This window comes from Platichthys flesus, chromosome 10 (assembly GCF_949316205.1).
Source record: "Platichthys flesus chromosome 10, fPlaFle2.1, whole genome shotgun sequence".
Taxonomy (NCBI): Eukaryota; Metazoa; Chordata; class Actinopteri; order Pleuronectiformes; family Pleuronectidae; genus Platichthys; species Platichthys flesus.
In genome coordinates this window covers 9,662,205-9,726,960 of record NC_084954.1, presented here as the reverse complement: position 1 = coordinate 9,726,960, position 64,756 = coordinate 9,662,205, and the positions used below count along the sequence as shown (strand labels likewise).

The 64,756-nt window shown below is 42.8% G+C and overlaps 4 protein-coding genes across 5 annotated transcripts in view; 2 read left to right on the top strand and 2 right to left on the bottom strand.

Moving 5' to 3' along the window:
* Positions 1 to 2,581, bottom strand: part of nipal3 (NIPA like domain containing 3) — a 6,188-nt gene extending 3,607 nt beyond the window's left edge. Inside the window, exons 1-5 of the mRNA XM_062397944.1 lie at positions 2,388 to 2,581; positions 2,089 to 2,157; positions 1,074 to 1,245; positions 838 to 897; positions 337 to 482 (exon numbers count right to left, since the gene is read on the bottom strand). Coding sequence (XP_062253928.1) covers positions 337 to 482; positions 838 to 897; positions 1,074 to 1,245; positions 2,089 to 2,157; positions 2,388 to 2,423 — 483 coding nt within the window. The 5' untranslated portion in view covers positions 2,424 to 2,581. The remainder of the gene's footprint in view (positions 1 to 336; positions 483 to 837; positions 898 to 1,073; positions 1,246 to 2,088; positions 2,158 to 2,387) is intronic.
* A 21,242-nt stretch (positions 2,582 to 23,823) lies between these two features.
* Positions 23,824 to 33,294, top strand: grhl3 (grainyhead-like transcription factor 3). Its single transcript, XM_062396458.1, has 15 exons — positions 23,824 to 23,958; positions 25,436 to 25,604; positions 25,707 to 25,771; positions 26,573 to 26,840; positions 26,937 to 27,179; positions 27,823 to 27,934; positions 28,108 to 28,202; positions 28,737 to 28,895; positions 29,029 to 29,092; positions 29,191 to 29,312; positions 30,195 to 30,220; positions 30,336 to 30,421; positions 30,522 to 30,607; positions 31,030 to 31,094; positions 32,187 to 33,294. The coding sequence occupies exons 1-15, from the start codon at positions 23,942 to 23,944 to the stop codon at positions 32,302 to 32,304; spliced, it is 1,695 nt and encodes a 564-aa protein (XP_062252442.1). The 5' UTR covers positions 23,824 to 23,941; the 3' UTR covers positions 32,305 to 33,294.
* Positions 33,295 to 34,648: 1,354 nt separating this feature from the next.
* On the top strand, positions 34,649 to 38,134 carry cldn23l (claudin 23-like). Of its 2 annotated transcripts, XR_009922025.1 has the most exons (3): positions 34,649 to 36,128; positions 36,273 to 37,629; positions 37,670 to 38,134. XR_009922025.1 is itself a non-coding variant. In XM_062396643.1 (2 exons), the coding sequence occupies exon 2, from the start codon at positions 36,564 to 36,566 to the stop codon at positions 37,311 to 37,313; it is 750 nt and encodes a 249-aa protein (XP_062252627.1). In that variant the 5' UTR covers positions 34,649 to 36,128; positions 36,273 to 36,563; the 3' UTR covers positions 37,314 to 38,134. The 2 variants fall into 2 exon arrangements, 1 of the variants encoding a protein (XP_062252627.1); XM_062396643.1 differs by having other exon boundaries at positions 36,273 to 38,134.
* A 1,758-nt stretch (positions 38,135 to 39,892) lies between these two features.
* On the bottom strand, positions 39,893 to 64,077 carry cnksr1 (connector enhancer of kinase suppressor of Ras 1). The gene is made up of 21 exons (XM_062398134.1): positions 63,861 to 64,077; positions 62,399 to 62,556; positions 60,291 to 60,493; positions 59,796 to 59,880; positions 52,293 to 52,334; positions 52,069 to 52,188; positions 50,077 to 50,136; positions 48,665 to 48,736; positions 48,092 to 48,220; positions 46,985 to 47,100; positions 46,062 to 46,174; positions 45,274 to 45,455; positions 45,139 to 45,172; positions 43,935 to 44,110; positions 43,054 to 43,127; positions 42,692 to 42,763; positions 42,261 to 42,331; positions 42,058 to 42,119; positions 41,838 to 41,928; positions 41,344 to 41,525; positions 39,893 to 40,841 (listed from the first exon to the last, which is right to left on the bottom strand). The coding sequence occupies exons 1-21, from the start codon at positions 63,910 to 63,912 to the stop codon at positions 40,371 to 40,373; spliced, it is 2,565 nt and encodes an 854-aa protein (XP_062254118.1). The 5' UTR covers positions 63,913 to 64,077; the 3' UTR covers positions 39,893 to 40,370.
* Between the last annotated feature and the right edge of the window lie 679 nt (positions 64,078 to 64,756).

The following is a 64,756-nucleotide window of genomic DNA, read 5'->3' as shown; positions in this document are numbered from 1 at the left end:
AAACAGGAGAGTCACCCAACCTGAACTGCAGGGTTCCTGTATTGCTTCCTCTATAATGGACGTAAATGATGGATGCAATGGGCGTGGGAGGTGTACAGGAACAATAGCTCTAACAATACTATAACTGCCTAAGGATTCTGCGGTTTTCATGTGTGTTTAGCCAATTATGAGACTTCAAATATTTAAAAAGCTATTTAGCCATGACATACATTGACGTTTGTTTACCGAGTGTGGGCTGTAACGGAAGCACAGTGGAGTAATAGATGGAAAAAAAATGTGAAATGTTTGTAGAGGCTCGCGCTGCCGAACTTCTTCGGGTGAATGAAAACATCTTACCAGAAACAAGAGAACGGGCCATCCCACAAGGTGCCTCACAATGTTCTCTGCGTTGAGTTTTTCATGAGAGTTTGGTCCAAAGGTCACAAAGAGGTATGTTCCTCCTATGGTTAGGATGCAGCCCAGGAAGGATAGCAGATGGCGCTCTGAAACAAGACACAATTCACTTTAGCTCCTTGACAGCTTTTCAGTGTCGAGAGAGAGGAATACATATTTTGGAATATAAGACAAAGTGCATTTCAGATATAATAGTCCATTTTAAGACACAGCACGGTTTTCTTTTCTATAAAATCTTACAGAATCACATTTAAAACATGTCCTGTACATAGACAGACAAATGAACTTTGTAATCTCAGTTACAATACCAGCTGATGAGGACAGAATGTGGTGTGCAGTGTGCCATGAGACTAAGTAATCATTTACATACAATGTCACAACTTCCATGATATTTGCATTCGAGTGCCGGAGCGATCTTCAGTCACACACACGGGCTGAACTCACTTGCATTGACGCTTGGCTTCGATTTCTCTCGCAGAAAAATAAGCCCCAAAATGGAGCTCGCTGAAAAAATAAATGAACAAAGCAAGATTTTACACATTTTCCATTCAACGTGTATTAAACGAACAGTGAAATGAGGTCATTCCAGTGAGTAGCGGCTTTGGGATTAAAATGAGACTTTATCTCCAAACTTCAGCACCAACACATCACAGTGGCACTGCAGTTTGAATCATACTCACTCAGAACTGACACAGCATTAAGAGGTGCGATGAGAGCCAGGGGGGCGAAGGCGTAAGAGACAAAGTTTGCTCCCTCCCCGAGACATGTCAGCACAAACCCACACCACCAGGTCTTTGTGCGGTAGAAGGTCCGCGGGTCCTTCTTCCCAGCTAATGTCACGTGGCTGTATTTCTGTAAGTATTCAGGTAAAACACAGCGGTGACTGGCAGAATGCAAACAGTCTGTGCTCCACATGGATTAAACAAAGCAAACCTCTATAGTAGGCTGGTTATGCAGACATTTTACAGTTGGTGTACATTAGAAGGACAGAAGGGATGTGCAGCAGGAATGGAAAAATGACAGTGATGACTCGTGACGATTGTATTTCCTCCATAAAGTTTTCACCTAAAGGCTGAAAACAGTACTGTAGAGACAGCAAAGCCCAACAGGGTTAATCTCCCACGATGAGCCTCCAGCTGTTTACATTGAGGTACATGATACACAAAAAGTAGAGCTTAATATCTACTCCACATGTGAGAAATAATATCGCATACATTATTTGGATGTTTAGCACAGCAGGCCATAAAATAAGTATATTTAAGATAAGATAGGATCAGTTCAGATCGGATTGATTAGCTTTATTGATTCCATGCTAGTGGCAGATAATCTGAAGTAGGTAGACAAGAAAATAGAATAAAACAGGAAATAAAAATGTAATATTTTTAAAGTCATAATATACATAGAGACAGAATATAATGGGTAGAGAAACAGGATGATTGCTTGAGGTTATATATACTGTATTTGTGAATTAATTTTAAGGAAATATTGACATATACATAAACATGGAAGTAAGTATTGTATAACTATATAGACATGTACATATTCTGCATAAATAAACAGGTATAAATACAAAGCAGTATCATCTATGACGAGAACAATGAGTGTGTATAAGTATATACATATAAAGAGATAAGTTTATCATACTGTACAGGAATATAAGGGAGTTTTTTTATATAGATGAAAGGGTCGCTGTACCTGAATACTTAAGGAGATGCTGACGAGCACGTTTCCAAAAATAGCGAGTAAGGTTCCGATGAGATTATCCTGCAAAAGAAAAACTGTTTTTAAAAACCAATCAGGTTGAATTCAATGTGTTGGTATTTGTACTTCACAGTCAATCCAACCGGCTTCTGCTGAACTGGAAGACCAAGCTTCAAAAGTAAACTCTGAATTTAAAGACGTGAGAACACATTTAAAAACTCTTATTAAGACAGAAAAGGTGAAAGCGAAGTACTGACAGCGGTTTAAAAAGTACTTTGTGTGAATTGTCTCACCGTGTAGGAGCCTCCCTCGTTTTTGAAGATATCCATCCCGGTCAGAGGCAGCTTCTCATTTATATTTAATAGTCACACATTCAGGCATATTGTCGATAGGACATTGTCTTTGTGTCTTTGTCTCTAATTTAATCGTGTGTTTCTGTCTCTACGCTGAGCGACACAGCAGCTTCCGCTCCATGGTCGAGACTCACTCTCACTTCCGCATTGAATTCTCTTGTTGTGGGCTACGCGCTGACGTCAAACGCGCAGTACGAATGCGTCACGTGACTTGTCTTCTCATGTTCATTTAATTCACCGACCAAACAAAACAAATATAAATGCAAATAAAGAATCGTGAATGAAAAGGAGCCGAGAGAAGAATAATACATTTGACGAAACTACACAAAAATATGATGCCCAATGTTTGGATTGCTTTTAATACAGTTTAATAAAAAAATTAAATTAAATTAAATTAAATTAATCCTGCGCAGGAGTTGCGCAGTCCGCTTCTACGCAGGAGTTGCGCAGAATTTAATTAAATCTAATTAAAAAATAATTATAATAACAAAAAGCCAATTAACGTGCCTGAAAAATAATAATAATAATAATGAGGATTGCTCAACACTTGAAAGTACCAACTATTAAATACAATTTCTCAAATTTCTAGGACTGCAAAGCATACTATTATATAAGCAGCATGTCACAGTGTTGTTTAAACGCTCTTAACCAGTGGTGTATAAAGTACTTGAAAGCCATACTTGAGTAAAAGTACAGATATCTTACCTGGAAGTGACTCCGGTAAAAGTATAAGTCACCCGTCAGAGAATGACTTGAGTAAAAGTCTTAAAATAGCTCATATTAAATCGACTTAAGTATCAAAAGCATCTGGTGTTGAAATGTACTCAAGTATCAAAAGTAAAAGTACAAGTACAACATTTTTAAATGCAAAGTGCTTTTTATAGTAGGCCTACACAGACACAAAACAACCCCAAATTGTTCTCTTCAGGATTTATTTAAACTGAAATTATAACAACAATATACATATAATGTATAATTTTACAAATTTGGAACCCCAGGTGTCTACCTAAGAACACTAATAGACCACAGTATAACCACTAAATGTCATTTAGATATTTACAAAGTGTAATTCTGTAAATATCACTAAACAATGGAGCTTTCATCAGTAGCAGGAATGATACACAATGCCCCTTATGATAACTCAACAAAGGGAAACAAGTTCTAGCACACAAAATAAGATAGTTTCTCTTTTGTTAACAGCCTGAACAGCGCCAGTACAGAGAAGAAACAAATGGAAATGTTTTACCTGTGACTTTCTGTTCTTAAATGATTCACACGTAGGTTCCACATATGGCAGCATCGGAATTTACTCGGACAAGCCTTTCGAAAATTCAATCCATATTCTGATATGTTCAGTGGAACGAGGCAGGAACACAAACGTAGGGAGATAAGTGCATGTATGGAATTTTATTTACACAATCAGGAGTTTACGAAGGAAATGTTCAAAACCTAAATTGGCCACAAAACCGAGAGTGCTGACAGGCTGGTCAGTTCAGATACAACCAAAGATCCTGAGTACAAAGGGACTGCAAGGTTCTATCAGGTAGGCAGGCAGGTAAGACAGATACAGAAACAGACCGACAAAAAGGTCAGCCCAAAGGTCAGGCCTGTCGCAGGCCCAGCTTAAACGCCTCGAGTATATTTGGTTACTCTTCAAATGTGTTTGTCTTCTCCCGGAGATCCTTGACCTGCTCTGTTATACAAGCAGTAAGAATATATTTTTAACAATACCCTATTTGCACTTCTTTATATATACCAAGTAGAAAGTACAGAAATTTGTGTTCAAATGTAGTGAGTAAAAGTAAAAAGTCATCAGGAAAAATCAGTACTCAATGAAGTACAGATATGTGAAAAATCTACTTAAGTACAGTAACGAAGTATTTCTACTTCGCTACTTCCCACCACTGCTCTTAACACATAAATTTGACTGTAGGCTGCAGTAACACTTAAGGACACCAGGCCGCGCCATTGAGCTGCCATTTGTCAGCCAGTACTTGCAGCTGAGGAAGCTATCGATCGGCTTAACTGGTCCTCAAGTGGCAGTAAATCCCCTGATCTGATTTGGAGCTCTGCCCTGGTGTCATTAGCCACACTCAAATCCAAGCCTAATGATATTTCATCCATCTGTTTCATATCCGTTACAACCACGACTACGTTTCCATGAAGTATGTGTCACACCAGCTATTCTATCACGCTGATCTCTAAAAGGGACATCGGCAACCCCTCCTCCACCTGAGAAAAGCGTGATCGTGCGTGATCACGGTGTCGCCAGCTCATCACGCACTTCACCTTTCTTCTCTTTCTGTCCCCGAGAGGAGGGACACGCTGCAGTACGTCAGCAACACTGTTTCTATAACTCGAGTTGTGGAAAGAATACAAAGGTGGGTCAGGGTGTGATCCAGTGTTCCAAAAGACAACAGAGGTTTTCTTTCCAAGTCTCTGAAACAGGTAGAGATCACGAGAGCAACTGATGAGTCACTGCACCTGCTTCGAAATATATGAATAAGTGTATTAGCAGTGATGAAACTATTGAAATGGTTGAACAAGTCTCACAAGTGTTTTTTCAAGAAGTAATAGAAAACATGTTATTTAGAACCGGTCACGTTGATAACAGGAAAAAGAATTGTTCACTTACTCTGAAATTACACTTACTTTTTACTCTTCAAATTGCATTAGCCGGCCAGCAGGGGGAGTGAAACACCAATCGGAAGAATACCCATCATGCTCAAATCAACCTATGCAAGTATATGATTTAACTTTAAGTCCTTTCAGTTTCAATCTGACTCTGTAGAACCTGAAGGCATGGCAGGAATACAAGGCATTTAATGTGTCCTCTTTTTCGAGTTGCAAGAGCTTGACTTTGTCAGTTATTTGCTCAGAGCCATGGACTGTAAATAAAGATGGATGACGCAGCTTCCTCCCGCTGTCCAGAAATGAAGCCAAAATATCCCAGATACGAACTTACAAAATCATTTCGAAGCCAGAATTTCCCAAATTTGCAAAAAACTTAAGATAACGTCCACTTTGAGTTTTTAGTTTGGCCCATGTCCCATCAACTAACACGGAGGAGGCAGAATTTATGACCTATACTACAGCCAGCCACCAAGGGGGACGTTTGAGAGGATTTGGCCTCACTTTTGGGGAGGCGTCATGTCGTCCATCTTTATTTACAGTTTGTATTTAGAGCCATGAACTGATAGAGGGTCAAATTGCCCTTTTAGATAAAGTCAAAAATACATTTAAATCCGTTTTCATCGTAAACTGATGCATTCTTCTTCTTTAAGACCATGTATAGTTTAGTGTAGTCAGCTTCACAATCCTGTGTCTTAAGCCTAGCCAAGACTCACCTGTGCATGTTATTCAAATGGTTTGCAGTTACACCTTGCATGTATAATGTACCATACACAGATCAATAAATCAATTAAATGTATTGTAAAGGGCCGGTTCAGCTCTTTAGCAGCGCACAATAAAACTTCCCATTCCGAACTACAAAGTGTCTCTCGCCTGCCGCGCCTGTTCCAGCTAAAAGCACTTTACAACCAGTTGGAATGAGAAGTGGTGTTGGTGGCCGTACATATTTATCACAGAGACACTGATTACAGCTTAGACTGTGTGTGCGTGTGTGTGTGTGTGTGTGTGTGTGTGTGTGAGAGAGAGGGGTGAGGGGGAGTTAGGTACAGATGCTAAACAGGTGCTTCATCCTCAGGGTGTTAACAGGTGCGTGAAGGTATGTAGGCAAATGGCTTTTTCCACTGCCTCGTATGGAGTGTCCAAGATGAGCAAACCTTTCAATCAACTTAACAATTAAGGTGTCAAGGATATAATCACAGTATAGGATTTGTTCAGGTTTTCAGTTAAGGTTTACTATCATTTCACTTTTTGAAATAATTGATCTAAAGTTCAATGAGAATTTGTGGTAAAGTCCTTTCGGTTTAGTTTTTGATAAACCCAGTCACACAGTTGGTTTGATTAGCTGTACTGTAGTTTGTTTTATGAACTTCAGGTAATGACTGTAATGATATAAAATATTACATTTAATATAAAAAGGGAAATGACATACTGTGATTGATAATTCTGTATTGTATATCAAGGATTGCAATATGTATGAAATATCTAAATAAAAGAAGAAGAAAGACACTGGAACTTGAGTAGAGTTAAATACAAATTTAAGATAAGAAAATTTAATTTAGAAACATTTAACAAATAACAAGTTTAAAAAGACGAAAATAAAAGTGCTGGAGAGTGAAAGTAAAAACAGAATGTTCACACAATTACTAGTTCTAATCTCAATATATTATGTATTTAATGTGATGCAATGCAGTGATTTGTTAAACCAAAATCTGTTTTGGACAAACATCAGCACAGCAACGTTAAAAAAACTTTAATGTTATTTTAGGTGTGATCCTAGAAAACAATGGAGGCTGCAAGAGTTTTATTGCAGGAGAGTCAGACGTCCTGAGTGTCCCCTCCTTAGGGCGTTAGGTCCTGTCACCTGTGTGTGTGTGTGTGTAGATTGACCAATCAGTTAAAAGCTCCTCTATGCATTACTTTCTAAAAACCACAGATTAATCCACAGATTAATCTCTCATCACAGTAAATCTCAGCAGCCTGTGACAGCGTCTTCAAATGTCTTGGTTCGTCCAACAAACCAAAGAGTTAAACAAATACTCTCATTTGAGAAGCTGCAACTTTTCTGCTTAAAAAATGGTTTCTAGTAAATAATCGATTACCAAAATAACAGCTGAACAGAAAACCGAATCAACTAATAATCCCAGCTCTGGTCCAATAGGTTACAACCTTCCGTCCTTCCATATGCGTGTTGCCGGGTAGAGGTCGAAGTAGAAAAAAAAAACAAGTCAAAGGCTTCTTGTGTCTATTTGTTTTTTTGCTTCAGGTTACAGAGAAGTTTCCTTTGAGATCTTGTGTGTTTGTTGAAATGTTACACCTCTGGCGCCCAGTTGAGAAACCCGGCATTCGACTCTTCAAATTTACAACAGTTAGCTTTTCTGGCGAACGCATTCCTATAATTTACATTTCTTTCTCTCTCTCTCCCCCTCGACTCTTTTTGTCCAACCAGATGATGCAAATTTGTCTCCATGCCGTAACAAAGATGACATTTTACAATCGCTTCAGGTTCACCATCAACAGAATATAATTGGTTTCCTACACTCGTGCCAGTTCCTTGTGGTGCGTGGGCGCCGTCCCCTAGGAATGCGTGAACGTTGGTGACAGGCATGGTGGTGTGTATTTAATAACTGCCAGGCCTGTTTGAAAAACCCAACAGACCAGCAGCCTTTTGTAATGACAGAAGAATGTCTGTACGTTAGATCAGAGTATATAGGGAACAGGACGTATTCATCACATGCAGCAGGAAGTCGATTCTCCACGAGGTGGTTCTCCAACTCGTGGAGAAATGTTAACACGTTATGAAGTTGCGGTGGAAGAGCAGGCTTTTCCTAGTTCCTCCACAGGTCCAGACTTGTCACTTGCATTTCTACATGTGAGTGTGACAATGACAAGATTATAAAGAATGCTGCTTTCAGTATTTGAGTTTAGCCGAGCTTGTCACTGTGGGTGTAATCGCGATAACAAACAAAGCAACTTTTTTTTCCGATCGTGATTTGGCGTCGGTCGGTTTCGGTGACATTGCCTGAACATTTAAGCAACAGGATGAAGAAATGTGTGACAAAAGAATCAGTTGAGTCACAATGATAGAGCGGATTTATGAAACAAATATTTTAAAGAAAATTTGACACAATGAGAAAAGTCATTCTCAACATGTCGTAACTCACACGATGCACAGCCTGTTGTCCTGGGTTGATTTTTTAAACATATCAGCTTCAAGGGCCTAAGGAAGGATTCCTGGTCTCAGCTGTGCTGCTAAAAACCTTTGATTCCTCCATTAGTTTGCAATAAATGTGCTTAATTTGAATATATATTTATAATTTTGGTTTTAACATGATACCTTAATTTTTATTCCAATGTAGCAAGTAGCTTTCTTCTAGTTACGTTCAAGCTGCATGATAATTTATTTCTGTGCTTCTATCTACTAATTGCAGAGACCTCTGTCTTCCTGTATGTGAATCACATATCATAAGAACTGTTCATCCTTTCCGCTTCACACTTGGCAGGTTTATCTTATGGGCCGAATGAAGTGTCTGGATATGGAAACGTATTATGTTCAATATTAACAAACCTTGAATAACAGGTGACCAGTGTTCAGTACCCGCGGTGGATGGGAGTGATCAAAGTATGTGATGTTGTCGATCATGACATCAACACGGCTCAATTACTGCAGGTCACTTTTACAATGTCAGTAGAAAACTCACTTTTTTGTCATATTGATCCTGGAATCCAACCCACATCACCCTGAATGCCTCAAACACAGAGTGCAGCTCTGTTCTGTGTAGAGTCGGTTATTTTACATTCTTTAAATCCCTGTATCCCTGAAGCATTATTCAGTGCAGGAGAGACACACGCGAGTTATGAGTCAGTAAAACACAACTGGCAAATACTCGCCGTCATGATTTCTACTCTCTCATACCCAATCTCTCATGTCAAACCTCATCCTCTTTTATATCAGTCCTTTTTCACGAGAACTCTCCGTTTCCATCTTTGCTAAAACATCCCTGGGATTATCGCCTAGAGCCTTTTTAATTACCTTGCACTCTATTGAATGTGCAGACCCACTAAGGAAGGAAGCGTGCACCAAAACCTCTGCTGAGATAATAAGACAAACAACAAGGCGGTGTCCGTCTCACCTCCCGGTGGCCTTGTGTTCCCGGCCCGGCCGCTGCCTCGCTGTTGTGTGTGTCACACCTGGTTATTATGTGCAAGAGGAGAACTACAGGCTGCTAATCTCTGTCATTAGAGAATGTTTCCTGCATGAGCACATGTGAGAGGGGCTGAGAAGACGCAAATGACATTTCTACTTCAGCTCCATGACTGACAGGAGCATATAAGATGGAGAGGAATTTTATACAAGCATAGATTATAAATATACAGTCATCTTTAGGCCATTAAAGATGGGCTTTATTCCAAAATAAGAGAAAATGTGATTGTTTGATGAATAGAAATGTTGTAATTAATACAGACTTTATAAATATAAGTTACATTATAGCATGTTACTTAAAGTTTACTTCTGTTATGTTATGTATGTTTCCATCTGCTTTTGTAGTTTTGTTTGCAGGATTACGCAAAAACTGCACAACTGAATTCTATGAAATTTTGCAGAGGGGTAGGGCGTTACCCAAGAAAGATTGTATTTCTCCCCCCCCCCCATTTGTTTTTCATTTTCATTTACTTAATTTGCTTAATTTTCCTTGATTTCTAAGAGAATCATTTATTAATCTCAATGGTAACAAATCTGTCAAATTTAGGAGAATGTGCAATTTGGTGCAGATCTAAGTCAAAATATGTCATATTTCTAGTGAATTTGAATTTGTTTCCATGAGAGGAACCTTGGTGGAGGAAAGTGTTGTGCTCTTACAGTTTGTATTTCGATGTAACAGAAAGAAATCCAACTGATGGTTATGACTTCACAATGAATATATAACTGTTTGAGACAATACACCGTTACAGAACATAAGATGAAATCCTTTTAAGCAGGTGCTCAATTTTGTCATTATTCTTACTTTTTCATATTTGTGTCATTAGTCATTCTGCCTCTTGCAAGATACTCTTTAGTTTTTCCGTTTTCAAATAAACGGACATGAACAACTGCGTCATTTGTGATTCAATACATTCATGACTAACATAATTATTTCTGTCACGACAACACACAAGACCAGATCTTTTTTTATTAATCATAACACACTATTATGACTCAAGGCTTCAGTTGCAAATGCAAGTTGTTTGACAAGCTCTTCATAGTTTCACAGCCGAGTCATTGAACAGATGATCAGATGATCGGGATCCTCTCTGTCTCGCCTCATAGTGACACATCATAGATTAACAACTGAAATCCTGGCCTAGATTCTGATGTTGTATTCATTATATAATCAAGAATGTCAAATTACAGGACTATTATCACACATTTGATATTGTGCCGTATACGTAAACAGTGTGAGAGTGTCCATGCATTTGATCCAAATCCTGGAGACCCAACCTAATGGCTGTTGTGAGAGCCCCCATCCAACTCAGCTCATGGTTCACAGCCTTCTTCTTTCTCTCACCTGCAGATATGACTAGTGTAAGATGATACCTCTTGTTAACTGTTGACCCCGACATGTCACACATCTCAGAGTGTCGCAGTGTATGGTGTGTGTGTGTGTGTGTGTGTGTGTGTGTGTGTGTGTGTGTGTGTGTATTTTTAGTTATTTCCTCTTTTTCGGACAAAACTTATGAGTAATTAGTTTGATTCTGATGAAAAATATGTTTTTATCTTTGTGCCAATGTTATACTAATAATAGTAACAATAACACTAATAATAACAATACTACTTATAATAATCTCTGAATTTTAATTAAATACAGCTGATCATCAGTGTTCAGTGGTTAAAGGGTACTAATACAGTCATTCATGCACATATACAGTTGAAATAAAATAAAGTATAATATAGCATGTACTAGTTTAGCAATTAGCATATACTATATGTGCAATTTCCTACTTTTGAGAGACACAAAACATACACTTTGTGACACGTACAGAAAAAGACCAGTGCTATCCACACAAGTGCTATAAAATGACTGAGTTGATTTATTATAAATCATGTAAAGATAATGATAAAAGTGCCACAATGTTTGGTTATGTGTTGTCTCAAGTTTATTTGTTCAAGTTCTGTGTCCATGTCAGTCTCTTATGCACATTTGCATTTAAACAACTCTCTATCCCAGCTGTAATATAAAAATGCTTTAAAATCTATTCACCAGTATTACCTAGAATGTCTCTATAAAAGTGTAAACCTCTGCAGGGCCCAACAGTCCCCTTAAATTCAATCAAGCTACACCAGATTGCAAACACTCAATGATATCAGTCCCCTAACTGTTCCTGATTTGATGGTGTGTAACCCATGTTTTGCAGAACTGTGTTTGGTTGACATGTCTGCATTCACAGTATAGGTGCATGGGAATTTGACTGCGATCCATGTGAGTGCGTCTGTGTGTGTGTGTGTGTGTGTGTGTGTGTGTGTGTGTGTGTGTGTGTTTGAGTGTGTTCATGACCTTTCAGATGCTACCTGCATGATTCAGTGCAGCATGACCTGAGTCACAGGTGATTGCACGCAACTTTATCCCTTCTGCTGCATCTCTTTCCGGGCCTTTGAAAAAAAAAGAAAACTGCCTTTTTCAGGAGGAGTGGAGGGTTTGTCTGTTTGTGTGTGCGTGTTTGTGTCAGTGATAGACACGCACACACACACACTAGCACACACAGAGAGAGTGGGAAAGAGAGACAGAACTCTCATTTGTCTGAAACCCGAGGAGAGAGAGGAGACCAGGGTGAACAAAAGCCTGTGTTTAATTTTCAGTTTTTTTTTCCTGTTGTCTTAAGTTGTTCCTTCATATTTTCAGCACCCTGCAATCACGGCATCTTGTTAGCTTTGGATTCAGGTTAAACTCGTTGCAGGAGACGACAACTCCCTCCCTCCCTCCCACCCTCCCTCCCTCTCTCCCTTTCCTCCTTCCTCCCCCCCCCCCCCTTGTCTTGCTGTCTCTTCCACTCCCTTCTCATCTCCTCCTCACATCTTCTCCACTCTTCCATCCACACTAATGCCTCGATTTGCGTTTCCTTTCAAACGGGTGACAAGCCGCATTTGTCTCGAAGGCGCGACGGCCTCCCACCCTCCCTGCCTCCTCTTTTCTCTCCCCCCTCTCTCCCCCTCCCGCTCCCTCCTCACCCTCCTGCGCACTGGCAGGTGAATTCTCACACAGAAGCAGGTGCATGTTGGCCGGATCCGACTCGAACAATCTGTTTGGGCTAACTGAAATAACCCAACTCATAGTCTGATTAAAAGATGTGATGTGATTTAAACTCTTCGTCTTGTAAACAGTGCTATCACATGATGACTGAGTTTACCTTAAAGAGCCCTGGAGTATTCCCATGACGTACCTTCCACCATTATGTATTGAAGCTTTTATCTTAGATGTCCCCACCGCTACATCTCTGCATCTACACTTTATATTACGCATTAGTTCCTAATTATTCAAGCTAGATATTTGCATGTCTTCAACCCTAAGCTCTTATTGATGTGATAGGTATTCAGAAAATGTTAAGGTGGAGGTTTCATGTTCAGATATAGTTGTGTTCAAAAGAAAACATGTACGTTCCTTTAAATTGTGCCCTGAAGCTGCTGCTATTGCACGTCCCCATTTCTGAGAAGGTTTTTTGTCGCTCAGTTTCCCTTTGGTTCACATCCCTCTTCCGCCATAATCACATTTCCCTCCTTGAGTTTTCCTTCTGGACTCTTTTCTCTACTTTCAAATATTATTCATCTGCAATTGGAGAGAATGAATGACTACATATATTATACATATATAATATTGATTGATATGACCATTATGAAAAAGCCTCTTTTGTCAGAATAAGTTTGGGTCAATATAACACCAACAGGACATTTGTGACCGTTTTAAGGTAAAACTTGGGCTTGATGTTTTGGTCACAATATATTTTTTTTCATTTTGGATAAATAAGACAACTAAATGATCAAAATAAACATTATAGGATCGATAAACATAAAATTACAAGACTCATTAGAGTGAAAAACAGATGAATTAATCCCCATGACAACTGATTCCAGATGTGGCCCAAGCTCAGAGGTCACAGGGACAGTTCACTCTCACGTCAAACCCCTCCTTGTTCCCTGGTGCACGGCACAGGGCGCACCCTGCTGCGGCCCTTGAGCAGGGCACGCTGTCATTGTTCCGGAGGATTGAGGAGAAAAGGAGTGTGCGGTTCTTATAATTCTCCAACGAGCCCAGACATGTAGACTGAAACTGGGCGCGAGGTGAAGAAAGGAACAGGGAGGGAGAGAGAGAGAAATAGATTATGGGGAAGTATCACAGGTGAAAGTGGAAATTTTTTCCTTTTTCTAAACTATACTTTGAAAAAAACGTGGAAAGAAACAACAAATATGTTCTTTCTTTTCTCAAAGTTAAAACTTGAGACAGCTTTCAAAGAGACAATATTGAAAAGTGGATATTTCATCCACATATTTATGCCCCGTTATTAATTTTACGCATCAAATCAACAGACAAGCAGGAGAAGGACATTAGACATTTGATGAATAATGGGAATGTTTGTATAAGGAGGGCATGCCTGCGAAGACATCAGTTTCTGTCTTAGGGTTTCACCACTGGAGCCAGGGTGAGGTGGTCTGAACATGTTCCCTGTTTTATTTGGGAAGGTGAAGCAACAGTCCCTGGAAAGCTCTCCTCCTCCACTATCCCACGGGAACATCAGCACTCATCCATAGAGGGAGAGGGACAGAGAGGGATGAAGGGTGGATGAAGAGGAGAGGCCGAAAGGAGGAAAGGAGGGAGGGAGGGAGGGAAAGGAAAGAGGCGATGGGAGCGCAGAAGAGAGAGATGTTTATCGTCAGGGGAAAGAAATGGTGTAGAGAAGTTCCTCCTCCTTCATGTGAGAGTGATAATTCATCGAAACCAGCAAACGTGTGTGTGATTGAGTGTCACTTCCCACGAGCGTGTTGTTCACCGCACTGCCCTCATCTTCTTCAGTTTCCACTCGACTGTGGCCCGCAAGTGAACGTCCATGCCTGACATGTAACGGGTTGCATGTCACCAGTATGAACCTGTGTCGCAACTACACACACATGCACACACACAGAAAACTCATAATGATCATGTATCCACGTTTGACTGATGCAATCGCTAAACCACGTTATGCTTCATAATTGCCCCAGTGTTAAAGATTTCTGTTAAAGATAAAGAGCGGATTGTTGCAACGCAAGCCGACAATATCCCATCTCCTGGTGGAGAACATGAGCTGCTCTGTATCGGCTGTGAACCCACACCGCCTGCGTGTACTGTTACAGCCTTCAGGACATTTTAACCAAAATATCAGCCTCGGCTTTCTCTCCAGGGCATCGAGTGCCCGAGGAGATGGGGACGCGGCGGGCTCAAATTCAGATGCTCAGTCTGCTCAATGATGTGAGGTGTGCTGCTTTGTACAGTGGGATACACTTTAGGTTTATGCAGTTCAATATACTCAACAGATTTTACTGGACACCCTCAGCCTCACCATCCCTAACCCTAACCCTAACCCTAGATGTGTCTACAAATGTAATATGGACATTTTTCAATCCAAGTTAAATATATATACTATACGACCGCCTCATGTCATATTGAAGCATTGATAGATTCTGAAATACATTCATATTGTTTACCTAAACTTAGATGAAAGGGAGTAATACAAACTTGGAATGTAATCTAGTACTCGAATCATTTGGCTCGATACTTGCAGGCCCATTCCGGTTTATTTAGTCATTATACTCATGTATTTTATTTCTGTTGATGTTATTGTCAGATGTACAGAATCATGGAAATTATGATTCAATTCTCCTTGACCTTTTAAATCTTTGGGAAAATATAAATTATAAAAGAACAACCCTCCAGACTTGCTGCTGCATTTTGAGGCCATTTTCCAGTGTTTTTCTGTCCATGCTTTACAACTAATAAATCAACATGTAGAAAGGTGACACTCGGTTGAGGTGGATAGTCCATCAATGTGTAAGTGATGATGTGACAGCTGGTTGTAGCCTAAAATAGGGTCTGGAATCAGCTAAACATTTGTGTAACCTGTCTGCTGGTTGATATGAGCTGGTTGTCAAATCCTCTTAGTGAGAAATCACTGAGCTTGTAGCTAGTTGTTTTCCCATATCCAGCGCTATGCTAACCGGCTAACTGACAGCTTCAACTATTTGTCATGGATTTCTCTTGCAAGCATCAATGATGAACATTTCAAAGTATTGGTGAGCGGCTGCAGAGGCGAGTGTGAACGGTGAAGCCTGAGGGTCCAGAATGAAACCTGATATGGAGATGAGCCCTAGTGCTGGCTCTCTGTTTGGGTGGGACCAACATCTGTGGCCTAGACACCATAAATTAACCGTGTGTGTGCGTGTGTGTGTGCGTGTGTGTGTGTGTGTGTGTGAGAGATTGAGTGAAAGAGTGTGTGTGTGGGTTGATGTGGGACAATCTAATTTTTCTATCATATGCATCTCGTTTCGCTTTTCTATCTTGATCATGTGAACCAACACGGACTGTGTACAGTGTGTGCATGTGTGTGTCTCTGTGTGAGTGTGTTAGTTTGTGTTACACTTGACAGTCTCGGTGTGAGTTACATCTTAAGTCAACCTGCTGCAGTCGTCATGAAATCTGTAGATAGACTCACACAGCTCTAATATTTCCAGCTATTATCCGTTTCCCGATATCAGCCGGTGCCAGTCTGAGCTTCTAAATGAAAAATCTAACCACGGTTGTGTTTCTTCAGATGTTGACATACCTGTTTGTGTGTAGATTTTTATTTCTCTGCGTTGCATCACTTCATTAATTTGTCTGTTCATCGGAGAGGAGATGATGCTGATACAGACGAGATTATCACACGTCTGTATCTACCACGGACGTTTGTGTGCGTGTCTGTTTTATGCATGTGTGTGTGTGTGTGTTCTTGGAGAAAGGGGAAGTCTGCCTGTGTGATTAATTGTGCACGTATACGTGAGTACGTGTGCGACCTGCCGCTCCACAGCTGTTGTTATCTTACCGTCTCCGTCTGTTGTGTTCATACAGAAAAGAGGATACCAGCAGAGGTTCAACTCTCTTCAACAAACGGTTGTTGTGCGAATGCTTGGAGCGGGCTAGAGGTGCTTCTCACTGTAGAAACAACAATGTACAGTGCTGTGGAAGGACATTGTGAATTGATGCAGACGTTATATAAAGTTAATGAGAGTACATTGAGTTCTCACATGACAAGATAATATGTATGTGAACTTTATTTCGATGTAGATTCCTTTACGGTTTTCTTCTGTGAGAATTCAGATCATTCAGGAGCCAAACAATTTATTTATTTTGGAATTTCAGACGTATTTCAGGCAGAAAATTGAAAATTCAAGCATCTTCATTTTTATTTTAAAAAGAAACAGTGTCTTAGAAAGTATCTTCTTTCAATAAAAAGTTACGCAAACCAACAATTAATTTGCGAATGTGCGATGGGAGAAGCTTAGAAGATGTGGTTATTGTTTGATTGGTTTTAGGCACCGTACTGGTTTCCAATACATTATAGAAAGGATTTTAAAGTTTAACAAAGCACTTATCGGTCTGGCAGCTTCTATCCCCTAATAACCCTCTTCTTCTTTGTTGGGATTATTAGCCGGTGGCTGAAGATTGTCATGTTAAAATTCCGGTAACACATTTAGTGTTTACATTCTTTTATTCTTTTATGATTTGTTTTTGTGCTTTGTAACTTTGTTAACTTTGAGAAGTGCTGGATGAATATAGATACTATTATTATTCCTGTACATTTTGGTGAAGTATTTGGTGATATGGAAAAGACTTTTGACGTGATTGAAATAAAAAAGTGATACCTTTAAAATGAAAGAATCACAGATTGTGCTTGTATTCATATCTGGATTGTCATTGTCATTGTCATCTGAAGCGAATGACATACGGTATCTCACCCTAAAAATACTCATCATGATCATCATTCTATTATTTATATATTCCATCCATTTTGTATAGTTTTAGTAGAGAATATTGCCTTATTTTCATATATTGTAATGTGTGTTATGTGCCTGAAATCCTGGTGCTCCAATACATGAATTAGCCAGTTTAGGAAAAATAAAGTACATCTATCTATCTAACATGCTAAACTACTGTTTGCATGTTTGTGCTCATTTCATGAAATTGCAGGAATGCAAAACGGGTGCAACCACTATTCTGTATCATATGTGCAACTGACAAAGTATTTGAAAATGTGTGATATGAGAACCTCAGCCAATTTGTAGGATGCAAACACCTGCAATTACCATTTGATCTCAGGCTGCGTACATTTTGGTTTCGCTTGTTGAAATGAATGCTTCTTGTGATTCAGAAGACTTCCCACGATTTTAATTCTATCCCTCCAAACAAAAAACACTGCCTGTATGCATGGTTTGTATTCAAGTAATTATTACTGTGGTGAAGAAAAATGACCTAACAAGCTCAACCACGTGCTGAACTACTTTCATGGAATTGCAGGAAAGTATGCTTCTCATGTTGTCTGCCTTTAAAATCGCCTGGCAGCGCTGCAGTTACCCTGGAGCAGGGCTCAGAGAGAAATGCCGTCTTATTGAGCAATGCAGCCGTCGTATTCTCCTCTGCATTTACCCACCGCCTCAGGGCTGGAGCGTCCCACAACCTCCAGTGGCTTCTTATGCAAATGCTAGAGTGCTGAAACTCTGTAGTGGCTGCGGAGCGCCCTCCTGTCAGCTCCACATTTTAATTCCCCCCCACCCCCTATATTTCATGCTGACACCTCGTCAGCCGTCAACCCCCACCCCCACCGTCCTCCCCCCCCCACCCCAGTCCTGATCCCTCACTCGGGGCAGTGTGGAGTTTCTGGGAGTGGCTGCTGCTGGCTAATGGGTGGAATAGTAGAAAGGAGAGGGGCTGATGAGGTGGTGGTGGTGGTGGTGGTGGTGGTGGAGGTGGAGGTGGTGGGGTCAGAGAGTCTCTCCAGACTCTTGGAGCCTCTCTCGTCCAGACCAAACAAAGGGACAGCAGCGCTCTGCTGAAACAGGGGTCTCCCCATTCACCTCAGTATCACAGGTCTGAAGAGGTCAGAGCGCCTGGCCAAGGTCAGCGAATACAAACAAACACACCCACACACACAAACACACGCACACACACACACACACACACACACAAACACACACACCGTAACAGGTCGGTAGATTCTCCTGCGCAGCAATGGACTCAAAAGAATCACAGGCAACCATAGGTTTAATGCTATATGACCTAACTGCATGAACACTGGGCCTTGGCATCTGCAATCAAGTATCTGCATGAAGTAATTTCACAATAAAAGTCTGTCATTCTCTCTCTTGGTACTTGCCCTTACTGTAAGTAATGCAGATACAACAAGCCAACGAGCCAAATGAGCTATAACACATCTCAGATCATATTTCAATATTTTAGTATAACTATTAAGAAAGTATAGGATACTAGATTTGAAGTAGCAGTGCCATTATAAGCATTGGTCTTCATACCAGTGTCATTATTTCCTAATAGAAAGAAAAGTAGAATCATTTCTGCACTTTTATGGTCGTGGTCCTTTGTGTTTCTCTAGTCTGGAGCATCCACCATTATAGTTGAATTATTTTGTAAGTATATGTTTTGTTGCCCTCGTCCTTAGCTGTATGTAAGTACACTGAGATCAATGTCAGACTCCTTGTATGTGTTCACATACCTAGTCAACAAAGCTGATTCCGAAGACCGGCCCTGATGCCAAGCATTCTACATGCAGCACAGACGTGTCCCTGTCCTGTGAGCCTGAAAGCAGCATGTAGTGATAAGATCAGGATGAGATAGTGAAACAAACTACAGAAAGAGTTTGAAAGATACACAATTTAGACAGAGACGGAAACCAGTTGCTTAGATTGAGTTTGAACAAACCAGACCATAAGATATTAAAGATGCATTGGCTGTTCCCATGCTACAAAGGGTTTGAAAAATTTAAAAAAGTCAACGTCTTAAAGACAAGGTGGAGTTTAGCGGAAAAGGAGAAGCGGCAGTAAACATGTCAGGAGCTTTACGGTAACAGGTGCACTAGTTTCGCGGTGTGAGCAGCAGAGCAACACGCCCCGGGCTCCTTATATCTCTGTCAACCCTCAGCACACATTCCTCCATGACAAACCAGGTAGTAGAGCAGATGGAAAGATATAGAAAGAGAAAGAGATGGTGAGATATGTATTGTGAGTGTGAGCTGATGAGAAGGATCGTTCGCAGGACAAAAGAATTGCCTCCTGAGTTTCTTCGACTTTGCATGATCCTCACATTTTTTTGGGTCCCGTGTTGAAATTGTTCTCGGGCTGGAACCGGTTGAGATTCACTGGTCAAACAGTTGCGCGGGGGATAGGAGGGACAGGGAGCCGAGAGGAGAAAGGAAGAGTGAGTGGGAGACAGGAAAGAAAAAGGAGAAAGAGAGATATAGAAGTGGGAGGAGAGACGTGGTGAGAGATCTGCCTCTCAGTGCCACTGGTGCGTGGAGCCGGCACTGACGTCTGTTTGTATGCTCCCATGCATGGGTGCAGGCACACACACGGACACACACAAAAACAGTCACACAAACAGACCAAGAAGCACCATCACGCTTGGATCTGGGTTTCTCCATGTGTGAGTTTCAAGGCATGAAAGGCAGTCGCTCGGACATCACGTGACGTTCATCCATCTTAGCTTGTCAGTTGAAGACACAAGGTTTTTCTTTCCTAAGGGTGGTCGATCGGAAATGTGACTTCCCTTGTTGAGTCGGCATCTCATCTTTCCTATAATCCTGCAGGTTGAATGTTACATATCGGAGAACAGTTATAAAATATAAAAATCTCTTTTGTGGCCTATAAACTTTAGAGTCACCACATTTAGCAACAGGAGATTGGTTTCACAATAAGAGGAAAGTGTCTGGTGAAGTCCGGCAACCGAGTAGCACGTGCAGGAAGCAGGATGTGACGTGTAAACTCCGCTGTGGAAATCACATGTTTTTGTTTACAGCACATCTACACTGAGGTCAGACCTCATCGCTAAACCCTCTGGAATATCAGTGTATTTCCAGATTGACGTGTCATAAAAATACCCATAAAAACATGTACAAATCCCATTTATACATCAAACATCATGGTACTACAGTGTGTAACTGACCATGTTGCAAATACACGTTCATATACATGTACAAAGATTCAAATGAATACAGTCAGCAGAATTCTAAAACAACAAATATATAATATCCAATCTCACACAGAGCTCCTCCAGAAAAAAAAATCAGGACAAGTTCCAGATTTCAGTGCATGTCTGAAATCAGCCTTCATGTTACCAGATGTAAAACAGAGAAACATTGACCCTGATATTAAAATAAAATCAACTATGTATTACTCTAAACTTTTTTATTATAAAATGTTTATTATTTAAAACTATTTAAAAAAATGTCTCTCTTCATCTGACAGTTTCCTGGCAAAACGATTTTCTAAACTTTTTTATTAGAAAATAAAAAACTTTTTTATTAGAAAATGTTTATTATTTAAAACTATTTTAAAAAATGTCTCTCTTCGTCTGACACTGTTTGCTGGCAAAACAATTTTCTACATGAAACTAGAAGATACTTATCTCCTTGCATATATAGATAGCAGAAACAATTCTCATATGTGATTGGTACCAGATTAGAAAGTAAAATTGTTATTTATTTTAAATGGGTATTTCAAATTTTTCAAATCCCAACTAGATCAAAAACTGTACCATTCATGAATTAATTTTTACACAACATTAATATGAATATTATAAATCATTAATTTACTTATTAAAAGTTAAGCATTCAGTTGCTCCTTGTAGCAGAGACATCAACGTGTTTAGCTGTGTGCATCTGGACCTTAGAGGACTCCTGCAGAAGGTTAAGCTGCAGAAAGAGCAGGTGACAGTGATACAGGGAGGATAAAAGAGATTCACAGTTTGATGTGTTGATCTCACAGCGTTAATGAGGGACAGATACAGAACATGTAACAAAAAGACTGGTGGGTGAGAGGGACGGAAACCGCAGACGAAAGAAGCCGTTCACACCCCAAACGAGCTGGTGACATGCGACAGGGAAGCTCGTCACTTTGTGGAAAAGACTCTCTTCCACATTACGGCCTCACTCCTTCCACTTCTTCACCCTCCTTATACGTTTTAATACACTTTATGTCTAAATGAGACATCTGCTAAAACATTTATGTACTAACTGCAGGTGGTGGTGCACAGAAACAAGTAGATCTCGGTTACTTGCATTTGGAGAACTCTGAAGTAAAGAACTCAGCATTAGCTTGAATTGCTTGAATTAACCTTAATTGCACTTTTAAGGCAGAGCACGGTGGAGTGATGAAGGTGTGTCGGGCACAGAAGGTTTCTTTATTTCTCTTTCTCTTTTGGGTCAGTGCCAATTCTCCCTCAGGGCTCAGCGTCTACGTGTGTGTGTGTGTGTATGTGTGTGTGTGTGTGTGTGTGTGAGGTTAGGCTGCACCACATGCACCCTTGTGTGTTACCATGCCATATTCCCTCAGGTGTCTGCTGCACACGTACAAATGAACACATGAACAGCTACTTGTAATTACACACGCACCTTTCTGTGTGTGTGTGTGTGTGTGTGTGTGTCTGTGTGTGTCTGTGTGTGCGTGCATGTACTTTAAACAGTGTGTGGGTGGAAGATAATATCCTTGACTGACATGAAGAGCGTACAGGGCTCACTCACTGCTCAGGGATTCCTGGTACAGATGCTGGGAGTTTTTGTTTTTTTTCGGTGGAAGTGTGTGTTTTGCTGCTTAGTCTTTGTGCAGGTGAACGTTTCACCTCGAAGTCGAGAATCAACAAAGGCTGCAGTCAAAGTTGTAGGATCTGTGTGCAGTCAGCTGCATCACATCTCACCTGATCATGCAAAAACAAACGTTTCTTTCTTATTTCCTGTAGTACATGTGGGTCAGAACAGGTATTTGAAATACTATGGCAGATAGTGTTAAACAGTTCACAGTTTGTTTGCTCATACTCAAACAATAGTGGTGCATAAATAGAAAGTCAGTGGGTGCATTAGCAGCTGCCCTTAAGTAAATGTATCATTTTAAGTTTGACACTCATTTCTTAACTCAATTGCATAAGAATGTACAGTTTACATTTCTTTTTTGATGACAGTGGTCAAGTAATATTACCTTTCACAAATAAAGAAAATTGTTTACAAAACTTTGCAAACTTTGATTTGAACAAACTTAATTAATGTGTGTTACCTATATTGAAGTAGTTCTGTTCTGAAAATAAAAAACTATTTTCTTTTTTTAAATAGAATAAGTAGCTCCAGTTGCAGCATAACATGTCTACATACTCAGTATATATACATGTCAGTGCATCAATAACAATTATTCAACTGTAATAATAGGCCTATACTATGTATATACTGTATAAATATTTATAAAACCTGTTAAAAATACTGATCTGCACAATCAGTGCTTCTACTAAAATACTTGTATTTGCATGTGACATGTTACATATTTTTCAACTCAATTAAAATATATTGAATATAAAAGCAACAATTTACGATGCATCACTCAAAATTTTGAAAATATATCTTCACATTAAAATCCTGAATGGACTTAAGTTCTAAATCTAAACTTATCTTTTAGTAACTATTCTGCTTTACTTTGGCTTTAAAAAAATGGCAGCAGTTAACCCTCTGTATTTGCATCCATGATCCCTGGAAAATAAGGAGACCAAAACCTGTGAATTTTTATTTGTATGTGGAAATGTATAAGTGAAAGTGAACAACAAAATAAAATTACAGACTTAAAAACCACTTTAATTTGTAACACACAAATTAATTAAGTTTTTTCAAATCAAAGTGGAAAGCAAGTTTTATTTAATTTAAATTTAAGATTTAAGATTTTCAGTTTATATTTAGTAGGTCAGTATCAGATTGCAACTTATTCAACATGCCAGTACATGAATAGTTTTAATAATATAGTTCATATGTGGTTATAAAAACCTCTAAACGAGACGAGTCTTCACTATATTATTATACTATGCTAGGTATATATTTGTGTGTAATGTGTAACGACTAAAGAGGAAAAGTTTGAAAAGCATTGTCAGCTTTGAACACCTTTTCAATCTTAATTTGGCTTTAAAACTTTGATTCTTTTAAATCAGCTTCCCTTCAGCCCACCCCTCCTCAGCAGTTTTCCCCAAAACAGTAAAATCTTCCATGTTTGCATCAATGATCCTCAGGAAATAAAGAGACCAAAACCTGTGTATGACATGGAAATAAAGGGGCAGTGAAAAATGATACTGGAAATCTATTAACATGTTAAAGCTGAGTTCCAGGCCTCTCCTGCCGTTCTCAGTCTCATTACCAAACCTTTTCACACCTCCTGGATCCCCAATCTCACTCGTTTCGTCCGGCGCATTAATGAGATTCACAACACTCGGCCTTGGATTGTCTTGCAAAGTGCTCTCTCCCTCGTTCTCTCTCTCTCTCTCTCTGCTGCACACACTCATATACACATCTAAGCCAGTTTCTCTCCAGCCTGGAAAGTGTTAAAGATCCTACACCTGTCCTATCAGGCACCTGTTTCCCCCAGCCCCTCGGCCAATCAGAGGAGAGAGGGAAACTGTGCAGGCATGAAATAAATCCAGGCCCCAGCTCAGAAGGGAATCACAACACTTTGACTCATCTGTGTGTCAGCACCCTCCCCGCCAGACTGACAGACTCACCGCCACAGACAGAGAGAGAGACAAACAGTGAGGAGCTGGAACTAAAGGGATCTATTCCAGCTGACTTGGACTGAAGACATGACCAAAGAGACTGAGTAAGTTCTGGGATAATCTTTTCTTCTGCTTTTGGACACCCCCCAAAAAAGGGCTTTATTGAGATTGTCTTCCTTTTTTAACAATATACTCTTCCTCGGCGGAGGTGAACCATTTTGGTCCAGACTTGTTGTAACACGGGGGAAATATTCTAAGTTTGACTCCAGTGACAGAAACCTCCTCCTTCCCCTTGTGTGTTGCAATGAGACCCCCATGTGAAAATGTTTTAAAGGGGATGCTTTGCAGGGGGAAAATTGATATGTATATTATTAACACGCACACTATAGGCACACTACACACACCACTTGCAGCAGGTCTGTTTCGGTTTCTGTTGTCCTTCACCTGGGGGCCACCGAGCACAAAAGGAGGCAGAGGAAATAAGAATCTCCTCTCGAGGTGTCGGAGGGCTACGGCAGCGTCTGATGCATTGAGTTACATAATGGTCGAAACCCTAGACACAAGCCCCCCCGCCCCCCCAACCCTGTGTCTGCATTAAAAAAATCTGCACTTGTACTGGTGGGAAACGGACAGCGACTAATGGGAGTTGTGCTGCATGCAGGTATTTTTTTTTCCGAGGCTACTGGGAGATAGAGGGGGAGAGACAGGTGCATCTTAGAGCAGGTGTATGGGTTCTGAAACAGACCAAATATCCAGTACTAAACCCTCAAATACCTTATTTCCACTATTGTGTGGCACATGCGTCCCATTCCTAATCCCTAATCCCTCTGAGAAACCCTCCGATTTCTCTTTAAACTTTGATTTTGAAGACCTGTGCTCCCCCCCCCCCACCCTGTCGGCACGTCTAACCAACTGTTTATCCAGGACAAACTTGCTCATTTGTTCATTACCCACTTCAGACAAACTCATCGGAGGAGGGGGGCTTATTCCAGCCGACGGGATATTTACAATCTGGAGACTCTCCAAACAAATCCAATCCTCAGGATCCCGGGGGTGTTTTATCTCCATGTGACACTTAAAACCGGCCTCATCCGTGGCAGTCGCGGGGTTTTATTTACTTTGTAAGGGAATCTCGTCACCTCTTTGGGAGCTCCATGCAAATAGGAGAGATTATACAATACATACATGAATGTGGCTTGTTTTCCTTTCACAACACGAGAAACCACAAAGCGCCTTCATGTGTGTCTGTGTGTGTGTGTGTGTGTGTGTGTGTGTGTGTGTGGGTGGCCCTTGACGTTTTAAAAAACATTTTTTTTGACACCACTGCTCCTGAGGGATGTTACTCAGCTTTGTGGTTTTGCAATCGAAACCCTTCACGCTCTGGGGCAAGTATGTACAGTGCTCCGAGGCTCGGCTGCTGCAGCTGAACTCAGGCGTGTTCTCGGTCTTTCTGCCTTCGCAGTGTGTTAAAGAAGCATCAATATAAAACACTCAAATGCATTTCTCTGCCTTTTGCACCTCCGGATTATTAACTGTGTTTAACGTGTCATTCTTTGTTGTGTCTTTCTCTCCTCCTCGTAGGACTCTGGGACTAGTTTTTCAGAGCGAGAACTTCAACTACAACCAATACACAAACTGCAACATGGACTCCTGGTCCTACCCGGACACCCTCGAGCAGAACCACTCCAAACCCAGACTCCACCCTGGGGACGACCTGGCAGCCTTAACCATGCTGTATGAGCAGTGCAAGGTAGATAATGCAGAACCAGTGAAACTAAAGCAAATTATATTTTTAATATGGAGAAGATGCATTTTAAATTTTTATCTGATTACTTATTTTGTATTTGTGCAGAGTCAGAAAGATCAGAAGATTGTCGCCGGCAACCGCGGCAATAACATCCACAAAATGATCGAGAGGTAAGAGCGTATAAAAGTTATTCACTACTAAATCATCAAAATGTATATATATCACAAAATAAAGAAGAAAAAGCAGCTTTTTCTTGGAAGATCCAGAAGTTACAAGTTTATCTTTTAAATCTTTATGTCTCATCCCCACTAAATTAAACATGTGGATGAGTGTCAATAGCCCAGTAAGAGAAAGGCAGGGCTTTAGGAGGTCATCATTGGTGATTGGGTAATCCTCAAGTCAAACACAGCAGGAGGATTATGGTCTCCCTCTTCAGTGCTTCCATCCATCCATCCTCTCCCTCATTATCTCTGTCTTGCGCGTAGAGTTTCACAACCAGGCGGACAGGCAGTTGTTTTCCACCCTCCCTATCACTTCTCCACCTCCTCCTCCTTATTCTTCCTTCTTGGTGGGTGAGAAATGGCCACTGCCGGGGGCGCAGTGTTGTCCCCTCAAACAGAGAAACTCAAACACGGAGGGGAAAAGAGAAAAAAAGATGGATTAAGAGACAAATAGTTCCCACCCTGCCTCAAAAGCCTGGTCTTTCTGTGAGCGCACCTGACAGTAGCGGTGTGTGCTCAGAGCTGAAGTGCTTTCCCAGACGTTTGCACAGGCCAACCTGCAGGCTTCTGTCTTTCACTCGCTTTAAGACTGTTCGTGTTTCTGATGTGTTGATATGTGGGTGGAGTTTTACTGAGTCATGCTGACCTAAATCAATGTCGTTTTCGCTGTTGCAATTAACCAACTTTATTTTTCCCCTCCCTACTTCCTCTTCCTTCTCCCTTCTCCCTCCTCCCTTCTCACCCCACCAGGTCCCCGGCGAACGCCAATGAGCTTGTCTCGCTGGACATGTCCGCCAACGTCATGAAGCTACTGTCTGAGAACAGCCACCCTCAGGAAACTCTGGGATCCAAGCACCACGCCTCCCTGCCCGTCTCCGTGCCCACCACCTCGGACACCTACACCACTTTGACCAGCGTGGTGTCCGACACCTACGACAAACAGGAGCTCAATATCATCTTCGACTCCCTGCTGCAGAAGTGGCCCGAGTCCGGGGCTTTCCCCGACCACAGCAGCGAGGTGAGCACCGCGTCATAATCAGAACGTCTGAGGCCTTCTGTCCTCTCCCATGTTTTTTTCCTTTACTAATGCATGTCTAATTGCGTGGTTATCCAGGCTCTTCCCTACAGCGAGCCCTTCCCAGAGGACACCTCCAGCCCCGTCTACTCCGGCTCCTACACCGGCTCCCCTGCGCCGGAGAGATTCAGGAGCGGGTTCCAGTTCTCCCTGGGAGCTCCCTCGGCTTCTGGTTACAAATCCAACGAGTTGCCCATGGTCTACCTGAACAAGGGACAGTTCTACCCCATCACCCTGCAGGGAGTGGACGGCAGTGCTTGCCTCACATCCACCAAAGTCAAGGTGAGTCATGGTGACACATCGGCCGCAGGCACAGATCGTTTTGGAAGTTCTCAAATAATTGTTTTCTTTTTCTGCATGTATGTCACGTAAAAAAATAATAAGGTGAGCATTTCCTTCAGGCTCTTTTCCACAGGCTCATGAAGACATACATTCTTTGCATGCCACAGAGCCAAACCTTCTTATATACCTGTCCCTCCCTCGCAGCCAGCTCCTCTGTGACTAATCCCCAGCTGACACCCCAGTACACTGGGCTGGTACCTTTCAAAATTACAGTGTCCTGCCCTGTATAATTTATTTGTGCGGTGGTGTAACGAAGCCCGCGGGCAGCCAAGTTCGGCCCAGCTCACGTGGGAGTGGACGAGGAGGGTGGGGGGTGGGGGGGGGGTGGGGGGTGAGGTGTGGTGTGGTTGAAAAACACAGGCGACAACCGTTTTCTTTGTCAAGTGAATCAGAGGATAAGAAAACACACAAGCACACACCAGCACACTGCAAACAGCCGATGACAATGTGAGGAGAAAAGAGGGATTTGGAGTGATGAATGAAACCCGGTGGCTTTTCTTGGAGATGCCGGCAGGTGGAAGTGAGTCACGTCTCGACCTGTGTGCCTAATTCTCTGCTTTTCTGTCACCTTTTCCTTTTGCAGACGGTCGTGATGGCCGTGTTTGAGAACGACAAGAGCCCAGAGATGCAGCTCCGCTTCTGGAACCACTGGCACGCCCGGCAACCCACCGTCAAGCAGAGGGTCATTGACATTGGTATGTTCCACTCACAAGAAAACCCCCACACACGACACCTGTGCGACACCTGTACACCAAAAACCATCCCATTCCTCTTCTGTAATCTGAAATAGCCACTCCGTCCTATTTGATTACTGATCTGTGAATCACATGCAGCACAGGAGATTCAAATCTTTCTTTTCTTTTTATAGCAGACTACAAAGAAGTGTTCAGCGGCATCAGCAACATAGAGGAGGTGGCTTTCAACGCGCTCTCCTTCGTGTGGAACCCCAGTGAGGAAGCCAAGGTAAACACACCTCGCTCTCTAACAAGTGTGTGACAGCTGAGTTCTCTGAAGAGAGGGGAGGAAAAGGAGAAGAAAGGTAGAATAGGGAGGAGGAGCAGGTGGAGGAGAGAAGGAGCGGCTGAGGAGGAATCCCAGATATGCGTTTGTCAACAAGGCCCCTTTCACCACCGGTGGCAAGGGCCGCAACCGGCTTAATGCAAGCTCCTCCGTGGCCCAAAGGCGCTGGGGTGGGGCCGCCAAACCTGCTGGATGCAGGAAGAGATCTGTGTGGAGAAAATAGAGAAGAAAGAGAGGAAGAAAAGAGGACTGAGAGGCTTAATAGTTTTAAGAAAAGAGGGGGAGTTTTAGTCACTGTTCCTCTGTGAAAGTTGGCTCCAAAAACATGTCGTCACGTTGTAAATGTCACCAGCGCATTCCCCTGTTTTCATTGGCATTCGTCTCCAGCACCTGTCATTATGTCTCCATTGAGGCCGGCGTAAACAAAAGATGTCTCGTCTCAAATACCAAACGTCCTCTTTCCCTCTGCTCGTCCAGGTCTTCATCGGCATCAACTCCCTGAGCACGGACTTCTCCTCTCAGAAGGGAGTGAAGGGCCTCCCCCTGAACCTGCAGATCGACACCTACGACTTCAGCTCGGGAACCAACCAGCTCCTGCACAGGGCCGCCTGCCAGGTCAAGATCTTCTGTGATAAGGTACAGACCCCCGGCGTGTGCTTCACCTTTTTTTTTTTTTGTCAAATCTCGACAAACAATCAAATCCTGTGTCCTCTGAGGTTAAAGTCATTAATGTAATCAAGTGAATGTGTGTGTGTGTGGCGGTCCTCAGGGCGCAGAGAGGAAGATGCGCGACGAGGATAGGAAGAGGAGCAAGAGGAGAGGAGCCGCCAACGGTGAGTGTTGGAAATAGCCAGCTCCTCATTAAAAAAAACAAATCAAACAGTTAAAGAGAGGGTTTCTAATATTGTCAATATCCCTCCTTTGTTTCCAGGCAAATCTCAAGTGAGCAGCTCCATGGGCAGTGAGTGCACCTTCTTCCGGACACTGGACGACCACGTCACCCAGCCGGTTCTCTTCATCCCAGAAGCACACCTCTCCAGTTTACAGCGCATGGTAAGGCCCTTCCTCTCCTCTCCTCTCCTCTCCTCTCCTCTCCTCTCCTCTCCTCTCCTCTCCTCTCCTCTCCTGTCCTCCCCTGTCCTGCTCCTCAGCCAATGCCCCCCTCCTGCCTCTCAATCCCTGCAGGCAGTGGGACAGGCACGAGAGAGCGAGAGTTGGGAAAAAACTGTGGGAAAGTATGTAGTGGGTTGGGAAAAGGGGGGGGGGGGGTGGAGGGGACGGTGTCAGTGAAAGTGAGGCGAAGCACCGACATGAGTCTGGATGAGCTAATTGGAGTCGAAACCAGGCACCGGTACAAGCTGCTACAGCTACTGACACTGAGACTAAGCTATAGGGGTTCACACGAAACACACACACACACACACACACACTAAAACACACAGACACACACACACCTGGTGCAGCAGCAACAGCAGCACACACACACCTGACATTCAGTCTGCACCACCCTCATATCCTCACTTTCTCTCAGTCACACACACTCTTGCAAAAACAGCGAGGGGAGTGTTCAGACAGGCCAGGTTTCCCACAGTGTGGAGTGTAGAGGGGTGTGTGTGTGTGTGTGTGTGTGTGTGTGTGTGTGTGTGTGTGTAAAGAGACATTACAAGAACAAATAAAAGAATGAAGAACACGCTAAAGCAAATAAAGGACTTTACTACACAATGGCCCAGCAGTCCGTACCGACTGTCTTTGATTGGCTGCTGTGATAAAGCGTGATAGATCTCTCCATCAGTGCCTCTCTCCGTGGTTATGGGAAACTCCGTCTTTCAGCAGTGATAACATTCCTTCATTCTAAAGGCGTTTTGCTCAGATAATGCTGAGAATCACACTGTGGAGTTTAAAAGTCTAATCAGATTTCTGTCCGTCTCCCTCCAGGCCGTTCCCATGGACGAGAGTGATAGGTAAGCATGGATAGGAAAACACCATCACTGCCTTGTGATGATTCATTTTTTAAGAAGATGCCAAGTCGTCTGCTTTGTGTTTACGTGTCTGTGTTGTTTATTTTTTTTTTGCCAGGAGTTCTATGAAGAGGCTGTACCCCGACAGAGAGCAGAGCAGCTCTCCACCCAGCAAGCAGGCCCGCAAAGAGGACCCTCAGAGAGGTGCGTGGAGAACTCCCACAGTCTGATGAGGGGAAGAATCCTCGTTAATGAGCATTCGTCATCTAAATGGTTTTTCTCCTGTGTTCTCTCTTCCCATTAGTTCTGTTGTACGTGAGGGCAGGAGAGGAGGAGGTGTTTGACGCCCTCATGCTGAGCTCGCCCACAGTGTCGGGCCTACAAGAAGCTGTGAGTAGGAATTAGACTCATGGTTCTGTTTACCTCGATCAATTGATTTCTTGAATAATATGACTTAAAATCCATCCTTAGACATATTACTGATCTGTATGATCTGTATCAGTATGAAGGACAATACAAATAAATAATAATGTTGAAGTAAAAAACTAAGTGCATAAATAAATTACAAAATTAATACACTTTGTGAGGAATTGTCTTTCTGTATTTCTACATTAAGTAATTCATTACTTTTTATTTCTCCATTCATTTATCCATTAATTTCTACAATTATTTATTGTATTTATTTATCTATTTATTATGATGTTATTTCTTTTTTCATTCTCTTTTCACAGTATGTGTAAGAGCACATCATCTTTGTGTCCGTGGGATCTGTCGTGCTAACATGTCCTCTCATGTTTCCTCTCCTCCCTCAGATCTCAGAAAAGTATGGCGTGCAAAAAGACACCATTGGCAAAATCTACAAAAAATGCAAGAGAGGGTGAGTGTCTTAGTTTTGTTTTTTCCTTTTATACATCTAAAGCTCAGCTGACTCTACACACGCAAGCTGGATTAGCACCGTGTGTTCCCCACGGGCGACAAGAGCAAATAACTCAGGCGATGTTTTCAACGCTCTGAGGAAGCGACAGGTTGACAGACTGGCTCGGTAGGTTGGGTACTTTGCCGGGCCTGATGGAATTTGTTAATTGCAGCTCCTCCAAAGAAAAAAAAAAAGAAATCCTGTGGATGAGTCACGGGCAATTGTTGTTTCTGATTTGCGACTCTGTGAGCTCACTTCTTTGGAACTAGCAGAAAGGTCCTTGTTGAAAGAGATACGTGGCTTAATTAAAGCTTTCTGGCAGCCGTCCTATGAAGCCGTGAGACGACACATTAATATCAGCTCACTACTGACAAAGGTCGATGGGTTCTCTGGATTGGGTGCTCCATTTTAAATCTAGAAATTTTTCATTTTGTTTTTGTTGGACGTGGGGACGCCTACAAATCAGAATTTCCTAATATACCTGTTCAAAAAGTAGACACCACATCTGACCTCTTTCAGTCAAATGGTCATGGTATGAGCCACCAACCTCTGAAGCAACAGTGGGAATCTGAGGGCCCTGTGTTCAGGTGAGAGACAGGAGGCTGCAACACCTCTGGGGGATTTTGTCTGTCACTTGCCCGCAGCTATCACCGCATCGGGAGCAGCCAAGCCAACAGGTCGGGCTGCATTCCCCGCTGCAGTTCCCTCCCTCCTCTCTTCTCTTGTCTTTAATCAGCCCCATCCCTGCAGGCAGAATGCACCAAGTTAGTTCAGACATTAAAGCCTTAAAGACATACAGGTTCGGAGGGGGAGGAGGAGGAGGGTGACATGTTTTTACTGCTCCTCCTGATGCAGGAGATATGCTCTCACCGTGTTTTTCACCTGAGAAGCTTCCAGTAAAACAATTGCTTAAGTCACACCGGGGACACTCACAGGGCTTTGGTCTCACGCGATTGAAAAGCCCAGGACAAACTCTTATAGAATTTGCATGTTCTAGTTTTGTCCCACTTTCTGTGCCCCCACTGATTTATCTATTTTCGTTCTTTCCCTCAGGATTTACGTCAACATGGACGACAACATCATCGAACACTACACCAACCAGTCGGCCTTCCTCATCGAGATGTCGGAGCTGGTGTCCGGTCAGTTCCAGGTCACCCTCGTCGAAGTATGAGAACGCGTTGGCTGACCCGCTCGATTGAGGGATGAAGAAAAAAAGAAAAAGAAAAAGTCCCAGCTGCCACCTCTCGAAGCACTGCCCAACCAGAGACTATGGAAGCTGCCGAAAACCAGTGCATGAACTGGATCGAGGAGCCGTCGCCAGTTTTTTCTGATTCCTCATGAGAATGTCAAACCGTTTCTCGACTCTGTAAATACCACTCGCCCCATTTCTGTTTTTTTTTTATTATTCAAATTTAATATTATAACGTAAGAGCATTTATAATGACCAGCCTTGTACATATATAGTGTAAATAGATTGTAATATGACAGTGTTTTTATGAACTATAGCCACGTGCCTGTTGAAATCCATTATTTTTCCACAAACTGCTGTGTATTTCAAGTTTTTTCACGGAGCCCTGTGCATGATATGTGCACGGCATGTTTTCAACGTTTTTTCAGAGGTTGCTATCCTTGCTGCTTTCAGTGTACTCGTCATTTCTCCCGCAAAGAGCCATCGGTGCGTTTTCTCACCCACATCCGGCTCACAATGGTTTTTTCACTGCCAAAAGTATCCCCCTGGAGGTTCCCGTTAGTTTCACGACTAAAACATCCCGACGCCGGGTCACATTCAGAATGTCACACATTTCTATCCGTAAACAAAAACCCACGAGAGAGTTAGTGTCGGCCATCGCTTGCGCCCTTACCTGCTGTGGGCTTTTCCTGACCGTATGGTGTAACCACTGATTCTTCCTAGAAACACTTCAACCCCCTGAACCCCGCCCCCTCCTCCACGGGCCTGCCAGAGGACTTTCATAGTATGCGTGTGTTTAAGCATGTGTGTGTGTCAAAGAGTAGTAGGATTTTTTTTTTCCTTGTATGTTACGCATCATTTCAAAGCGAACATGTATCCCTGTAATATTTCATTTTTATCCAAAGGGCAGTTCTGGTTGTGTTTGTCAAATCTTGCCCTGTTTTGTAAGAAAATAAAGAAAAATGCATCTGAGCTTCTGTGGCCTCTGTGGAGTTCTTACACACGTGGAGAGATCGGATGGAAAGGGCTCGTGCCAGGATCAGAACAAACAATAATGCAAGACGCTTCCTGCATGCGTGTGTGTGTGTGTGTATGTGTGTGTGTGTGCGTGTGTTCTGAGTGTGTCTACAGATGTCTGTTTGGTTGTTGCTTTGTTTGTGCCAGGTGTCCAAGGTGATCCGGATTTGTTATGGCTAATTTGTATGTTGTTGCTATTTGGGCCATATTCATTATTTACCACATGACCCACTTGAGGTTAACATCAAAGTGACACCTTGTCCAGAGCACCGCATGTTTGCTACTAAAAGGTTTGTTGTGGGGACATTTTGGCCAAATTACCTTTTTTCAAGTGGGTTCTTTTCGGCTCACGTCCATTTTGTGCGCGCCACAAACAGACCAGAAGTGCTGCATCATTGCCTGAAGCGCCCAGATCCATATTCTGTCTGGGATGATATTTTGGTGGGGATCCCGATCGGGGGTCAAATATCTGTCTTCATTGCAAGCATGTTCCAACATTCCCCTTGAATAATTCATTCATTTTATTCTGGGTAAAAAAAAAGGCATTTTTAGTGGCCTGATATTTACGAATCACGAGATCCAAACAAAAATCTAGCACTGAATGCTAGTTCTAGTTTGTATTTGTGGGTTAGTGTGTGTTTAGGTGAGACGGGGGAGGGGGGGGGGGTTTGGTTATATGCAGGCAACAAACACAAAGTGTTTTGGTGTTTTAGCAGCTCATTCGAAATCGGGCAGCACACATGTTGAAGGTGTTGGCAATCGATCGAGAGGCTCATTGCTTTCCCGTAATCTGTGACACTGACAGAAAAAAAGCAAGGCACTCTGTCCTAGATATAACACAGACACCCTTCACACACACACACACACACACACACACATTCAGACAGAGAGGCAGACAGCCGGGAAGGCAGCAGGGAAAAAAAGAAAAAGAGGCAGAGAGACGCAAACAGAGACATCGAGACGGAGGAAAATTAGACGACAGAGAGAGATGGGGAGGCTGCTGAGGCAAAACCAGAGATGAGGAGGGAGAGAGGGAGCGGGAATGATGAAGACGTAGTTGCACCATCTGCTGCCAGAGAGAGAGAGAGAATGAGAGAGAGAGAAAAACATGTTAACCATTCAACAGAAAGAAGCAGAGAGGCAGACCGCAGATCTGCAGCGTGATACACACAACCCCTGGTGAATGGTAAGTGACTTCATGGGCTGTGTCTGCATGTGTGTGTGTGTGTGTGTGTGCTTGTGTGTGAGTGTGTCGCTGGAAATGTGAGAAAAAGTGATGAGAGCATTAACGTCCTCTTCTGTGTCCAGCCTCTGCAGACGCTCCCACGCCTCCACTCATTCTCCATTTCTGCATCGACACGCAATCAGGCATCTCGTGATGGTGATCAATTTGCCATAAATCACTGCGGTGGCTTTGAACTTGGCAGGTGCGGCGTTTGATATTGGTCTAGATGAGATGGAACGGGGAAGAAATGAAGCTGAGTAACAAGTGACACCTGTGCACAGCACACCTTGAACCACGGGGGAGCTGGGACCCGATCACGCAGAGCAGCAGGTTGACGTCCTCCCAGTTGGATCAGGGCTCAGAGTCTCTCCTTTCCGTCAGTCACACATTTCAGTTGCAAAGCAGGAAACTCCAAAGTGGAATTACATTTTTGTTAGACACATTAACACAGGTATGTGTTGATCAAAATCCACTTCTCTATTTTCCATTCCCTCAAAATCCAGACGTGCATTTACGATATATTATGGATTAGAAATATCATAATCCGATATATATCTAGAATCAAATTTCATTTATTTTTCAGACGATTGATTGTCTCGTCAGTCTGAATGTCATCAACCCTCAAGGGACAGTCTCAGAAGGGATCTCACACCATTGATCGCATGAAATGTCAAAATATGAGACTCATGAGTTGGACTGTTCGTCTCCACTGGTTTGTGTTGGATTGTGAATCTCACAGCGCAGCAACCCTGCAGCAACAGGCAGAGACTATTCAAGTCGTCTGGAGTTAAAACACTCCTACAAAATATTCCTGTCAGATTATTTATTATCCTGAACGTTTGGAAAGTGTATCTATCGTCTGATGCAGCTGCCAAAAATAAATGAACACGAATATGATTGGTATGGTTTTCAACATTCCAGACTTTACAGCTCAGCAGTTCTGAATTTCTATTATATCTCATAGCCTCCGGCAGCTTGTGTTTGTGTCTGCCCGAGACCCTCAGAGACGTCTCTAAGTGTCTTGTCCTCCTCCTCCAGTCTGCCGTCCCTCCCTAACCCTAACCCACATAGTTTCTAAACCGCTGAATTCCCCCAAGGTCAAATGTGGCCATCGCCCGTCAGGCTTCGACTGAAGAGAAAGCGGCGCACACATCATTATGCGACCGTCTGTGTACACAAGGCTGCTCGCTTTTGCATAGAGAAGAGTCTAACTAGGTCTTGGGCTAAATAAAGCCAAACACACACACACACACACTCACACTCACACACCCTGTCATGCGGAGACTGCCCAGGTTGTCGTATCCTAGCAACAGAGACAGGCATGGAGCGCTCAGTCTCATCCTGTCCAGCTCTGGAGCGGTGGAGTCAGACCTCCGTCCCCGGCTGCTCGGTTTCACACATCTCTGATTCCTCTCAGGTCTCATGTCTCATGTCTCTGTCTTCCTCTCGCTCCATCTATTCAGCGGGGGGGGGGACACACCTCCTCCCATGTCTGAGCCTCCTTCTTCCACTCAGTCAGAGCGAGGAGTCGTCAGTGGGAAGGCAGGAGAGATTCAAGGAGGAGGTAATGGATGAACTTCGTTATGCTTCATCATGCGGTGGAACTTTGATTATTGTCAGGTTTTTCTGTTTTGTGCTTTTGCTTATATCTGATGTTTGCATGTTTGCAGAATAAATCTGACGTTTCAAGTTTTCTGTTTCCTTGCAGACACGGTGACATCATCAGTGTCTGGCAGGCGGAGATTTTTGAGGAAACCCTGACTGGACCTCTCATCGATGTGAGAAAGAAAACAAGAGATTTGAGCCTCTTCCTCTGAGCTGAGATAATAACGAGCAGCGTCCCCGTCTGCAGGAGGAGCAGCCACACTCGTCTCTTTTTGGAAAATACTCAAGCCGGGAAACACTTTGAAAACAGGTATTGTTTTGTTTTTCCAGAAAACTCCAGCTCTTCCCTAAAATCAATAAATCAATAAAAGGAATCAGGGCTGTTCCGTTCAGGATGCACACTCCTGCCTCCATGGTGATGGGGATCGTATTCTCCCCTCTGGGTCTTGTTCTTGTCTTCACCGCTGCCATCACCCCCCAGTGGAGAGAGGGACAAGCGCGTCTCGGAATGACGGGACCGTGGTCATTTCTTCGACCTGGCGTCAAAGGTCAAGGGACTGGGGTCAAGCCAGTGGAGTTTCTGCTCCTGATGCGTTCTGACGGCCTGTGGGAGAGCTGCCTGCAGGTGGAGCACTCTGAGCTGAAGCAGTGCTGGCCTGTGGCGGGTGCGTACCAGAGGGACCCGCGGGTTCGCCTCACGCAAGGTCTGATCCTGACCTCCTTGTTCCTGTGCGGCACCGGTATTGTCCTGGCCTGCATCGGGGTCCGGTGCTGGACAGATCTGCCTCTGAGGGGCATCGCAGCCACAGGTGGGCTCCTGGTGGGGATGGCCGGCCTGCTGAGCCTCACCGCCCTCGGGGTGTACACACACAACCTCGGAAAGCTGGGGCTGACGGCGCCGGGCCCGGGGCTCAATCACCACAGGTCGCCCCTCCTCATCCTGCGTCCAGCCGGCTCGCTCTACTTTGGGTGGCTGGGGTCGTGTCTGCAGGTGCTGGGGGGCAGCGCTCTGCTGTTCGGCTTCAAGAAACCAAGATGTCCGACCTGCCCGTCTTGCCCGGAGGTGCCCGTGTGCCCCGCGTGCCGCTCATTTCCAGACATCAGCGACAAGGGAGACACAGATGTTTATGAAGTCACCTGTTAGGAGTTCCAGACTTAACCATGCACATATTTGGACGTGTGGCCACTTCTTAAAGTCACTTCCTCAGCCAGTCTCATCTGCCACTTCAGGAAATGAGTCAAATAAACTGTGAACAACAGATTATTATCACTTCCTGATCGCTGGACTCTTTTCGCCAGGTAGGGACTTGATTGATGAACTTTACTTCTCGACGTGGGCGGAGACTTTAATTTGTGGGGTGCAAACTCCAGAGGGATGAATCACGAGGATCGTTACTGATTCATTTAGAACATTGTGTGCTCAACTTCCTGCTGCCTTTAACCGTGACATGTAGTGAAACGTGAGTGACATCTCTGTGCTGCCTCTCACGCTGTAGCCAGGCCTTTGTGCTGTTAGAGAGAAACATGACCCTGTTTGTATCCGACACGGGGTCATGAGGGAAATTCAAATAGAGCTGGATGGAAGAGCTATTTTCACATTTCAGTAGACTAGAATAATAAAACTAAATTTAATTTGTAATTTGTCCTTTTACGCTACTTAGTAAATGGAAAATTGTGCTAAAATTATGTGAAAACTGCTTTTGAGTGTTTTCTGATTAAGTCACTGTTATCCATGAACATGAAACTGTTAGATGCTAATTTGTTTGCCGTCCGTCTGGATGAATCTTCGTATGATACCTTCACTGAGGAGCCTTCATCCAACTCATGTGACGTTTCTCACTGTGAGAGAAAGGGTTTGAAGTGGACGACAGGGTCTTGTTTGTTCTTTGTAGATTATTTGTTGTCGATGTTTACTTGTTATATTGTGTTCTTACTCGATGGTTCAATCTGCAATGAATAAAAAATGTCAACAATGTACTGCCTACTGTTATCTATCTATCTATCCATCCATCCATCTATCCATCTATCTATCTATCTATCTATCTATCTATCTATCTATCTATCTATCTATCTATCTATCTATCTATCTATCTATGTATCTATCTATCTATCTATCTATCTTTCTGTCTATCTATCTAACTATCTATCTATCTATCTATCTATCTATCTATCTATCTATCTATCTATCCATCCGTCCTTCCGTCCGTCCGTCCGTCTCTCTCTGTCTGTCTGTCTATCTATCTATCTATCTATCTATCTATCTGATTCAAGATACACTATAAGTATGTTTACTTCAATTGGTAACACATGAATTAAGTTTTTTCATTTCCCTTTAAAGTTATCAATTGTGTAAATATAACGTGAACAAACTTAGTTAATTTGTTTGTTAGAAATCGGAAAAACTTTTTGGGTTGGTTCAACTATTTTTGTTTTTCAGAATATAGAAAAATAACATCTTTGTATCTACAAAAATACATTAATAACGACTTAGTATGTTCAAACACACATATATATACAATTCATCCTGTACATCATGAATGTGTTCTCCCGCTTGTGCACGTGTGGATTACAAACCATTCCAGATCTCTATGTGTCCCTCTGTGCTTTACTTACACATAATGAGGCTGAAGCTGTTACACTCTGGTTCATTGTGTCCACACAAAGCTGAGGGGCAAAGAGAACAACGCAGCCCACAAGGCCACTGCTGACAGATCTCTGAGTTACATGATGTGAATGGATGACGACCTGAAGACAGAATTAATGAACAGTTTAATTCTTTCCATCAGTGAATGTGAGCTCATTGAGCTCAAGTGGAATTTTGCACTGAAATAAACTTAGTTTGGAAAAGGCAGTCACTAAAACTGACTTTGTATCTAAAGCATCTAAATGTATTTAATTCATTTATAAATCTTAGACTTTTTTACAGATACAGCAATTTATTCTATTCAAACTGTTTTCTTAGGTAATTATTTACTTACTTGTTTACTTTATTGGAATTATTTTTACTTTAACACCTTTTTTTCTATCTCTAGTTTTATGTAATTTGATCTTTTCCTGATATCTTTTAGAATAACCATTTTTTAGAGGGTCATCAGAGTTCCCCTCAATACCTTGAAATTTACTGATTCTGTGTGGATGGGTGGAGGGGAAACGTTGTTATTGTTTTTCTTCTGTAAAGCAAAAAGAAAACTGCTGTACAGAAGTCTCATTGATCGACTGACGCAACCCTGGACAGGCTGGCAGTCCATGAAATTATTATATCCATAAATGAATTGAATTTGAATTTGATAATTCACCCTGGAGATGGGTGAATAAATGTGACTTACACATTTATTCAGTGACACGACCTTTAACCCCTCCTACAGAGAAAGATCATGCACAGAGCATCGGAAGAAATGTCTTGATTGGCTGAAATTCATGCACAACGGACATGAACATACACATGACATTTATCTGTTGATATACATACAGACAAACCTCATCACAACCCAGTACAGTGATGATCTCGCTCCCTTCTTAAGCTGATGAAGGTTGCGGTGATGAGGAGCGGGGGTCAAATGACCTTGAGGAGTCTTGCCACATTCATGGTAGACTCAGGAAACGAGTAACACACTCACACATTTCTGCTTTATGGTTCATACATACACATGTACACACAAGTCAGACGCACAACAAGGACATGACTTTGTCTAAAAAGGAGCAACAGCAAACGTGTTTCTGAAGTTATTTTTTCTCTGCAAAATATTTCAGATCTACACCTTTATTAAGGTAATAAACAAATACATACAGCATCAATAGTAAAAGTGTATTTACATGTCACATTGGTACAAAGAGGCATGATTTATTTTACAAATCATCATTGAATTCTAAGAAAAGTTCTACTTGAGATTGTTTTTATCATTAGAATCCATCAATATACTGAACTCAGATCGCCACTTGGCAAATATTGTCCATCTCTCTGCTGTAAACTCGTCATATTGGTTTTGAGCAAGTACAAAGTTAAATTTGTTTCTTATAAGAAGCGTGCACTGATGCATCTCACTGATAAACTTGATTTAGTGGCAGATTGAACAAATCATTTCAGGTGAACGTCAGCAGCACACACGGTGGAGTCCACCTCTCGCCCTGTTGCACGACAAAGCAGCTGGATGTTCTTTAAATAGAGCAACTCTGCAGCAGCGTGATTTGCGGCAGCTCGCGCTTAAATGTAGAAATAGTTCTCTGCAGCCTCTCCGCTGTCCATCAACTCGGTCAGCTGCTGGTTAATGGAATCCTGCAGCGACCCCAGGGAGAGTTCTAACACTGAACTGGTGTCCGTGCTGGGAGAGTCCGGTGGGATCTCCAGGAGGACGTCAGACGCCTCTGCGTCCACCAGCTGCTCTCCTTCGCTCAGGCTCAGTCTGTACGCGCTTTTCGTCTCCGGGTCGTCCGTCTCTGCGGATGGCATTTCCGTGGCGGCCGTTTCCATGGCAACGGTTTCCAAGGCAACCTCCTCGGTGGGCACGGGCTGCCCCCCCGCGTCCACCCCACTTTTGGACGACCCGAGCGTGGTCAGTCTCTCGATTTCCTGGACTATTTCTTCGTTTTGATGCTTCCACTGCCGGTACTTTGAGGCCGTGAGACCGGAGTCGTCCAGGACCTTGTTGATCTGCTGCAGCTCCGCCTCTTTGGCCTGCACAGCAAACAGGAGCGTCAGTGAGAACAGGGACACGCACTCAAACATGAATTGTTAGACTGATTTTCAATGATTGAGAACAATAACCTTGTTTAATTCGTATTGCCTCAATTAAAATTTCCCACACGCTACATCTTCTTCTACAACTTCTATATCTACCTGTTTATCTCTTGTATTAATAATAATGAACTTTATATAGCATAGGCAACTATTGAAAGTAATTTGAAGATCACGCAGCATCAGTGCACAAATACAAGAAACCAATATTTCAGAGGAGAAAAATGAAATAAACATTATAAATGATTGAAATACTTGATTAAAACTAGATAAGCGTTCTTTTAAATGAGGGTAAACCTGACCCCCGTTGTCAGTAGAGGAGTTTGCCTTTCTGTGTCCCCCCCCCCCACACGCTGTGTCATGTTCGATGTCACAAACAACAGTTGTCCTCTGTAAGTTCATTGTTCGCCCGAGCCATGTGCCGATCGACTCTCCCCCTCACCTTCAGAGTGCTCTGCAGGGCCCGCAGCGTGTGCGCCTTCTCATTGATGACGGGGTTCTTGTTGCGTCGAATGAACGACTTCCTGAAGTGGTCGTGCGTTAGCGGCTGCTCGTGGCCAATCAGAGAAACTCCTCCCTCCTTTATGTTGTTTATCATCTTGCCCATCTCATCCTCTGGGACGCCTTCTCACGAGGACGGAGACCGAGGCGAGCGAGACACCAAAGTGACAGGAGAAAAACAGTGGGAATTAGATAGGGAACAAGGGGGGGCAGTTGGATTTGGCTGAACACATCACACGCACGGAGCTGTTATGAACCATCTGCTTACGGACGGCTGATTGGAGAGAATATCCGCAGGGGTAGAGTTAGGAAAACAACACGTCGAAAATGAAATGATTAAAACATCCATCAGCAGGACTCAGTCTTCACAGATGAAAGAAATCACTCATTGGAGGCAAAGATTATAAAGCAGGAGAGTGGCCACAAAGTACAAACCTGCTCCTTTGCTGCCCCCTGTTGTAGAACTTGCTAATGGCAGCTTGGTCGTCTTCCCCTTGGGGCGAGGCAGAGTGTTGGACTGCACCTTCTGAGGCACAGAGCGAAACTCATCAGGACGTGAATGAGACACTGAATGGAGTGTGTGTGTGTGAGTGTGAGTGTGTGTGTGTGTGTGTGTGTGTGTGTGTGTGCGTGCGTGTGTGTCTGTTTAACTGACCTTGTTTCTTCTGCTGGGTGAAGGAGAGGTCTCGCTCTCTGATTCAGTCTCACTGTAACATTCTGTCCAAGGATCAAAACCAGTCATTATACTTCATCCTGTGTTTATTGCTTGACGCTTTCAAGCAGTAAAACTTCCAACAGGACTACAATATTTGTTTTTTAAGTGAAACAAGTGAAAGTTAAGGGAAAACGTCAACCTACCCTCTTCACTATCGGGGCCTTTGCTGAGCTTCTTGTGAATCTGTTTGGATGTGATCAGACGGTTGATCCACCTGGAAAATAAAGTCAAAAAACATCTCATGATTCAAATCATTTTCAACAGAAGTGATTTGAAAACAGCACAAACACTGAGTTCTGAAAAGTCACCTCCAGAGGGCAGTACAGTCCAACACCTGTTAGAGAGTTACTTACTGTAACATCTTCACTGTGTAAAATGAACTCACCACTACATGTTTTTGTAACTGGTGCAGCCAGACATCAACACAATCTAGAGCCTCGTTTATAGAGGCATTTTTCTACTGACTATTTGCTTAAGATGCCTTTTTGTTTTTTTGGGTGAAACTTGAATTACAACACTACACTGACCCTGGAAACAGAGAGAGAAGAAGAAGAAAAACAGAGGCTGAACTCACTTGCTCATGTCGCTGACGTTGTCGGCAGCGAAGAAGAAGTTGTGAAACCTCGGGTGGCACACTTTGAACACACTGGTGGAGGCAGAGCAGGGGAATTAACACAACACACAAAACAGCCACACGTAGACACACAAACACAGACGCAAAGGGGTTCAACAAAGATACACAAGATTCACTTTGCTAAACAACTGTTTAGTTTTCATGAACAAAAGAGATCTTCCAAAGTTCACAGGGGGCAATAAGGTTTCCTGTTTCTCCTTTCAGCACCATATCTTTTCATCAAATCTATGAACAACAAAACCCTGGATATTCCTTGATCAAATATTAAAAAGCATGTTCATATTCACTGTGCTCGTCCTTACTATTTTCTCTTGTGCTCTCCGGCGCTCTCTATGTTGTAGCTGGAGATATTGACCATGCCCTCTGCCTTCTCATCCTGTGGATTTAGAAAAACACAGGTAACAAATATTTAGTTTAAATTGCATTTGTACATTATCACAAATAGAGAGTTAGAGCAGGGGTTTTCAACCAGGGGTCCGCGGCCTCCTGGTGGTCCGCGACGGCATTGCAGGGGGTCAATATAAAGATGATGAGGGAACCTTGACACCAGCTTGGGGCTAGAAACTGCCAGGAGTTTTCCCCTGTGCATTTGTGTTAAAGGTAGGTGTAGAAGAGCGGTTGAGCTAGGACAAAACCAGTTGAAAACCCCTGATTTAGAGAATAAAGTTGTGATATTATGAGTCACAATTTCAGGTTGCATGTCCTTTTAGAAGAGGGCCGTCCAAAAATATACCTCCTGCCTGCACTCAAATGAGAAATTAGGAGGCCTTCTCCTTGCTGCTAATCTCCTGAATAAATTTTTTCCGTTACTATCATAATATTATAACTTTTAATCTCGTAAATTACAACCTTATACTCAATAATGACTTTATTCTCTTAATATTCTGACTTCATTCTCCGAACATAATTATAATTATGATAATTAATTAAAGTCCCACTTTTGATCCCCTTCACCAAGGCTCTAATTCTCCTTTTAATATAAAATATTATTTCAGAAACTAATCCTCAAAACCCTGTGTCTTTGGAATTGATAAGCGTATAATGAATTCATTCTAAACCTTTAACACCACTCAACTCCAAATGAAATAAGCCAAATGCTTCAAGGAACATATTAAAACAAGTCAATGTGGGTTTCAAGGCCACCACCTCATTCATTTAGTTTATTTCCCTTCCAGACGCCCACCTGTTGACTGGTGTACCAGTAGAGCGTAGGCCCCGTGAGGACAAACCAGAAGCGATGCCACTTGTGGGCGAGGAAGACGCTGCTCTCCTTCCTCTTCTTCCACAGCCAGCCGTCGCAGTCGGGTCGATCCAGCTCGCGGCAGGACACGCGGCGCCGACTGAGCGCCGTCGTCATTCCTGAAATGACACACAATGATGATGGCTGTCTCTGAGTGGGGGGTGTAACAAGGTATTAGATCTTGGTTTTATTAGATTAATCTGTTTCTTTCAAAATAACATTTTCCTGACTTGCTCCAGTGTTTGTTTTCGGTTGTTTCCCCTGAGTTCGCCGCTTCCTATTTTATTTTGAAATGATGCTCCTTGTGTATCGGTTACTTAACTTCCCGTCTTTGTTCCACGCCCCTGTGATTGTCTGAACTTGTTTCCTCACGTGTTTTACCTGTGCTCAATGATCCCTGCCTCCCTGGTGTCAGTTCGTCTTTCACTCGTCATCGTCTGACGCTGCCACGTTTCTAGTGTCATCTTGTTCCTGGTGTTTACGATGTCTTTTCAGTTTCATTTTCTCTCCTCAATCCTAGATCATTGCACCCTGTTTTCTTTAAGACCCTTTGTCTGATAAAATACCTTTTGTTTTATTACCTGAACTTTGAACAAATAGTTAGTCATGTTTTTCACGCTTATTTTTTCAATTATTTGATGCTATAAAATCTGGGTTAATGTGAAAGAGTCCGGCTCCAAATGTGTAAGATGGCGGTGTTCATTTCCTTGACATTTTGGCTTCATTTCTGGATAGTGGGAGCAAGTGGAGACGCATTGTTCATCTGCATACACAGTCTATGGTCTGCCTGCATGATTTTATGAATTTTCTTGTTTCTTATTTCACTTCTCTTTTCCACTTTTCAACTATAAATAAGTACACAAATGTCCCTAGCATTGGTGTTAGTGTAGCATATAATGGACCTGGATCTGTATGCATTGATGAGCACATCATTAAATTAATAGTAAATAAATTTGATTTGTTGGCACATAAAAGTAAAATACTGAGGTCATGCAGACGAATCTGTTTATCCTAAAGTAGTATTTTTCCTTATTTAGGCTCTGAAGTTCATCTCAGTTTGTTCTCCTCTTTGTTTCGAGTTGTTCTAGACTCTAACCGGAATTTTGGCTTAATGTTTTATGTTTAATAAAAAAAGAAATCACTGTACCTTTTGTCGAGCTCTTCTTGCTGTCTTTACTCCCCTGAAAAGAGAATCAGAGTTAATTCAGTGCCTCAAATGAAGTTTAATACAAATGACTGATGTGGTTGTTGAAAGCCAAAAATATCTTGGTTTTCCTCTCACCGTGCGGCCCACCATCTCAGGACAGGAAGTGATGCTCGCTGTGTCCTGATTGGCTCTGTGAGGCGAAGGACTTCTGAACGACCCGGGCTGCAGGGGCGAAGGGCTTCTGGGCGACGGCGACCGGGACCGGTCTCTTCTGAGTCTTGGTGAGAGCCGTGAACTGCCCAAACCGTCAGAGTCCCCTGAAAAAACATGAGTAGATAAAAACATTATAACACAAGAGTATTCAGGACTGGATTTGTCAGGTGAATCGGTAAATGTCAAACACTCTGCTTCAATCCACGCTGTGTCTGCTTTACCTGCCAGTCCCCTGCTAAAACGTTTTAAAGACACATTGCAGACGCCAAACTGGATGAAAACAAAAATCTCAGAATCAACAAAGATTTCTGCAAAGACGACGACTTGGATAGACGACGAGATTCAAGAGCTTTTGGTGATGAGGACCAACGCTTGTGTTTATGTGCTGTAAATGAAAACAGCAGAATCTATATGTCACGTCCTGCCTCCTGCTTGCTCCACCAAGGTGCCGGCCCCTCACCTGACCCGCACAACCTCATGCTTTATATGTGAAAAGGCCAAGTTCGAGCTAAACTATCCAAAGTTCATGTCTGAAAACTTCAGGGGGACAGTTTGCTATAATAGCCTTTTTCTAATAGATTGTCTATATATTGATTTACTCTTTAAAATCTGTTTATAATAGGACCAGAAAAATAAAACATCCTGAGGTCTTTTGAGGACAGAAACCCTCTCCTAAAAAGCCTGGGTTTCCTCTGTCGTACATGTCTTACCTGAGGCGGACAGTGATGACGTCACACTCCCTTCCACCTCTTTATCAAACGACAACTCTGATTCCTCCTGTCCCATAGGCGGCTGCTGCACCGCCGGCCCGTGAATGGCCTTCCTGTGACGGACAGCAAAGGGACCATGAGTGAAGTGGAACATGAGGTCGACAGTTCAACAGTGATGTAAACAGCAATAACAACCTAGATTATCATTTGAAGGAATTAAATATGACTCCAGTTATACAGCAGTCTTTCTTCCACTCGAGCTGAAGTGCATCAGGATTATTTACAACCTTAATGCACCGTCCCCGCCCACTCCCTCCATTTGCACGCCTGCTCTCCATCAGCTCTCACCGTCTCTCCACCACCTTTTTCCTCACATCTCATCATGCGCTTTTTTTTTCCCTCCCAGTGTTTACGCTTTTCTTCCATCTCTCCCACAACCCCCCTCATCCATCCACCTTTCTCCTCGTCTCTTCCTGTTGTCTCATTTCCAGTCAGACGTGGGTGTTGGGTGTGGAGAGCGGAATTTATGGCATTCGCGTCATGACCACATTGCAAACCTACCGGTTCCTGGTGGATTAACGGGGTCAAAAGGGTTCGTGGGAGGTTCAGGTTTATCGAAGCAATCTTTGGCAAATTATTGAACTTAGCTTATGTCTAAGCTGCTCAGTCTGCAAACAGATAGGTGATTATGCCTCTAAATAAATTTGGTACATGGAAAAACTTGGCTGCTGCTGTGCATCACAAATTATTTTACATTTTCCTGTTTTTGTGTGAAATTTTAAAAGCTTAATTTTCATCGTCAATACGCTGTAAATAATTCTATAATATTGTAATCACTTGCTATAGAGTAAATATTGCTATAGAAATCCACAATTGCCCACATATACTTAAAAGTTGCTTATTAGAGAAACTTTAGCTCTCACCTAAAAGACAGGGACCTGACAGAGGCTGCGACCCTCTCAAATATGGAGTGCCTTGGATTCTCCTCCTCCCCTTCCTCGTCCTCCCCTGCCCTCTCGTCTTCCTCCTCTTCCTCTTTCTGAGAAGAAGTCAACAGAGAACCAGGTACGTTAGTTTGCAAACTCAACTCTGTGTGTGTGTGTGTTTGTCCTCGTGAGTTAATGGAGGGTAAGGGAGGCGGGTGTCATGTGGAACGTAATGGTGCCTTCTCCCAAGGTCTCCATCAGCGCACTCAAGGGCTCAGGATGTGAGTCAACAACACACGCACACACACACACACACACACACACACACACACACACACACACACACACACACACACACACACACACACACAAACACAGGGTATCTTGTGAGGGCAGTAAGGAAGAAAGACACACAGCTGATTCACATCTCTCACACCCTCCGCCACCAGCTACATCTGAGATTAACATGGTATTGGTCACAAGGGGGTGTGAAATGCTCAGTGTGTGTGTGTCTGTGTGTGCGTGCGTGCAGACGCAGTGTGTAATTCAGTGCACGGTCTACAGACAAACAACAGTCTGCATGGCGACGACTGCGAGTGTTGCTGGAAACGGATCCCCAGTGATGTGAAACGGAAATGGAAGGGAAGGTTCAGGTTCCCTCGACATAAGCTCTGCAACGATCCAGCTTCTGAAGCTTCGCCCCCCCCCCCCCCCCTGGATGTAGTTATTATAAACTGAATGCTAGATGATACAATTTGTGTGCAAGAATAAAAACGGTTGGCCTGGGATTTCTTCTGGTGTGTGTTATGGCTCCACAGATGATTGGGAAGTTTCCAGTTTGAGTTAAACAGCCCACTGCTCCAAACCTCCACTCCTGAAGCTGTTCCAGGCTCTGTGTGGCCCCATCTTGAATAATACTGTATACTGGTACACATCGTGGATATGCATGGTTCTTCTCCACTGCTCTGTACGGGTGAAGATGGCGGTGAAGGCGTATCTTTTTGTGGCTGAGCTGGATTTTGTGACCTGCCTGAACTGACGCTTTATGCTCACTTTGGTCGAGATATGAGTCGAGCGGAGTTGAGGCTTTGAGAGATCCCTGACCTGTGTGACGGTGACTTGTGGCACCTGGTCTCTGCGTCGCAATGAGCCGGGGATCTTCTTCAGGACCAGGGTCACTCCCCTGGGATTCTCCTGCAGCTTCTTCACGAGGTTCGCCCTGCTCCAGCCCACCTGACACGGAGACACACAGGTGAATATTCCAGTGTGAAGGTTACAGACTCGGAAAGGACAGAAATACGTTTTACTTTGCAAAGCTAAAAGTATGGGACCACAAATATACGGTGCAACATACAGACAGGCCTGTGGTGGTGGGTGGTACTTCCTTAATTAACTTGAGTACATTTTTTATGTATCTGTACTTTCAGTAGTAAAGTAGATTAGACTTTTTACTACAGAATGTATATTTTCAGGTAATTGTCAATTTTACTTCACATCATATTCAGGTCAATATCTATACTTTCTACTGCTGGTGAAGAAACACTACAGCGACTTGGTCCTTTTGCATGAGGGAATAGGCTACACACTGCAAGCCTGTATTTTCACTCAAGTAGAAAAGTTAATGTGGCACTTTTACTTTAAATGCTTGGGTACTTCCTCCACCACTGTATGACTCACCACTATCTGGTTGTTGACTTGAATCACCTCATCACCAGCCAGGATCCTCACGTAGACATCATCATTCGAAGGCTGCACGAGGAGAAAGACACGACACACATAAGAAAAGATACACACTCAGTTGAGGTTCTTTTACCCATATAGTTGAATTAAGTGGTTTTAATCATGTCAGATGATCTTAGTGAAGCAGTGTAAAGATCATGCCCACATTCATGTAGTGGGTGTGTGTGTGTATGTGTTCATGGTCACGTCCACTTTCAAGAGTCGACTGTGATGATGCAACTGCAGTAGCAGGAGAGTCCAGGGTGCTTTAATGCTGACATCATGGAAAAACAACATCTCCAAGTAACAGGCCCTCCTTACTTTATCTGATAAATAACTCGGCCGTCCTCCCACAACTCGCTAGTTTATTTTACAAGCCCCCTGATCTCAGAGATGTCTCTCAGAAGGTCGTGCATCTGTGCTACTTCTGGAGGAAGGTTTTGATTTTCCCCAGAAAAGCATTTATGCATTTCTGGAAAAGTAATTCACCCCTTGTAAAGTCATAATTCCTTTGTAGATTCCTCTATGTCTCTCTGTAAATATAAAAATCCCAGATGACAAATTCAACTAATGAACATATAAAGATATTTAGCCATGATGTGTCATGCACTGATTGATCACATGCTGTCTGCAGCATTTCGAACAAGAAGTCCTTAGTAGATGTTTATAAATACTAAGTATTTGCAGCACAATGGCACTGATTGGTCTAAATTTTAAGGCATTAAAAAAAAAATGGAGCCAAGCCAACAGCTAAAAATAACGTGTCACACAAAAGTACTTTCAATGGGATTTCTTCCTGGTAAAGAGCTCTTACTTTAATGATCAAGTGAAACTGTGCAGAGCAGAATTCATTAAAGAAAGAAAGCATTGTACACTGCTTCTCAGAAACAACCACCGAATGAAATACTGTTGCCAAAAACGATAAAAGAGAGTTCACGTGTTCTTCTAAAAATCGGAGAAAAGGGAAAACTTGTCATTAAACATTTATTTTCGCTTTGCAAACCTGCAAACATCACCAGAGAGACCGAGGCCAGATAAGTGCAGTGTGCGCAAACAAGTGTTGAAGTGTGATATCCTGCAGAAATAGGAGCCACACCTGACCCACAGAGATAAAACCTGTTATCTGCTTCTCTCTGACACATCAGACAGAACTGAAACACTGAGACGAAGCACCGTAACCAGCTGTAGCCTCTTCTGAAGAGACAAACTGTAGTGGTAGGTTTGTTCTGCAGCTGAAGAGGTGCGGGGGTTTAAGTCACGCTGCTCCTCAGAGGGTTGGTTAAGAGCCCTGAGTGGTCAGTGATGTTTAATTCTGCGTCGTCTGTGAGCCCGACGGTGAAAGAAAGGAAAAACAAAGGTGAGAGTCTGACCTCAACAGCAGTGCCGGTCACGTAGTGGTTACTGGATCCGGTGGACGTTATCTCGATCCCCTGAGAGAAAGAGAAAGCATGTTTTGATGTTATTGACACTTCGGGCTGATTCATCTGCGCAAAGCAAGAGACTGCTTCACTGAGTCAAAGTGATTCATCACCGTGTACACTGCTCTGTCTGTGGAAATGTCGATGTCTGTCTCCAGATGCATTGAGGGTTCACGCTGTAATTACCCATCATGCCGCTCTGATTGATTATTCTGAATCATCGTGGGGGTGGGGTGAGCCAACTAATCACAACCCCGATCAGGCCTGACCAAACGATCAATACGTTTCACATGACTGCAGATACATGAGCCGATTCAAACCTTCAATTTAAAAGAACAGAGATTCAAATTCTCACATGGCTCAATACAGCAGAGAATATATCATTTTTAATCTAAATTTAAACTACAGTTTCTTACAAGGGTCAATGTAATGGCAATGGTAACACGTTACGTTAGCACATGTTACTATTTAAAGGGCGTGTTCATACATTTACTAATGTCGAATGAATGTAACTATAATGTTGCTGTCATCAGATATAAACCATATGACTGGTGTATAAACAGATTATTAATGAGAATGTATTAAGGATTTGGGAACTACAATTCCCAGAGAAAACTGCACAACTACATGATGTAATAATACACTTCATGTGCTTAAACTAAGACATTTACAAGGACAGAAGCTGAATTTGTACCTTTTTTCTGAATCTTCTTTTGTATACATTTCAATTTGAATTATATGGTTAGAAAAGAAGAAACACTAGCTTGTTCAGTTCAATTTATGATTTGAACATGATGTTCTGTACATTTAGTGTTTGTGCAATTATTATTCTTCCTGCCTCGCATTTCCCTTTCTGTCTTTAGTTCCGCTAACTCCCACTTTTGGAGGACAGACCTCATTATCGGTCATGTGGTCCAATCAATTCCTCTCTTGTCAATTGAGGATGATCAATGTAAAAAAAATGGATGTAAACAAATTATGGAGACACTGAAACAAAAAGCTAAACCCCACTCCTCTTTACTGTCTACGTCCTCAGAGGTGATGAAGTGTGACTAAAAACATGCAGATTTTCAGTCAAGATAAAACACTGATGGATATTTGGAAGGTTGCTCAAAATGGGAATGGGACTCATAAAGTAGAGAGGTATCCATCTCCTATGAACTTAGAACTCAAACAGGAAGGAAACAAGACAAATACATTGAACAAAAAGGTTCTTCAGACATTTTAAAAACAAAAAAAACACTATATGATGCAGTGGCACAGAAGATAGGTTCTGATAGTACACAATGCACCAGCTGAGGGAGAAGTACTCTAGGGAAAAGAAGAGGCAGCAGGGAAATAAGACTTGTCTATCAACCACTAGACGTGAGAGCAAAAAGAAAAGAAACGGGTTCAGCGAGAACCTTGAGTCAGATGACAGAAGTGATGAGTGGAAGCGAACGGTGAGGAAAGCGTCCAGGCAGTGATGAAGGCGGAAAATGAATACTGAAAGTGACAGAGAGAGCGAGAGAAGAGGAGACACGGAGAAAATGAGTTCACTTTTCACTGGGTAAGTCATTTGAAAAATGATGATAATAATAATGAGATGGAAAGATGCTGCACAGATGTGACAAACCGATATAAAGTATTTGGTGTCGCTGCTTTTGAAAAAATGACAGTCCAGAAAACAGAGACTTAAAAATTACAAATAATACTTTGACGATCAAAAAAGTTGCCAGCTATTTACTTCTCTGATCAATGGATTAATCAACTCTTATGCTTATCATTTATAGGTTATTGAATAAGAGCCTCTGATATCCAATTCAGAAAGTTTGATTTACATGCTTGAATTACAGTGACTATATAAAATAAAACATCACATACAGGACAGAAAAAGTTTTAGGATTTATAAAGATTTCACATCTGTGTGCATTTAAAGCCAAATGTCAGGAGAGTGTGTTTTACCAGCTGATCACCCGGTGACACTGGCACTAGGTCGACGCTCTCCAGCTGAGTAGTGTGGGTAAGAAGCGTCTCGGCGCTGGAGTTCAGGATCTCATCGCACACCTCCACTAACTGACGGCACTGGTGATGGAAACACAAAGACAATTTATTCAGAGTGCAGTGTAAAAAAAAAAACTACATTAAAATGACATTTTGAAACTACAGAAATAAAATATCACACTTACTACAGAGATGATGTCCTTCTCCTTGTCATAGACAGTGGAATCCTGTTGGATGAGTGACACCACATGAGTGTCACAGAGCAGAACACCAACAGGACACAAGCAGCCTACGGTAAATAACGCTGGTATTGATTTGTGGAATTAGGACAAACTGGCTCAAAACTCTGCCCTATTTCCTCTTCCCAGTGTGAGTCCGGAACAGAAAGCTGGTGTCAGGCAAGAGAAGGCAGATTTCCAGTACATCTATTTGTATTTAAAAGGCGTTAAAAAAGAAGTGTAGAAGTTTAGAAAAGAATAAAATACATTACAAATATTCTACGATTTTAGCAGCGCAGCAGAGGAAAGACACATCCAACGATGAGCAAAGTCCAACTAATCCAGGGACTCACACTAATCCCCACTAGCATGCACACGCAAACACACACACAAACACACACACAATGTACAGTATATGTGCAACTACCACAAAGACAGACATGTAAGAAGTCAGTGTCACACTTGCAGGGTGGAACTAAAGAGAAAATCTCTGGTTTCTGGGAGGAGAGGTGTGTTGATAATACTCCCACACGAGGCGTCTGAGCTGGAGGGATGTGGAAGAAGATTTAGTATAGAATGATTTTTCGATCGGACATAATATTCACATCACTTGCCTATAAGCTAACTCGTACTGCCCTGATGATGTGTGAGCTGCAGAGAGGAGCGCAAGGGGAAACTAATCCCTGTGAAATGTAACAGGGGATCAACAGTGAGCTCGGTTGGATTTCTGGGCTAATTAAAGGCTGTGACACGAGGCCAGAGGGAGGGGTACGGCTACGAGAGGTTTCCGCCATGACTCCCGCTGCTGCTGCTGCTGCTCACGTCAACCGGTGTTTGTTTTTGTAAGTGTTGCTAGATTGTCCCGCGCTGTTTGTCCGGAGGTACTGCAAAAAAAAGTTCTGTATTTACATGTTATCTCCATGCACGCCGAAGCAACAAAAGCATATCGCTGTTTATCTTACCGTGTTTGTTTGCTGTATAATGAAGAAGATATAATTTCTAGTTATGTGTAATTTGATAAGAGACTATACAATATATTATTAGCTCACCTGATGGCTGCAAATTAATACTAAGTTAGCTAGTCTGAATGGTACGCCGATGGGCGGATGAGTTTGAGTTTAGTTTTACAGATGTTTTAACCGAAGTACTGGACAATGTCACCCAAGTTCTTACATTTCCTCCAGGGGACATGAACGGCTGCACCACAATCATCAGCTAACTTTATAGTCGGGTACATTTAAATGTCACTGAATGTATAAATATAATAAAAATCAGTGGGGTCCATCCTATGAGGACAACGAATGTCTGTGGAAAAGGTCAAAGTTTCATGTCTGAAGCAAAGGGCTGGAACAAGCAGCCAACTGACTCACATAATAAACCCGATCCAACTGAGATAAGAATATAAATGTTATTTTAACCTCTGTTAAGCCAATACCAGAGACAGTGGTGGGTAAATCCTGAAACAAGATTTAATGAAAACCTTAGGACTTGTCCAAATCCACGTTCTAAGTGGCAGTTCGTCTAATAAAGGTTGACATTTAAACGTGTTGCCACCTCCCACCATCTTCTATCACTTCTGCCTTCTGCATCTCGTAACACTTATTTCTGTCCAGCATTTCAGCCGTAGCTTCTCGGACATACAGCGCTGTCACAGAAAGCGTCCGCACAACCCCGCAACCTGTACCGCACTTCTCCTCTGACTCTGCCAGAAAAGGAAATGACACCTTCACGTGGGTAAAGTGGGCGACACGTACACTTCTGCACTGAAACTGATGAAGGTGGGGGGGGAACAGGAGTCGACTCTTCTCACGGCTTCAACAGTGGGGACGACCTTGTGTCTCTGTACGCTCACACACACAAATGTATGCACATGGGATCGGGTTATCTAACAAATGCTAAACACACATCTATTATAAAATCCTTTTAACAAAAGAGACGCCACATTCCACATTCACACAATATCTGTCACATGTCAGTTTGAACATATATCGTACAATTACAAGGTGTCTACATGCAGCATATGATGCATTTGCAGAGGTCATGGTGTCTCATTGCTGACGCAGAGGCATGTGAGGAGGAGAGGGGAAGAGGAGACAAGAGGGAAGGAGACATAAGGAGACATGCTTAGCTCCTTACAGCCTCCAGTGTGTCCCCACTCCACTTGCATACCCTGTTCTATTCATTTTACGCTCATAAGATATTAATTCAAATAGTTCACTGGGAAAACCACTGCTTCTGTTTCCACAGGAAACAGAAGCAGTGGTTTTCCCTTATAAGGAACTCTTGTATCTATCAGTTTGGATTCTGTAGAGATTCTCAGTTCTCCCTCCACTAAACCAGAGCAAGAGGCCGAGGATCAGATATCAGTGCGGAAACGTGAAGACAAACTGCAGCTCTGCCACTAATAATTGAAAATAATGAACTCAATGTGATCAAAAGAAGACATCACCTCTGATCGACCTTTTATTCATTGTGCAACTACAGTGGTTTGCAGGTTAAAGCCGCGATCACACTGTTGACTCTGTGTTAGAGCCGCGGTAAGACTTGAGTCACCTTCATAGAAATGATTTAATGCAAATCACATTGGGGACCTACAGTGTAGTCAAGAAGAAACACATTCATTTCATTGCATTCTGCTGCACTGCAAAGAAACATGCATCTGCTCCGCTTGATTTAAGGAAAGGTCTTGTGTAGTGTTGTGCTGTGTTGTGTATGTTGTGTTGTTGTGAAGCACGCTGTGTGGCTTGATCAGGCGGTGATCTAACTTAACAGCGGCGCTTTGTGCCTGAAAGCTGCTCCCTCCATAGTCGTCTAGGAGACAAAAGGCAACTTATTATGTGGGTGTAGCTCCCTGAAAAAGAAAGGAGACGCACAAATGCACGTGGCAATGCATGGACGCACACATGCACACACACACAAAGGCTGAAACTAACAGTGAAAGATACAACAACACACATGACTGTGCATGCATGTTCAATGATTATAGGCACAAAGAGCCAGTTCTTTTCTTTTTGTTATGTGCAGCTCATTGTACACGATACACAATATGGAAGCCTTCCATATCAAAGCCTTAAAGTCGGGTTCTGTCTTCCCAGCTTGTTCATATACTTGGACTTGACCAGTAGATGATTTTCCGCCAGGTCACAGACTTGCTATAAAAAGACTGGCAGACATACTGGGACCATGTTAGATCTCCTTACCACCTGCTTCTCATCTTTCAGCCCAAATCAGACTCTCATTTTCTCCTCCTCCATCTCCTGCCATGTTGTCTTTCTTCAGCCTCATATTTCTCTCGTGCTCTCTCTCTTTTTTTCATTTTACATCACCACACATAATAAAAATCATTCCCCTCAAACCACTCACATGTTTGACGCCTCTAAGCCCTTTTTTCTTTTTCCTGTTTTAACAAATCGGTCCTGTCTGTGTTTAAGCCTCTTATGAATTTCCCCCTCTTGCACTTTTAATAGGTCATCTGATAGCAGCTCGAATTAAGGGGACGTGTTGATTGGGTGGTTGTCACATGTTGTTGGCCATTATAATATCTTCACTGTTAAGGAAAAACGTAACTGGCCCAAATGCCACCAAATGAAAAGAAGCAGTCACAGACGTGTCTCTGAAGCATGTTGTCCACAAAGATGAAGGTTAAACATTAACAGTTCTCGTTATATTGTCACCCGGAGATTCTTGCGTCGAAAGCAAGTTTTATTTTGCAACAGAAAAGTGCAAATTTTAGCTGTTTTCTTTTATTGTAGAACTACGATGAATATGACATACCTTCACAGAATGCTTTGCAAATTCATTTGGCTCTCTGATCCAAGTTCACAGTTCAATCACACTTCTCTCCTTCCCTCTGTCTCTCTCTCTCTCCGGAGCTTTGCTTCCTGCTCGGTTGGTTCAAAGAGGACTGAACGTGTGCTACTACTGTGAAGACCTGACAACCACAGTGTGGGATCCCAACAACACCAGCTGACTGCTCACCTTGGTTGCCCCCAGGGTGCGAGAAGAAACACACACACAAACACACACACACACACACACACACTCACACACACACACAGCCTTGCTGGAAATAAGAGACCTTTTTCTTTTGACGTGAAGGATGTGGTGTGAATTTTGAGAATGCAAAAAAAGACGTCATGATGAGGTTGTGGTCCTCCTGACGGCCCGCCACATGTCACGGGGTGGGGGGTGGGGGGGGGTGGGGGGGGTAACAAAGGCCTCAAAACACCCGGGAGCTCACTTAAACTAGCCTTGATGATTCTGTGTAATTCTGTGTGGATGCTTTTGTTTGCTGAGATGCCGATGATGTCATTGATATGGTTTGGTACATGTAAGCTTATGTAATGTGAGCCAGCTATGAAGTGTGTGTGAAACAAAGTGTTCCTCCACAGGTTGAGAATACTATGATGACGGTTGGATAGATGACGTCTGAGGATTTTTCATTTTCTCTCGTCTCTTCAAAAACACCTGCTCCTGTCTGACCTTTCAGCTCATCTGCCAAGGCTTTTTAATTACTAACTTAAACGCATGCCTCTGTAGAGTCTAGGACATTCCTCCGCCGAGGCCCAACAGTTCCCTTAAATCTAATCAAGCCACTGCAAATTGCATGCACTCATAGATGTCAGTTCCCTAAATGAGCTAGACTTTTTTTTTATCCAGGTACATGAATTATTTCAGGGGAAATCAGTGAAAGTGTCAAAAAAACGCCATATCTAGTTAATCCTGGATCTGTACCCTGATCCCAGACCCGTAACAAAATGTTATGGTTTTGTTCCTCCTGACCCACAACTCATGCATCCTCCAAGTGTAATGGAAATATGTGCAGTAGTGGGTAGAAACCAGCAGCAAACACAAACAGGTAAACTGGTTGCACACCTTATATCCATTACCAGTGATTTAGTGAATGGAGTAAGTCACAATGGTGATTCGAAACTTGAACACATTCAATGGGTGAAGTTTCAGAACAGGGGAAGTCCCCCCCAAGAAAATGTGTCGCTTGTTGTCACTTCGGCAGGTGAGCACGTCAACACTGACCCCTGAACTCAGTGGACAAAACGTGTCCAGTACAAAACTCCTTAAGTTCTTGACAGTCATTCTCACAAGTTCAAAAACAGGAATTGAGCAAACAATAGCCAGACGATGATCAACCTCCGAGAGGGCCTAAGCAAACAAAGCTGTGAAGGTTTTAACTTACACACCACTCACTTCACACTCAATGATTGAAAACAAAAGCCACACGGGCCCAAATCTGATTCACCTCCGAAAGCCAAAGAACATCTCATTAGAGTCAACCGGCTAAATCTTCCTCTGAAATCCTTGTTTCCTTCCTGAAGGCCATGATAATAGTGGGAATGTTATTAAACACCGAGACAGACACGAAAGTCCCGGAGGCTTGTTGCAGCTCCGGTGAATAGTGTTGTGAAACTGGAAACATGTGAAACTGAAAAATCTGGTTCATTCTATTCTCAGATGTGCAGTATCTCTCAACTGAGGTCTGAAGGGTATTGAACACCATTATAAATAATATAAAAAAATAAAACAAAAAACTGAATTATTTGTTTTCAAATTTGAATAAGAAACAGGAAACAAACTTAAACGTGCATTATGTATCGTGAAAATCCACCTGGGGTGCAAACCATGTTCTTCCCATTATGGAGCAAAGTGCAATGAATTATCTCGCTCCATTACAACCAATACAAACATTGGAAGGAAAAAAACTGCTAACCGTCCACCAGTGTATTTTTCCTTTTGTCATACAGCGGAGGTTATATCAGACATTGAACAAAACCACATGTCAAGTAAATATAATGCAAATTAAATACTTGTTACCCTGAATAAAATTGGAGATTTCCCCAGGGCTTGAGCATTGTCGGAAAACATTTTGGATAATGTAAGTACACAAGTCGACAAAATACATAACACAAGTCTAGCTGATTTTAGACATTTCTATGAAGATTTATTACACATTAGATCTTAAAGTGCTGGTTTTAGCTAATTTAAACAGTCGAGCGTAGTGAGGGAAAAAAAAAAAGCAGCATCAGGTTGTGGGAGAATGATCCAATCAAAGAGGAGGAAACTGTACCTGTCGTGCTGGGCAGGCGTCCACAGCTGACTGTAGTAGAGTTGTAAATAAACTCCTTGATCCCCACCTACTACAGCCTCTGTCTTATTAAACCCTATCTCTGCAGCTCTATCTCTGTTTGGTCGTCTTCGCTCCTGTCATCCTCTTCCTCTCTAATGTCACTATGCCGTTGTTCCAGAGCTGACGGCCTCTCTGTCTCTCTCTCTCTCTCTTTCTCTCTCTGCCTGTTGCTTTCTGCTGAGCGTTTGATAAAGCACACTCCCCCAGGAGTCAAAAGTAATTTAACATTGGCGGTGCAATCCCTCTCTCAGCCTCCTCCTCCTTCTGTCTCTCCACCTCCCCTCTCTCACTCCCTTCCTCCTTCCCTTAGGCACTACAACAGATCCAGGCCTGTCTGTTGTGCTGCCCGAGAAAACTTTCTACCCCACTTTACAAACACCGAGTTATGAATATTCCCTCCCCTTCCTTTTCATTCACACTTCCCTCATATAACAAAGTGGAAACCCCAAAACAAAATCCCAGCTCTCCCATCTCCGGCAGACCTGCAGACGTAAGCATCGTCGAACCTGCAGCCGCCTTGAAATATGCCAGGAATGTAAAGATAAAGAATGCGTTGCTCAAGCTGAACTGAAGAACAGGGAGCCAGTTTGTGCTTCTGTTTTTTCTCTTGCTGCGTTTTAGAGCAAAGGGGTTTGACTTAAAAAGAACTCAGAGGTTGTAGTTCCTCTTTGGAAATGTAGTGTGCACGACAATAACACCAGAACGATGGTTTAATCGTGTCTGGTTCCTCTTCAGATAAACGTGAACACGTGTGTAGTAAAATGTACTAAAGTTTCACACAGGCATTCAGTTTGCATTCAGTTCTTCCATTTGATAAAAAAAAAAAAATCAGCTGGACGGACATAGGGCAGGGCAAACAAACCATTTCAATACTTGCAATAGATCAATAGCAATATAACAGGAGTCCAATATATGAATATATTCCTAGTGCCTTGGGCAAGCAGAGAGAGGATCTATAACACATAAATTATCTCAGCGTCATATTTTGCCCATAAAGTCGAGTTTAAAACCACCAGCGTCATTCAGGAAGAAAAATAATGTGACATTTCAACCAATATCGATTATCTTGATATAATGTTTGGCCTTATGAGCCCTATAGACAAGCACAGAGGAGCTGTATAGGTGCTTAACGGCTTAAGGTCACACATACGTGAATGTGAAGTGCAAATCGCAGGTCAAAGGTCGCCGAAGTTGACCTCTCACATGAAGCCACCTTGCAATTTGCCTCGCCACAGGGAGCGAATATTTCATCGCTCGCTCTCACAGATCGGAAATAGACAAAAACACTTCAGTGTTTGTATATGTGTCAAAGCTGTAAAGGGACCGACCTTGTGGACGATTTCTCCGAGCTCTCTGCAGTAGCTGAATATGTTCTTGGTGGAGGTGGTTCCACTTAGCTGTATAAACTGATACCTGGAAAGACGGAGGATTACGTTTCAATTTAGTCTGGAGGATTTAATTACACACACAGGCAATTAAAACGGAAAAAGACGAACAAGGGATGTGGGAGACTCACAAAAATACAAAAACAAAGGACGACAAACAGGATGGACTTGTATAAGGCAGGTTTTTTAGCGACAGGGGACAACATGTAAACATTAAGTCAGTGCGTACACCACAACATTCCTATTTACAGTAAATAATTCACCTGTAAATTTCCTTTTTTTTACCTAAAACCCACAGCAACACAAACCCCAGCGGGAACTATTTTCATAAGACACAGCAGAGAACATTTCTAGGTCCAAAATAGCTGCGGGGTCAAAGTGGATTTCGAGTGCTGCGCATGTAACGGTTAGATAACCCCCCCCCCCCACTTCACCAACCTGTTGAGCAGAAAGAAGAGTCCTTTGGCGGAGGTGATGAGCTCCACAACAACCTGCAGAACCCCGGCCGACAGCTTGGTGGCGCTCCGGCCATCGTAGCTGTTGCGGCGCCAGCGGCTCTGGATGCCCATCTGGAGGGTGTGGGCGACGGCGCGCAGCTTCTCCGTGAGACCTCGCAGGTTCTCTCCACCTATGCCGTACGTCTGGAGAGTGGGCGCACACCAGCGAACACACACATGCCACTGGTTAGAGGAGAAGTTCTCTGTTCCGGAAATACCCTCAATCTCTTTTCCACCCGACTCTCTGTCCCTCACTGCATTGTTATGAGACTCTGATTGTGTGAAATGTGGTCATCCATCACAATAGATGTAATGTTATATCTTGATATACATTCGTGATACAGTCTATCATGTCTATCATCTTTTTCAGATTGTAAAATTCCAACTTTTCCATTTATATCAATGAGGGAAGACCAATTCAGGGGCAGCTTCTTTAAATCACAGAGCAACGTGGCTCCAGCACCTGGATCTGTCTAGGGGCCAAACTTTCCCCGGATTCGTTCATTCATTGTGATGTGAAAAAGTCTGATGCTTACACTTTTGAATGTAAAGTATCAGGCCTCAACTCAACTGAACAACTAACAGTGGACTAAAACTTTCTTGTGGTGTTTGATTGCAGCTCTGTGGCTAGGTGACATCAGTCCTCTGTCGACCATTCCTTCCTGTTTTTCACGCAGCCCACGAAGACGCTGTCCCGGAGTCGTAACACGACTCATCCATTTCGATAAGTCCCACAGTGCTACATAAATAAAGGGCATCACAAACTTGATACTTGCTGGTAACAAATCAAAGTGTAGCGAGGAATTGAATAAAACAGAAATACTTTGAAGGACTTTAAACGTGTGAATATATCCTGTGTGTGTTATCACAGTTTTCTGGCCACACATGTGATGTGAGGATGTGACGGCCTCTGGAGGAGGAGCAGGTTGTTGTTGCCGTGACCCCCTCACCGCTGGTCGAGTGGTTCGGACCGGTCGGGCTCTGATGTCACGCGTCGACCCGCCGGAACGATCCCCCGTCCACAAGTGGCCATGAATTTTTCATGGTCTTTCAAACGCTGCGGTTGTTAATTATGTAACCGTGCACTTGAGTGTGTTTGTGCTGTTTCATGTGAGTGTCTGACGGCTGCGTTTTATGAATGAGCACAGTGTTAGTACTTCATGCAGCTCCGAGAACGAGGGGGGGGGGGGGGGAAGCAGACACACAAACACACGCACGCAGAGGTGTGTATGGGTTCTGTTATTTTGTCCTTAAACAATATCGCACAAGTGTACATTTGTTAAGCTTTAACTGCAGGAAAAACCTTTCTCCACAAACGTATAACACACTCAACCAGATGCTGGGTTGAACATTAAACGCTGTTAATGATTATTAGAATTAAGTGTGTTACAGTTATTTCAATAATTCGACAACAGGCAGTTTAAGCAGCCTAAGCTTAAGTCTGCTGTCGTTACGTCACCGGAGCTGGAGCCTCGCCTGGTACTGTCCGGCTCAATTAGTCCTTCCAGTGAAACACACACACACACAAACACGGCTTTTTAAAGTGTCCTGGAACTCCTTCTTGAAGCTGGACAGGGAGGGAAATGAATTAGGCGACAGAGAACGGGAAGTTTTTCTTAAGTTGACTGAAAAATGTCGAAGCAATTTGCAAATAAAGTGTTAAGTGGAAGCTTTGTTATTCAAAACCTGCTTTGGTTGCGATTGAAGCATGCCTAGTCGTTTGAAGTCGGCTAGAAAAACAAAGTTTCCGATGATATGTGCTTGTCAAAGGGGGATTTTCATTTCAAACTAGAGGGAGAAGTGGAGCAATTAGAAAAAAGAGCCGCTGCTGTGTGACCTGACTGGATTTGTCCAAGAGCATCTAAAGCAGTGGTGGGAAAATCACTTCCCTTTACTCTGGTTTCATAGATACCACAACAACACAGCTCTCCTTGCACATTTACCTCCACAACACCCACCGCAAAAGCAGCCTCACACACCCAAAGCACTGCTTGTATATCGCACACACACACACACACACACACACATGATTCAGCATCCTTGCCTCACCAGAGAGCAAAGCTTCTCCACGGCCTCCAGTATGAGCTCCTGGTGTCCGATCTTGCGCACGCCCAACTTCTCCAGCTCCAGAGAGGTCAACTGGAGCAGATCCAGACCCGACAGGTGCCACTCCGAGAGCGGGTACTGATGCAGGGGTGCATCCAGACCTTTAACAACATGTAAGGAACAAGTATTAACCCCTCACACACACACACAGACACACACACGGCAAGAAAAACACATAACACATGTGACAGGTAGAGACTTGCAGAGTGAGCGTGGACTAACACACGCACGAGATCCGTCAGGCTGCTGGTTTTCAGAATCAAGTATTTAAACAGACTCACTTTTGAAGTTATGACTTAGTAAGTATAACAACTTTACAAAAAAGCTTAATACATTTACTTCGAAGGGTTTTTACATAAACAGACTATACTTTGTAGAAGTATTAACTACACTACAAAGTATAGTAGTGTATCAAAATAAAAGCTGCCCATTTATTGTAAAATAATCCCTTTATAATCTGTGTTTTATTATAAATATAAAATCTGCAAAGTAACTGGTACTTATATAGTTGCAATTGAATAAATGGATTGCATAATACAATGTAAATTTCATTGTATTGCATTACTACACAACAAATATTTTCTGTTGTGTAATAGACACCCTGCCTTTTAGAATTCTATAAGCAAAATACCAAAATAAAAGTAGGCTAGTCGATATAAATTATCCCAATCAGTTTTATATACTGTAAACATGTACTTAAATCATTATTATCTATTCATTATAATGTAAGTGGTAATTTGACTATTGTCTGTTATGAAATGATATTCCACATAATGCAATAAGGCACAACATACACCGATCCTTTACACTGATCCTATGTTTTTAATGTGAAATCTTAATCTGTAAAGTAACTTTACAGTTGGTTTTGAATAAAAGTGTTGCACATATAATGAATAGTGGGAAGCTGACATGAAAAAGAACACGGAATTAATCAGATTAAGTTCAATTATATTTGGTTGTATTAAAGAAGAGTACTTGAAGCATGAGGTCACATGTTCTGTGGACAGATACTTTGTTTTTCACAGTGAAGCAGAATGAGAGAGTGTTTACCCATGAACTTTACAACTCTCTGTAAATGAAGTACATGATAAATAAGACCTGAATCCACCAGGCCAGTGACCGAACCCCGTACAACACACGAGCGGACATGTAAAAGTTTGTGACCGCTCAGTTGTTGACAGTGATCCGAGGTGCTGTGGCTCCAGCTCCGGGCCACTTCCTCATTCCACCTCCACCTCTCACTTCCAGGAGGATTTGCGGAGACGCTTCTATTTCTGACCTGACCAAAGTAAGTACCTGAGAGGAGATCAAGGCGTGACAGCCCAACACACACACACACACACACACACACACACACACAGACGGAGGTAAGCGGGTAATTAAGGACTGAGACATGGTCGTTCACCTTGCAGCCACTCGCTGACTCTCTCCTCGCTCCAGGACGTGATCGGCTCCATGCTCGGAGTCCTGGTGCAGTCGCTGGTCCAGCTCCCGGCCCTGCTGGCGGACTTCTACCTCTCCGGGCTGCAGCGAGGAGGAAAACCGGATCCCGGGCTGGAGACGGACGACGACGAAAGCAGCGTCTGCGGGCACTCCTCTTCCTCCACCTCCTCCTCCTCCTCCTCCTATTCCGCCCAGGTACAGGTAAGAGTCCGCCCCCCCCCCCCAACCTTCACCACAACCACCACCACCTCCACCGCTGCTGCTGTTGCTGCTGTCAGCCAATGGAATAACCTATCAAGACCCCTCCCCCCCCCCCCCCCCCCCCCCACACACACACACCCCCCCTGCTCACCTGCAGGAAGAGAAGCGGCTTCAACATGTTCTCAACTTCCCCAGAGTTTTAATGGAACCTCCAATATCACGAGCAACATGAGCAAAGGGACGAAGTTTATCACATTGTTTATAACAGTGCAATAATTTATTTGTATTTATTATTATTATTATGATTATTGTTTTTGAGGTGGTAGTGCTGCTGCTGAAGTTGATGAAGATACTATTGTTTTTATTGTTGTTTGTGTTATCAATATTGAACCCTCCATCCATTGTCTATGCCACTCATCCTTTGAGGGTGGGCTGGAGATATTATTATTATTATTGATGTTGTTGTTATTGTCATTATTGTTATTATTGTTATTATCATTATGGCCAGCTGTGGCACAGGAGGTATAGAGCAGGTAATCCACTAACCGGAGGGTCAGCGGTTTGATTCCAGGCTTTTCCTTTCTTCATGCAGAATATATGTGTAATAATATATATAATATAATATTATCGTCATATTATATGGATACCTGCACGGTT

Coding starts and splice junctions, on each gene's coding strand:
- grhl3 (XM_062396458.1), top strand. Junction 28,896..29,028: donor TCAAGATCTTCTGTGATAAG/GTACAGACCCCC, acceptor GGCGGTCCTCAG/GGCGCAGAGAGGAAGATGCG. Junction 30,221..30,335: donor CCCATGGACGAGAGTGATAG/GTAAGCATGGAT, acceptor TTTTTTTGCCAG/GAGTTCTATGAAGAGGCTGT.
- cldn23l (XM_062396643.1), top strand. CDS start 36,564: ATGCACACTCCTGCCTCCATGGTGATGGGGATCGTATTCTCCCCTCTG.
- cnksr1 (XM_062398134.1), bottom strand. CDS start 63,912: ATGGAGCCGATCACGTCCTGGAGCGAGGAGAGAGTCAGCGAGTGGCTG. Junction 60,494..62,398: donor TGGAGAAGCTTTGCTCTCTG/GTGAGGCAAGGA, acceptor CCCACTCTCCAG/ACGTACGGCATAGGTGGAGA. Junction 41,929..42,057: donor CACCCAGCAGAAGAAACAAG/GTCAGTTAAACA, acceptor TCTGTGCCTCAG/AAGGTGCAGTCCAACACTCT.